Genomic DNA, 72,089 nt, shown 5'->3' on the forward strand with positions numbered 1-72,089 from the left:
TATGGGCCATTCAGCTAATGTTTACACCATGGATCAGATACTAGTCCTTGCTAAAAGCACTGTTGCTGCCACGGCCAATCAGCTGGCAATCCCCCATGAGCTAAGGAGAAGGAGGTGTGACAACTGGGCTGGGAGAAGCCATCTTAGCAGAAGGAGAAAGTACAGACCCGTCTTTCCATCCATCATTATGGGAAATGTAAGAGCCTGTAATGCTTGGAACTTCTGGGAATACTAAAGCCAGACAGTCTTTGCGCGTTAAAATGTTTGTTTTGTTTTTTAAATGGAGGAAAGTGGCAGGATAGACATGAACGCAGGAATGACTGGAGACAGCAGAGTCAAGCTTGACCGGGTGACTGTGGCAGGAACTTGCAGATCAGGCATTTAATGAATAATACAAACATAATTTGCATTTAAAAACAATAACCATAGTCAGTGTACACTATTTGATGTGAAACTAAATTACCAATTCATGATAAAATATATCAAATAACATAACAGTCTTTCCTTTTCTTTTTACACAAAATTATTTGTAGAGAGCAGCACATTTGCACGTGTAGGCACTGTAGAGCCCATGTTAGGTGTTGTATTTCTTTCCTATACACTAAAACGTTTGGGAGTTATTACCTGTCAAACTTCAGGATGGGGATCCGCCTGACCTGAGTGGGTAATTTTTGGTGAGGTGCCATGAGGAGATGACATTCCGGCCAGCAGCTGCAAATGAAATAAGGTGAGATTCCCTTTTTCAAAACTCTAGAGGATGTGATGTCACATCCTTTGTGAGTAGATATTTTTGTAACTTTGAGGGCAATTGTTTCAGAATAACTAATAATTGAGAAGAGTAACACATGGACATAACAGTGTAAGCCCGGGGATCAAGGACCCAGCCCCAAATCTTGGCTATGTTCAACCGAAATGAGGTTTCAAGTTCTGTTGTGATATTCAGAGGAGCGCTTTCTCTTTTTGATAAAAGCGACCATTCAGCATAAGAGGGGCGTGTTACACTCGGTTGTGGTTTAAAGGCTGTAAACTGCCTTAAGCATTTGAAAAAGTGCCAACCGAGGTCAAGTTCTATGGTTTAAATGGCTCCAATAAGCCTTTCTTAAAGAGAAATAGAAGCGACTGAACTCGATTACATGTGAAACAAGATATAATAAAAACAAGCAAAGAGAGAAGAAACAGGCCACAAAAAAATGTAAAACAGAAACAAATAAAAATGGAAAATGTGATGTAGCAGCACCTAAACAGGTGCAGTATTGCGCGGGGGACATGTTTTAGTGAACACTTTCTCATAGCCTTGGTGGGGTAAACAGTTGAATGTACTGTGGAAATTGACGCATAATTGTTAAAAAAGGAACACACGTCCAAGTGTCTGCGAGATAAAAAAAAATGGATCCTTACTGAGCCAAAGCATAAATGTGTTGTGCAGTTATACACTGTTTAAAGTTATTTAATGTTTCATAAATAACTCTCTGTCTGTTAAGTATTGTCTGGTGATGATCAGCTCTTAAGCTGATATCAAGACAATGGTTGAAAGAGATGAATTCAAGCACTAGCGATCTTTTAACAGCAAAACCTGCACACACATAGAATAAAGGAGTGACAACTTATTTTCAAGTCCAAGAATTTAATAACAGAAATAGAATGAACATCCAGAGAACATCACTATGTAATGCTGTTTACCTGAATTAACACAATATTTCAATTAACAAATCCTCTTTACTAGGCTAGTGAAACTTAAACTACTAAGCAAAATGAAGATAAAAGAAGCTAAGGAACTATTTACATGCAAAAACAGAGCAAAAGACAAAACAAAAGTGGTTGATCATAATCAGAATAATTCAGTGAATCCTTGTTCACTGCAGATCTGATTCAAAAAGCAGGGAATGGAGTTAAATTAGCTTAACTAATTTAGCAAAAATTGTTTTGTGTTTTAATCCATTCACAATGCGAATCCTGAGTTAAACAAAACATTATTTGATGAAATAATATTTTGTTTAAGTTAAAGAACCAAAGTTCAACTTAAAGAAGGTGAATTGGGGTTAAATTAGCTTGACTAATTCAGAACAACATTTGACATGTGTTTCAACCCATTCACAATGCAAAGCCCAAGTTAACCAGAACATTATTTTGAGTATATAACATTCTAAAGACTAATTTGCTCAGTAAAATCATTTAAAACTTATGGCCGATCTTATTAATGCAATTCTCCCTCCGGGCACTAGGGGTCACTATAGCGATAGGTCGCTAAATCGGTTAAAGTCTAAAGTTATCAAAATTGCCTTTAAAATCGACATTAATACTCCATTTTAATGTGGAAATAAGGCTCATAGCACCATCGAAGGATGGCCGAGCAGAACGGTTAAGCTTTATGCTTTAAAACAAGCTCCTTTTGAATGTCCCGTACCGGATGTTAACAGAAGCTAATAGCATTTTGGCTAGCGGGTTTTCGGCATCAACTTTAAAGACTTTAGCTTTATTTTTAGTCATAATGAGTAGGCTGAATAACGTAAACATTAGTGTCCCACCAATGTATGAGATCCTTGTGGAGATGACCTTTGTTATATCCATAAAAACACACTCGACAATGACATGTTACCGAATGCTAGCAATGAGCCATCCCGTGAGAGAGAGGTCATCCTTTGTGCCTGTGAGGGTCCCATGTTTGAAGCAGGGGTGAAATTCCTTTTGTGGCTATTGTCAGAATTCAATCTGACATCAATTATCTATCATGGCGTTAATATGGCACAACAAACGAATGTGAATGGAATTATAACAGACAGTCGTTGGTCATAATTCTTGAAGTAGGTGATGCACTTAAGATATTAAAATATGTTTTGCCATTTTCTGAGTGAAATAGTTTCAAAAATGAAGGATCACAGATCTGTGTAAAAAGAGCGGAAAAAAGACAAAAACAAGTCATGATTTGTCTTGATGAACGGGGACAGAGCACACACACAGAGCTCGTTTTGAGAGTTTATTGTAAATAATGAGTTGTGGAGGAAGAAAACCAGAGTCTGTTACCAGACTGGAGCTGATGAGTGCAGGAGCAGGCTGACGGGAGGAAGCTGGAGGACCGAGGGTGAACCTTGGGGTAGAACCCCAGGCTAGCAGGAGAGCGTTGGAGTGGAGTCCGAGCAGAGTCTTGGGGTGAGTTCTTGGAGGTGCAAGGGCTGCTGAAGAACCTGAGGTGCAGCAGAGAAAGTTCCTTGGATACAGGGGCTGCAGTAAATCCAACAGTGTAACAGAGAGAGTTCCAGGAGGTGCTGGGCTGCTGTAGAACCAGAGTGCAACAGAGAGAGTTCCTTGGATGTGGGGCTGAGATCCAGCAGCGCAGCAAAAAGAGTACTTGACTGAAAGGCGTGGTGTGAGTGGAGACTGATGATGATCCAGCGACGAAGAACAAACTGAGGTAGGCTTATATAGCAGAGTGAGCAGGTGGAGCGAGCCCTGGTTGATTGCACTGGAGGAATAAGGAGCCAGGAAATGCTCAGGGTGCAGCATGCAAAACTGCACCCTGACAAAACAGACATGTGTGTGGGTTTGTCCTAAATGTTAAATATTTAATTTGTCTGTGACAAAAACTATGTTCATCTGTATGAAGTAATTAAGTATAAAATATAAATGCCATAAAATGTTTCAAAAATGTTAATATGTCAAGGGAACTGCAACTCTGAATGCAAATACATTTTGGAGATCGCCTGGCAAAGAAGCATTGAAAGTTTAGCTAAAAGTTTGAGAAAACAGATAGACTTTCAAAAAATAAAGTACGGCATTTCACAAATTAAATGAAAACAAGTTAAGAGCATATTGCTTGTCTGAATAATAATCCAGGTTAGTTGAAAATAAATAGAAGTGATGATAAGCAGTAAATAAGGGTTCAATTGGTTTACTGTAATACAAATTAAGTTCCTGAAGCGTTGAAGCTGTATTCAGGTAGACTCTGTACTTCACTAAAAAATTACCCAAAGGTTATGGTTAAAAATAGATTTGTGACAAACTGGTAAGTGTAGAAATACCAGATTGGAGGCTGTTATGCCATACTCATGGAATATTATTAGACTTAAAATAGCAAAGAGAAACAAAGCAGAGATTACTGATTTTAGCCTTAGGTAAAATTTTAAATTACAGAGAATAGGAAATCACTTGTAACAATAATGATTCATCACAGACAAGTCCATTTAAAGGGAGGCATAAAATAGACTTTAAGAAGCAATACATAAAAGGATTAACAAGTTTTTGAGAAATTAAGAGCAAGGCTCATGTTCTTTGATATTAATAAATCAATGAACATGTACCCGGCCGGTACACCCCCCATGAAGAAAGCACCATAAAAATGACTAAGAATCCCAAGTCATACCTCATTTCCATTTTCCGTACCCTCTCGCCCCTCTCATACACGCTAATCTTCAGAAAACAATGTTTTAATTACTTCATACAATATGACACCCTCCAATAGAATTTGTAACACCAGTCGTACCTTATCTTCCAGTAAGGACCATGCGCGAGTACAATGACATGACCAAGGGTACGGATCATGTGATTTTTATGCGTGGCCATACCCTGTTTCTCCTCAATGGTCTATTAAAGGGCTTTTGTCAAAAATAGAACAATAACAGACAGGCACGATTGCACAGTAACAATGTCCACATAGAGAATTATAAAGTTCATAATGGTATAGGCTACCATGATAATGTTAAATAACACTAGTACTTGACTGAATGGCAACATGTATCAGTGGTATTTTAATGTGGCCTGTTAAAAAATACCAAAACACACAGATAAGAAAACGGAATCGCTGACAAAACACATTGGTTTCTAATCGGTGTGAACACTGACTAAACAAATAAGACACCATGATTGACTAAGCCTTTCTGTTAGCCTGGTCTGGAGCAGAATAGCTGCACAGAATAAATCACCATGGTAATTTAGTATATATGCTACTGCATTTGTGAAACCGGGTCATGGCTTATTTCAGCCAAGATATCTAGAATTTGGCCATGGACGAGAGTTCCTCAGTTTCGGAGAGATCTGGAGAGCATTTGCAAATCACTTGAATTATAACAGAAGTATGTACACTTTTCAGTAGTATTACAATGCATGATTCATGTGCAGTTATCTTCAACACCAACACAAGTCTCTTCCAGCAGTACCTGGAAATTTCTGAGTTCAAGGCAGACATCCCCTTTTTGTTTTCTTTAAGAAACTAAGCCCTCTGCTACATTATGCTTCATTTTCTCATCACATTCATACTTGTCATCCTTAATATGTCATAAGACAAATAGCAAAAGCACATTAGGCAGATCCCTGGGTCATTGTCAATTTAGATTCAGAAGGATCCATATTCTCTAAAAACTATTCGTCTTTATCAGTGAAATGTCTTCAGCACAACAAGGATGTCTTACATAAATGTCAGACTGAATATTTAGTTGTTGTTCAGTCTGTGCTGCAGGTTTAAAATACATTGAAATTGGCTTGTGTATTGCAGATATGGCTCCTTCTGGGCTCATTGTACTGAATTATAAATGATTACTTGATGAAAATGCTGTTGCACCTGGCTATAAACATACTTACTGTCAGGGCTCAGCAGACTGCACTGTGTTTTCCCCGGCCAGCGCAGTCTTTTTCCCTCTCCCCTCCTGGCAGGTGATTCGAGTTGACTGGTGGGCGGAGACACACACCTGCGGCTCGTTCAGCGGCACGCGGCGGCGCTATAAGAACTGCGCTCAGACAGCCGAGAGATGCCAGATTGTTAACCTAAAGTGGTAAAACTCAGTGGCCCTTTGTCGTCCGACATCTCTCTCGTTTCTCCCTGTCTAACCTAAGTCTCCTGTGCTCCAGGTCTGCCTCCGCCTTGGGTCCCGTCCCAAGCGGCTCTCCCAAGCCTTGACGTCGTCAGTCAGGTCTCCCGTAAATTGATCTTCTGGAACCGGCTCCTCCATCTGGTTCTCTTGGCTGTCAACGGATCACCTTCACGCCGCTGCTGCTCGGATCCCTCTCCGCTCCGCCGGACCGCCCACCTGCCTCTCAGTCATCTGCGGGAGGCTGCCTCTGTGCCCGTCTTTCCACGCCACTCCCCCCGGCTCGGTTCCTGCGCTACGCGGTAAGCCCTCCCACCTCTCCGTAAAGACGTTTAGGCGTGAGAGTTGTCCGACGTCTAACGTTCTGCCTCTTTTCCGCAGATTTCACTCGCTTCCTCCGTACAGTTCCCTCAAACAATCCACGTTGATGCTCCTTGTCTTGCACGTTTAACAATAAACTTCTAAACCTGCTTCTGTCTCCAAGTGATCTCTGCATGTGGGCCAAACACATTAAAAAAACCATGACAGAAGAACAATCTGGCCACCCTGTCCCAGCAGAATCACTAGGAAGACAGTTCGCTGCCCAGCAGGAGCAGCTTCATACTCTCGAGCAAGCGGTCCGATCAACCCAGGAACAGCTGCAGAATCTGACAGCTCATTTCAGTCAGCTGACTGAGACACTGCGCGCTGCTAACCCACCCCGTGCTCCCGAGCTTTCTAGCTCTGCTCCCGAGCTTGCGGCTGCAGAACCACCCCCACTTACCCCGGAGACTTCCTCTCCTTGTCCGGAAAAGTTTTCTGGAGACAATGGGGATTGCGGGGGTTTTTTGTTTCAATGTGCCTTAGTTTTCAATCGCTCTCCACGCACGTACGCCCAAGACGGTGCCAAGATTTCTTTTATTTTACGCCTATTAACCGGGAGAGCTTTAAGATGGGCCGAAGCCCGCTTTCCCGATTGCCGACAGTTCGGCTGCACCTTTGATGATTTCGTTTCCGAGTTTAAGATGGTTTTTGCGGCTGAGTCTGATCCAGTTCAGCAGTCGCGCCAGCTGCTGGCTCTCCGACAGCGCGGTCGCCGCGTCTCAGATTTCGCTGTTGAGTTTCGCACTCTGGCTGCCGCCGCGGGATGGGAACCTCACGCCCTTAAATCAGTTTTTTTCCAAGCGCTTGATGAGGGTCTCAAGGATGAGCTGGCTCGCCTGGAAGAGCCGGCCACCTTAGATGAGTTTATTACCCTCGCCATCCGATTGGATAACCGTTTAAGGAGTAGGGGCCGAGGAAGGTCGGAGAGACTTTCACGTTTGCCTGCGCTTTCGCTCCCCGAGCGTGCTCCGTCCCGGCCCGTCGCGGCCCCTCCCTCTCCTCCGGAGCCTATGCAAATAGGTAGGGTTCATCTCACTCCGGAGGAGAGGCAGCAACGAATGGACTTGAAGCTTTGCATTTATTGTGCTTCCCCTAAACATTTTATTGGGGCTTGTCCTGAGCGACCAAAAGACCAGGTTCGTCGGCTATAGTGGGAGAGCCGGCGAACCCGATCAAATACTCAGCTCTCACGTCATCTCTCGAATCCGCGCCCCCACTTTTTAGCTTACCTGCAATTCTTCCTTTGGCTCGTGAAAGTCTCAATCTTTTTGCTTTGATTGACTCCGGTTGTGACTTTAACTTGATCGACCATGCCTTAGTTTCTCTGAAACGGATTGAAACCGTTAGCTTGGTTACTCCCTTCCAGGTTTCGGCTCTGGATGGAGGGGCACTTCCCCAGATTACCCATCGGACCAAGCCGTTGGAAATCATTATTTCGGGTAATCACCGTGAACTGATCAGTTTTTATGTTTTTCCCATTAAACGGGCCCCCATAGTTTTGGGACATCCTTGGTTACTGGATCACAACCCTCGTCTCAATTGGGCCGAGCGACGGGTAGAATCCTGGTCTCTCTCCTGTCACTCCCGCTGTTTGCGTTCAGCTGTCCCGTCTAACTCATTGGCGGAGGACCCCGCAGTTAGTGATGGCCCAGTTGACTTAAACTTGGTCCCAAGGGAGTACCACGACTTACAACAGGTGTTTAGTAAGAGCAGGGCGGAATCTCTGCCGCCACATCGTCCCTACGACTGCGCCATAGACCTGCTCCCTGGCGCCCCGTTACCTGCTAGCCGTCTTTATAACATCTCCCGGGCTGAACGAGAGGCGCTGGAGAAATACATTAATGAATCTCTCTCGTCCGGCCTGATCCGTCCGTCCTCCTCCCCGCTGGGAGCTGGCTTTTTCTTTGTGGGGAAAAAAGATGGCACTCTGCGCCCGTGTATTGACTATCGGGGGCTTAATCAGATAACGGTCAAAAATAAGTATCCTCTCCCACTGCTGTCCTCCGCTCTCGAGCCGGTTCAACACGCCATGGTTTTTTCAAAACTCGACCTCCGTAACGCTTACCATTTGGTGCGGATCCGCCGGGGGAATGAGTGGAAGACGGCATTTAAGACCCCCCTGGGTCATTTTGAATACCGTGTGATGCCGTTCGGCCTGTGCAATGCCCCGTCGGTCTTCCAGGCCCTGGTGAACGATGTCCTTCGGGACTTCTTGAACATTTTTGTGTTCGTCTACTTGGACGACATATTAATTTATTCCCGAGACCTCGCTGAACACACCCAACATGTCCGACTTGTCCTTCAGCGCCTTCTGGAGAACCGCCTTTTTGTTAAAGCAGAAAAATGCGAATTTCACAAGCCATCCGTTTCTTTTCTGGGCCTCATTTTAGAAGGTGGGCAGGTCCGGTCGGATCCAGAAAAGATCAGGGCCGTCCTCGAGTGGCCGGTACCCGAAACAAGAAAGCAGTTGCAACGCTTTCTGGGATTTGCAAACTTTTACCGCCGTTTCATAAGAGGCTACAGCCAAATCGCCGCTCCCCTGCATGCTCTCACGTCACCCAAGACTCTGTTCCTATGGAATCCTGCTGCTAACTCGGCCTTTCAGACCCTGAAAGAGAGATTTTCCCGAGCTCCCGTCCTCATGCATCCAGACCCCCAGAGGCAGTTTATAGTGGAGATTGATGCTTCAGACACCGGTGTAGGTGCCGTCCTTTCGCAGCAGTCCAGCAGTGATCAAAAGCTACATCCTTGCGCCTTTTTTTCCCGTCGTCTCACCCCAGCCGAACGGAATTATGATGTGGGTGATCGTGAGCTCCTAGCCATAAAACTCGCTTTAGAGGAGTGGCGCCATTGGTTAGAGGGATCCGAGCAGCCCATCATCATCTGGACTGATCACAAAAACTTAGCCTACCTGCAATCCGCCAAACGTCTCAACCCTCGACAAGCTCGCTGGTCGCTTTTTTTTTCTCGCTTCAATCTGACGATTACCTACCGCCCAGGCTCAAAGAATCTGAAACCGGACGCTCTTTCCCGTCTCCACGCCCCACAAGACTCTGGTGCTGAACCAGCCTCCATCTTACCACCCACCTGCACTGTCGGCGCCCTCCACTGGGAGATCGAAGAGGAGATTTCCCGCGCCCTGCGCTCGGAACCGGACCCTGGAAATGGCCCACCTGGTCGCATGTTCATCCCGTCCTCCGTCCGACCCCGCGTACTCCAGTGGGCCCACACCGCCAAGTTCTCTGGCCATCCCGGAGTTCACCGGACTCTCTCCTTCCTCTCGCGACGCTTCTGGTGGCCCTCCATGTCCAGTGACGTCCGGGAGTATGTGCGCTCATGTTCCGTGTGCGCCCTGAATAAGACCACCAACAGACCGCCCGCGGGCCTTTTGCAACCGCTGCCTGTCCCCGAACGCCCCTGGTCCCACATGGCCCTGGATTTCATAACTGGCCTCCCGGCGTCCCAGGGCATGACGGTCATTCTCGCTGTCATAGACCGTTTTTCTAAAGCTTGCCACTTGGTTCCCCTCCGAAAGCTCCCGTCAGCCCTCCAGACGGCCCAGCTCCTGGTTGGGCATGTCTTTCGTCTGCATGGCATCCCGACAGAGATCTTGTCTGACCGTGGTCCTCAATTCACCTCACGGGTGTGGAAGGAGTTCGCCTCGGCCCTAGGGGCCAAATACACCCTCACCTCCGGATACCACCCGCAAACCAACGGTCAAACAGAACGCCTCAACCAGGAGCTGGAATCCACACTCCGTTGCCTGACCTCCAATAACCCCTCCGACTGGAGTAAGTTTCTTCCCTGGGTCGAATACGCCCACAATTCACACACCTCCACCGCCACAGGTTTGTCGCCTTTCGAAGTTTCCCTTGGCTACCAACCTCCACTCCTCCCCTCTGACCAACAACGAGTCGCTGTCCCCTCCGTCCAGCATCACTTACACCGCTGCCGGCAGTTCTGGTCCCAAACCACTCGGGCCCTGCATAGGACGGCTGAGCAGAGTAAACGCTTTGCTGACCGGAGACGAGACCCTGCCCCCCTTTACCGCCCTGGCCAACGAGTTTGGCTTTCCACCCAGCACCTTCCCTCCGCTCGCCGTAAGCTGGCTCCCCGCTACTCTGGACCCTTCGAGATTATCTCTGTCATCAGTCCCACCGCTGTCCGCCTCCGCCTCCCTCCAAATTCCCGGACCCACCCCACTTTCCATGTCTCTCACATCAAACCCGTATTCTCCAGTACCCTGTGCCCTCCCGCCCAGCCCCCTCCAGCCTCTCAGGACTACCAGGGCCGCCGGATTCGGAGAATCGTGGACTCCCGTCGACGGGGCAGGGGCCATCAGTACCTTGTCGACTGGGAGGGCCGCGACCCCGGAGACCGGTCATGGCTGCCCAGCTCCGCCATCCCAGATCAGTCCCTGATTGAGGACTTCAACGCCTCACGCCCCTCCACGTCCTCGGGGTCGCCGGGTGGCGACCATTGAGGGGGGGGTGGTGTCAGGGCTCAGCAGACTGCACTGTGTTTTCCCCGGCCAGCGCAGTCTTTTTCCCTCTCCCCTCCTGGCAGGTGATTCGAGTTGACTGGTGGGCGGAGACACACACCTGCGGCTCGTTCAGCGGCACGCGGCGGCGCTATAAGAACTGCGCTCAGACAGCCGAGAGATGCCAGATTGTTAACCTAAAGTGGTAAAACTCAGTGGCCCTTTGTCGTCCGACATCTCTCTCGTTTCTCCCTGTCTAACCTAAGTCTCCTGTGCTCCAGGTCTGCCTCCGCCTTGGGTCCCGTCCCAAGCGGCTCTCCCAAGCCTTGACGTCGTCAGTCAGGTCTCCCGTAAATTGATCTTCTGGAACCGGCTCCTCCATCTGGTTCTCTTGGCTGTCAACGGATCACCTTCACGCCGCTGCTGCTCGGATCCCTCTCCGCTCCGCCGGACCGCCCACCTGCCTCTCAGTCATCTGCGGGAGGCTGCCTCTGTGCCCGTCTTTCCACGCCACTCCCCCCGGCTCGGTTCCTGCGCTACGCGGTAAGCCCTCCCACCTCTCCGTAAAGACGTTTAGGCGTGAGAGTTGTCCGACGTCTAACGTTCTGCCTCTTTTCCGCAGATTTCACTCGCTTCCTCCGTACAGTTCCCTCAAACAATCCACGTTGATGCTCCTTGTCTTGCACGTTTAACAATAAACTTCTAAACCTGCTTCTGTCTCCAAGTGATCTCTGCATGTGGGCCAAACACATTAAAAAAACCATGACACTTACTAATCAGTAAAATTAGCTGAGCAGTTTGAGTAAAATCATCACACACTGATAAAGCTGTACAATAAAACTCTAATATGTGCTACCAATAAGATTTCTTGTGAACTTATTAAAACTGACCCATTTTGAATTTGCCAACATCACTCAACATGTTTTTTCCAGAAATTACCACAAGATCTATAACAGTCTAATCATATGTTCCTCCAGCTTCTGCTCCAGGGTATGGGTTTCAACCTTGCTCAAATGCAGCAGTATGTTAACCTACATAATCAGCTAAAATTTACTTAGGTTTTATTTGTCTTAAAATAAGACATGTTTAATGATCAGACACATTAATAGTGACAAAATAGATAAATGGTCTGGGAAGGGGTCATTTTTCATAGCACTGTAAGACAAGATTGAAAAGTTCTGGGTGATGTGTAGGAAACAAGCTGAATCTTCAAGGTACAGCTTTGTGGGCATCAAATATTGTAATTGTTCAAGTGCCGGGCAGCAACACTAACAACTTATGGGTGGTTAATTAAATTTCAATTCAATTCAGTAAAATTTTATTTGTATAGCGGCAATTGACAACACATGTCATCTCAAGATACTTTAAAAAGTCAAATTCAATCAAATCATACAGATTGGTCAAAATGTTTCCTATCTAAGAAACCCAGTAGATTGCATCAAATCTTGACAAGCAGCATTCACTCCTCATGAAAAAGCGTAGAGCCACAGTGGACAGTCGTCTATATTGATGATGGCTTTGCAGTAATCCCTCATACTGAACAAGTATAAGGCAACAGTGGAGAGGAAAACTCCCCTTTAATAGGGAGGAAAACCTCCACCAGAACCAGACTCTGTCATCTGCCTCGACTGACTGGGGGTTAGAGAAGATAGAGCAGAGACACAAAAGCACAGAAGCACACAATGATCCAGGAATCCTTTCTCTGTTATATGGTAATAGCGGACGATCTGCTCCCCCTGGATGATATCACAGCTAACAGAACGCCAGAGCAGGTGTACCTACTATGAACAAGTTGAAATAACAACTAACAACGCAAATTGAGGAGCAGTAGGAGAACTCAGGGTAACCCAAGCCATTCTAACTATAAGCTATGTAAAAAAGGAAAGTTTTAAGCTTAGTCTTAAAAGTAGATAGATTGTCTGCCTCATGGACCAAAACTGGGAGTTGGTTCCACTGGAGAGGAGCCTGATAAGTAATAGATCTGCCTCCCATTCTACTTTTAGAGACTCTAGGAACCACCAGCAGACATGCTGTCTGACAGTGAAGTGCTCTGTTAGGAACATATGGGGTAATCAGATCAAATATTCTCTGATATATGATGGAGCTAGATTATTAAGTGTGAAGGACAGCACAGCAGGGGCGGGACTGATCGGTGATAGGCTCTAATCAGCTGATTAGACCAAGCCCAGGACAACTGTAAGCCTAGAGAATGATACGCTTACCGTCCGGTTCGGGTAACCTATCCGTGGGGGGAGTGATTCTGGCGGGCGGATTCGGCAAGGCTCACTTCTGTGATGGAAACGATGACTGATCAACAGGTGAGCGGGCAGATGGGGCAAGGCAGTCCGAGTAGCACTGTAGCCGAAAGCAGTGACCAGAGGGCAGCTGGAGGAACCAGAGAAGTGTGGGAAGGGATCTCAGCCCGACATGGTAGACCAGATTTCCAGAGTGGGATCCGGAACAAGGAAACTCGGAGCTTTGACCTGAGACTTCAGGATACGTGGGCCGTTTGGAATGGAATCATAAGAGCGAGGCCACCTGGGAGAGATAGGAAGAGTTTAGCGCAGGAAAAGGGTTTGCTGTCTTGAAACAGAGGCCACTGAGTCATAACAACAAGGTTAACAATCTGGCATTCTCCAGGTGACTGAACTCCGCTTTTATGCCTCAGCATGGAGCCGCCGAACGAGCTACAGGTGTGCACCACGCCCACCTGTCAAACTGCAGTCACCTGTGAGAGGGAGAGAAGAGAGCAGGCAGTGCTGGCAAAAAACTGCACAGCACTGCTAGCAGAATCCTGATACTTATTAAAAAAAATTACCATTATTTGCTCACATTGCCATTGATTCTTTGTAGTCTTTTTTTGGTCCATTTAGATTGTTAATGTTAATGTAATGTAAAAAAAAATTGATGGTTCAAAATGTTCATGTTTTACCGTGACTTGTAGGCTCCTTAGTGGACCACAAGGGAAAAAAAGAAAACGTGAAAAAAAAAAGTTGAAAAAAAAAATTGTAACTCCGCCATAGTGTCTCTTTATGGTTCATTTTGCCGGTCCCAAGCCCGGTTAAAGGAGGAGGGTCAGTATTGTAACATTAATGGACAGAAAAAAGTAGCTCTATATATTCTGAATGTTTTTACTCACTTTTTGTCTCTCTCTAACAACGTTATTCCTCCCACAGCCTCAATAACATGCACATCACATCATGTGGCAGATTATGCAAATTAGGCGATGACGTCGTTCAGCGACTTTTAGCACAGCCAATAGCTACTTTCCTTACTGAGGAGTTGGCAACACTGTTCATTTAGACCGATAATAAACACATCCAAATGTGCGTCTTCATTCCAACGACTCTCTGCAGCCAACAGATGAAAATCAATAACATATTCTGCTACAGACTTATCTCCTTGCTTCAAGGCTAAGAGCCCCCTGGTGGCCTCTTTACAAGGTAATACCAAGCTGTAAACTCTGACAAGTTCTTAGGAGAAAGCAGAATATGAAATGCGCAAATGCTAGAGTTATTCTGCCATTCTGAAGTTCCCCACAACTTTGCCTTGCCTGCTTTAGAGAGAGTTCACATAGGCGATCTTAGAGCGATCAGTGGCAAAAGCAGTTGGTTGTAGCTCACATTGAGTGAGAAAAGCTCTGCACTGGTCAGGATCCCCGCTAAACAGTTCGGGCGGGGAAAATCGCAGCTCAGGAAATGCCAACGTCACTGGACGGGACGTGGGGAGGGGGCTGACAATTGAAGACTGGCTACATAAATTATTTTAAATTTCAGTAACGCCAGCTTCTAACTGAGAAATGGATTTCTCTACGCCTGCACGCCACTATCTGTCTGGTGATGGATCCATACTTTTGCCCAGATTATTCTGTTAACGTGCGGAGACCAAGGACCCAGAATTCAACCAGGACAGACAGGAGATGTTTTAACACGGTTTATTTAACTTTAAACTGCTGCAGGCTGCGGGACTACCGTCAGCGTCTTTGGCCGGAATCTCTGAAGGAAGAGACAACAGGTTAGTGATCTCGCCGACAATACGGGACCAATGCGCCAGAGGGAGAAATATCACTGACCTCTATGAATTTTGGAGACCGGAGGAAACAAAAGAGACCCAGTAATTGTTGGTTAATGCGCTTGTCGATGATTGCTGTACTGGTCGGGGGAAAAATCCCTTGGGGAGCTTTGGCGGTCACTAGATGGTCGGGAAACAGGCAGGCAGTCAGATCCGTTATAAGGACAGCAGGCTGGAGGTACAGAGGGGATTTCCAGGTTCCATGTTCAGAGGTACAATCCGGGGTCAGAGCCAGGTCATCAGAGGTCCAGAGAAGATCCAAAGGGAAATCCATAGCAGGGTCGAGGTTTGAATCTGGGTCGGTTAACAGATTGGCTAGGAAAATAAGCAGGGATCAGGCAGGCTCAGAACTCCAAAGGCAGAACGTGTCGGATAAACAGAGAGGCAGACAGAATCAGACAGGGACTCAGGCAGGCTCAGAAAACGGGGAACAGACCAGGTCAGAACAAAGGCAGGCAGGATAACAGGACAGAATGTTGGATTAATCTAACCGAGTGGCTTGAAATAATCTGGCACTAGCGTCTGATTTGGAGGCTGAATATATAGTGACAGGAGCAGGTGGATCAGATGAGTGATGATGAGAATGAGGCGGAGCTACACAGGTGTGTTGGGTCTTGAATCAAACCAGCACTAGTGCTGAGATCATGACAAAAATATAGGTTCAAGAAAGAACTATTTAAAATTCCAGTGAAGGAATACAATAATTCTATTATTTTTTAATGAAAATGTCATCTTCTGTTATAGTCATTATATATCAACTAATTAATTTTAAAGTATTAATTTTATTACTAACCACTGACTGCCTTTAGACACATTACTTATAACAAAACCATCTAAAACAGTGCACAACAGCCTTCCATCTATCCATCTATCTAACCAGGGCTTTAGCCCTAAAAAGTATGCATCCACTGGTGAACCCTCAGAGACATCAATTAACAAGCATCTTATGCACCGCCATGAGCTTATATCCTTAAAAAATCATTACGCTAATGCTGAGAAAAGGAAACAAGCTTTTAATTGCTCTGCACACACTTGAAACAGACTGCACATATTTACTTGATAAGATAATCCTTTCCAATCTGCTCCAGTCCCTCTTGGCTGCCATAGATTATTTAGAATTCATTTTCTCTTTTCTTTAAGTTGCTGTTGGTTACTTTTTCAGTGAGGGGTTTGTAATTGTGTTGAAAAAGGTTAAGAAGTTGATTTATGGACTGACACAAGACCCACTATTTAGAGCATATTAACTGGAAATGGGTTCAACTAGAAGAGGGTTTTCATAGTTAAAATCATTTATTAATGTTATACAACAAGTGTCTTGTTGTGACCTGACATTAAATGTCAAAACATGTTATTTTCTATTTCCTTCCATTTCTAAGCATACTGAACAGGCACAGAGATATGGCCATGGCAAAAACAAAGAAAAGCTTTCTAAATTCTGAGCTGTCGTGCAAATTACAACATTGTTAGTTTTAAAATTTAGAAAAGGAAATCTGGAAAAACTTACAAGGCCATTTCCAAATTATTGTGAGCCATTTATTAAAGTTACTGACCTACCCAAGATTTTAAGTTCTGGAAAGTTTCTATAAATGCAGACCATGCCATCCATTCCTCCATCCGTGCCATTCAACCATCCACCCAAATTCCATATTTGTTTTCATAGCATATAATTAAAACAGATACATGTACAATTGCTTAGTTCAGTGATTATGTTGTTAGATTACTACGCCTACCATCATTCAGCAATGGATCCCTGTGAAGGGGAAATACAGTTAATTGGTAGACACTGGGTGTCTGTCACCAGCAATGGATGTCATAGTAGTTTGCTTTGATAATAAGAGTCTTTCAGTAGGCCTTGGTGATTTTTCCTTAAATGAGAAATAATTTTGTAGATTGGGGCTATGTATTATTACACACACTCAAAGAATGTGCACACTCAAAGTCTTCCCCTCTGGTTCTATTACTTCCTATAAGTGGCTAACCAAAATAAAACACCTTCTAAGGGTATCTTACGTACAAAGTTAGAGTTCAACAATTTAATTAAAATTACACCAGAGAAATTATTACAGGTTTCATGGGTGAGGCTCTTACAACCAAACTACACTGGCGATGTACCGAAGAAGACCCCCAAATCATGCCCACATGTCCTTTTTCTAAACCTAGACACACCCCTGAAAGGGGTGTCTTAGATGTCTCCTCACGTGACATTTAATGATAGAATGTGTCGTCATGGAGACATTATTTGTTTCATGGGTGTGAAGGGGACTGTTATCTGTTTGTTGCTTTGTGGGTGTCCTGAGCTGCCTAAGTGTAAGCATGGATCTAGCTTTAATCTTTAGCAAAAGGTTACCCAAATTAAACACTGTAATTGTAAGTTACTGTATTTAGATGTTCAAGTTGAATAATCCTCTTCTATGTTCCTGCATATTTATGGGGAACTCCCTGCAGGTGATTTGACAAACGGGTAGTATATTGTTTCTCTTGTGTACAGTAGAAACTGACCCTAACCCCTTAACCCCCGGGTGTACTCCTTGGTAGATTTGCCAATACTTATTTTGTTACTTCCCTGGGACTGATAAATGGGAGAAGCATGGCCTTTCTGGTTTGTTTTTGCACTAGTTGTGGTAAACTGACACAAAGGGAAATAGCTGAGTTTTATATTATATTATCTGTCGAGAAACCGGGAAAGCATAAAATTGGCTTTTGTGTCCCTGTAAACTGTAAAACAGAAACAAATGCAACTGAATTAGCGTGGTAGAAAGGCCCAGGTAGATGTCTGCGAGGTCCTCTGCACACTGGATAAAGATTTTACTCACCTCTCCATGACCTATTACAACATGATAACCTATTACAACATGACAGGGTTACGACTGACAATTCAGAAGACCTTCTTCAATGTGAAAGCAGTTGATTACCTTCTATGCTTTTGCTGCTTACAAGATAAGCTTTAAACCATGTTTGTATATCTCTGAGATGTTTTATTTCTGCACCTGTATCATGCTTTATAGCCCCCTTTCCACTGGCTCTTCTCTATTTTGTCCACTCTATACCGCTCGGCACAGCTCGGTTGTAATCAATGGCACATTGCTTTTCAACTGGCCAAGAAAAGCCTGGAGGACAGAATCACCTCCTGGAGATGTGGCCTTTAAACCCCATCCCACAAATTGTTTGAAACATTATCACTACATTACAGAAATCTGCGCAAAACGGTAAAAAAAAAATCATTATGAATAAAAACAAATACAAATAATGTTTGTATAATTGTATATGCAAGCTTGTCTTGAATATTTTAAACAAAATAATGCACTGGGATAAATATATAGATAACACATCAGCCTAAACTAATAATAAAATAAGGCACCTCTTCTTTTATTTTCTGCAATTGCAGAAAACCAAATACTTTTCAGAGACAAAACTGCTTTCAACGTGTGTAAAATGAGAGAAAGCCTTGGTAAATTCACAGATCTTGATTTAGGTTATTTAACACATCATGTCTGTTCACTTCAGTGTATAAAAAGCTGAAGTGTACTTTTTCTTTTCTCTTGTTTCCTTTGGGCGTGGTTCATGGTTTGTAAAAAATAAAGTTATATTTTGGTTTGACCCACTCCATTCATAGTGGTCCTTAATATTAATGTTGTCTCTCTTCAGCTTTTCTGGACTTCCTCAAAGAAAAACCTAATTTCTTCTTATGGCGCTAGTACGTCTGTGTTTACGCTGCAATTTTGTTTACCGAAGGAGGAAGGACGAAGAAAGAAATGGATATTTTCAATGAAAAGAGCGCAGGCAGACACTCCCAATGGACTGGGGGAGCCATCATACTACGACAGAATTTGCAGTCTACACTTCATCTCCGGTAAAAACAACTTAATTCTGCTCTAGTCATTGTTCTACTTAAATAGCGGCGGAGGGGAGGTGGCGACCGCTACACGGGCCGGAGCAGCAGCCGCTGCTGATCCAGACAGGTGGCCCCGGTGCTGCAGAGTGCCGCACGTACTGAGGGCGGTTAGTGAGGTAGTCCCGGTGGCCGCCCGTTCACGGGCTGCGGCAGCAGTAGCCGCTGCCTGGAGCTCCAGACAGCGGCTACTCCGGCCCGTGTAGCAATCGCCACCTCCCCTCCGCCCCTGTTCACGGGCGCTAGCGTAAACACGTCTGTGTTTACGCTGCAATGTCGCCGACACCTCCACCCATTTTAACAAGACAAAAACACCAAAATAATCCGTAGTAAAAAATGTTTTTTTTTAACCTACCGGGCGGGTCTTCCTCTCTGCTGAGGCGCTGTCTGTGTCCGACGCCGCTTTGTGCTGTTGCACAAACGTGTGAACAACATCCATCCATCCATCCATTTTCTGACCGCTTAATCCCTCATGGCGTCGCGGACGTTGCTGGAGCCTTTTTCCCGATATAAAATAATTGTAGCCGTCCAGTGGTTTCAGGGGCTTTCGTGCTCTCTCGTGTGTACTGGCCTGCGTGTTTATAAGGCAGCTGTATGTTGCGGTACGGAACCCTTGGCAGCATTTACTCTTAAAACGATCTTGTGATACGTTATCTAAAAAAGAAAAATATGTGGAGAACTCGTTGGTTTCTCTGTTTACATCTGCCATTGTGTTCGCCTTTTGCCAACCAGTCCGGCTCGCATGCGCGAAAAACCCGGATCAAAACAATAACAATGAACTACCCTATACAGTGTTCAGGGCCCCAATCAACTATGGTAAATTTAAACAATTTTGATATCTGTTAATTTAGTATCCAAATGATGCATGTACAGGGGTTATTAAAATGATTTTAATCTTTTAACAGGCATTTTGATGGAAACCATAAGCTGGTTAGGTGGCAGATGGTTCTTCATGGCTGCGTGGATGGCTTCAGTAGGACTATAATATATTTACGCTGCTTAACAAATAATAGAGCTTCAAGTGTCCTTTCTTTATTCTTGGAAGGAGTTGAGAACTTTGGAATACCTTTGAGAGTCAGATGTGACCATGGTATGGAAAATGTACTTGTTGCTCGTTTTATGTTGGAAAAAAGGGGGTTAAACAGTGTAATCAAAGGTGTTTCAGTACACAATCAGAGAATTGAGAGACTATGGGCTGAACTCAATAGAGTTGTTTCTAGGCACTTTATAAATATTTTCAATTTTATGGAGGAACAAGGTATATTAGATTCATTAAATGAACATAATCGTTTTTGCCTGCATTATGGTTATTTACCAAGAATTGAACATGCAATTTCAGAATTTATTAATCAGTGGAACAATCATGGCCTCTCTACACAAGGTGGGCAGACGCCACTTCAGCTCTGGCATACAGATGTCATAAGTAACATTGGAATCCATCTGTAATAAATGACATTTTTAACAATGACCATTATGGCATTGAACAACACAGGCCATTACCTGATATTCAAACCAATAACAATGTTATTGTTCCAGATATTGATGCAACCATTAACGAAATCAGGATGAACAATGTTCGACGTGTGAATCCCCTTGAAAACGATGAAAACCATGTAATAGATATTTTCTCTTCCCTTGTTCACTTTATGTAGTGAGTTGTTTTTGTCCCGTGGAACATTTTGTAAAACACAATGTATGAAAGTACAAATAAATGAGGTATATAGCCAAATTTTACTGAAAGCATTATTTTAAAAAATGCATCATCAGAAAAATTCTTGATGAATAAACCCAAGAAACAAAATAACAAACTGCATGTCTTGCATTAGACAAATCAGATTGGCCTGAATATTTCAACTGTTTTTTTGACTAACATTACACGAAACAGCAGGTGTCGAACAATATGGTTATCACATGTAAAACACAAATTTCAGGGTTTTATCTGTCAGAAAAAAATGTACAAGAAGGTAATATATTCTCAGTGGAGCCAGTTACATGTTCGAAAGATGTGCTTTTGTGTCTAAATTTAAAAACTAACATGAAACTTCATTACATTAAAAGAAAAACAGAAAACATACAGTGGTCATTTTAATCCTTCACACATCAACGCAAGACTACTATGTGTTACTGTGCTCAGCTGCGTAAGGAGAGTTTGAAAGTATTTTCAGTAGACAATAGCAAACATATGAACAACTGGCATGGCATGTTTATGCCCGACCAAAACCATAAGTATTTCCTAATGCAAAGTCAAATTGCTCTTTGAACACCTGATATGATGTGTGTAGTGGCAATTTGATTGAGTTGATACAAGTGTTTGCCATTGGAAATGGTGACGAAAAGTCATCATCATCTTTGTGAATCAACTGGACACATGGAGTTGGAGAAAACCCAATAGGTGGCACCACAGATACTCCTGTTGCGAAGGCCAATATATTCTGGAGTTTGGAAGGCCCTTTCTCTTCTTACAATTGAAAAGAAAAAACAAACATGAGGTCACAGCGTGTACAAGAAGAATATAAGTCACCACAGAAAATGTCAGATTGTTATAAAAAAAAAAAAGTTATTAAAACACTAAGCAAAGCATCAAGGAGCATTTTTCCAAGCACCAGCATAGGGTTTTTCTGGCACTGTAACTAGCACCCCACCCCCTCTATTTTCATCCAATATGACCCTGTTATAGGAAAAGCCAATGATAGGAAAATAGTTTGCCTAATAGCCAAGAGCCTATTTGGATTTTTATTATCGTTATAAATAAGTTAAATGAATGTACAGTTCTGATTTTGAGATAAATTATGTTAGATGATGTTGCTGTGGTGGTGTCTGTTTACAGTTGTCAAGTGGTGAAAGAGTTAGTAAAATTTTCAGTGAAAGTGACATTTTAAGGTATTAAATGGCATATGTTCTGAGGCATATAAAAAGATCAACATCATATCTGTTGAGCCTTTGAAGAAACGAGAATCAGCTGCTGTTGTGTGCTTAATTGTGAAAGAATAGATAATGAAGCAAGAATTAATGGACAATGTTAAATTTCCTATTCTATGTAATTTACCTTCAGCATCTTGAAGATAGTCTCTCCAAAATGTAACAACTATCTCTTCAGCAGCTCTGTTGTTGCTCCCGTCTGGAGACAAACTAATCCTGAAGAGATGATCCAGCTGGTCTGCATTAAGTTTGCATGGTTCATAGCAGAACAGAGCCCGAAAACTGTCCGGATATCTCTGTATTTTCTCCAAAACCCCAAGGGTTTTGAGTCCCTCACAAAATCTGTTAAAAAGGGAACACGATATATTGGATCACTTCATGACCTGTCCAAAAAAGTTTTACTTTTCAACTTACTATAAAAGACATTTAATGTGCTTTTATATTAGTTAGGTTTATTGATGGGAAAAAATTGCCTCTACCTAAAATGTCTTAGCTTTATTACGACTACCTGTGTGAAGGGTCCGAAATTAACACTCGCCAGTCGCCAAATGCGAGTAAATTTCCCGTTTGGCAAGTGAATTTCAGAGGGCTAGCTGCCACATGGCGAGTAAATGTTTGTACCAAGTAAATTACAAAACCCATCTGGGCTGCGGATGACCCGTTCACAGCTCTGTCCACCCAGAACTCAGTCTAAACTCCTCCTTCTGCGGAGCAGGAGGCATGGGGAGCGTGCGGCTCCCAGATAAAGCCTTAATTCAGAACCAGTCATGGCTGAACGCTGGATTAGAAAACAAATCTGCTAACCAGATTCAGTCTAAAACGCCAATTAGTCTGTTTATAAGTTTTGTTCTTATTTACTCTGCATTTTTTTAACTACGTGCGCTGTGTCTCTGTGCTTCACCTCTTTTACTGCGCCCCCGCCCTCTCGGAGCCAGGTGCTTTTTTCAGCGGCCAGCCTTCAAAACGTGAATCACTACGTTTAATGTCCTTCCACTCGTACCAAAATGTCCCAATTGAAATCAATAGGAGAGTCAGTAGCTGTGTTTCATGCTCTTTTGTTTTTAACAACAGAACCAGTGGTGCTTCGGTGGGTGTGGTGCCTTACGCTTGAATTCAGGTGTGCAAAATTACGTTACATGTAATTTAGGTGCGCACTTTTAAGGGTCATTTTAAGGAACTTGTAACATCAGGGGGTTTAGCTTAGACCTATTTTTCCTTCTCTCCCCTCTAAAGGAGCCCTTTAGTCTTCATTTATGCATTTTCCCCACTGTTTATCCAGCAGCTGGATCAGCGTAAAGACGCAGCGCGAACCCCTGCGTGCTTTAAGTGTGGCAGCTGAGGGAAAAATGTTGGACCATAGGCTTGATGAAACTCTGCCTCATTCACTCATGAGACCAACATGGATAGAATAATGATAATCTGTAGTGTTTTTATTGCCTGGATGTAAATCTAATAATTCATATTGTGCCATTTATAATTAACTTAATATTTTCCTATCAAAGGTAGGAAACAAAGATCGCTCTTCCAGGTTCCAGTCAGCCACGCCCCCCAAAATTAACATAATCTCACTCTTAATTTCTGGTAAAAATTGAGAGGTCTGGTGAGGATTAATATTTTGGTCGGTAAAATATATGCCTGGCCGGTTGATTTTTACATCTACCGGCCAACTTGGCCGGTGAATCAGGAAGTTAATTTTGGACACTGGCTGTGTGTCAGTTATCACAATACCTGTGAAATGGACCTTGAATCCTGTGGATCACCTGGAACATGACAATATCATGCACCAACAGGTCCCGGTCTCCTATTGACTGCATTGTTCTTAGACATCCTGCATTGGCCAAGTAGTCAATCAGAGGTGCCTTTGCTTTTTCAAGGTCTTCCAGGGTTTTGCTTTCAGATACCTAGTATCATAAGGAGTAGCAGAATCAATTGTCATTAAGATTACTTATCAGTCAGAGAATTTGGTAGAAGAAAAATATTTGAAGTTCCTTAAATTAGGCTCCTTCCCAGACAGCAGAGCGATTTATGTTGAATTTGGACTGCTGCTTGGTATTAATTTAGCTTGAAAGATCTTGGAGAATTTCTTAAACTGGCACATTTTGGACACTAAAAACAACATACAAATACACAAATGAAAACATGCTAATCTTATGAGTAACAACTTAAGTCATGTAAACATTTAAGTTCTATATATATATATATATATATATATATATATATATATATATATAGTACCCAGCTGACCCTATACATCTTCCCCACTCAGCTATTCAAAATAGGTGTTTGCTACAACAATTAGCAAACACCTTTTGGAAGTTCATTACAAGAGGTAATTCTCAGTGCAATGCTCCTAAGAATGTTTGTAAATGGCATAATGGATAATCATTTTTGTGATGAGGTGTTGAAGGAGGACGGTTGGAAAGGGTAGGTGGGTCTTAAAGAGACGGAGCCCAATTTCAAGGTGTTGGATATGGCCATGATACAAAGACAAATTTCTTCTTAGTCATGTTTGATAACTACAGCTTTTTTTGTAAGAACTAAAGGGAACATACTTAATGGATTTTGCAAGAAAATAGTACAATGTGCCTGAGAAATACATAATGTGCCCCTTTAAGCTGGGGAGTGGTGGCCTAGTGGTTAGAGCAGTGCGCTTGCGCTCTGAGAAAGTTGCAAGTAACCGGTTTGATCCCCACAGCCTGCACTCTGGGTCCCTGAGCAAGATCCTTAACCAGCAGCCCCCTGCTCCCCCAAGGGTGATGAGTTAAAAGTAGAGAACAAATTTTGTTGTAATGTATGTTGCAGTGACAATAAAGATGATATTACTATTAAGATATGGATATAACAGTAGATCTGAGTACTCACTGTTGACTTTCCATACTGGCCATTATTGCCAAGTTCAATTCCTCATCATCTGTAGATTCATCAGAGATAGATGCCACAAGAGTTAAATATGATGAATAGTCTTCATCATACACTTTTGTGGTCAGATTTCTATCACTTTGTCCAAGGTTATTTTTATCATGATTGCCTCAGCCAGGTGTGGTATCAGTTCTAACGCCTCCAAGGACAGAAATTATGGTGACATCCTCTACATCATTGCTGCATGTTCCCAGCTTGCCATCTTCCTCATGACTTGACATTGGAATAGCTCTTGTGACATTATGGATGTCTGCATTTATCTGGGTTTCTAGGAAATCCACCTCAATACAGCCATCTTTGCCAGTGGTGGTACATATGTTCAAAGGTTCTTTTTCTTCATCAGAGTCAGACTATAGAAAGAACAACAAAATAAACTATCTTTTGATGATTTCTGCTCTTACCAATATGAGATGTTCAATGAAAAAAATAAACCAACAAACCAGAAGAGTTTTTGATGGCCTCACATACAAGGCTTTGGTTTTAAAAACCTTGGGTACCAGCATCCCATTAAGTTCTTGACCCTCCTGGAGTTTGGGGGCTACAAGCTTACTGCCACAACCCATGAGAAACTCAAGGCTACAAAGATGTGAATGTCAAACAAAATATTTCCCATGTCATATTTATGCAAATAGTATCTAACTCAGGGGTCGGGAACCTTTTTGACTCAGAGAGCCATGAAAGCAAAATATCTGGAAATTTATTTCAGTGAGAGCCAACAGGGTAGTTCACGTGTGACGTCCGTGCCACTTCCAGGCAGGGCCGGATTATCCATAAGGGCCAGTGGGCCAGTGCCCAGGGGCACCAACCATGGGGGGGCACCACATGAAACATGCAGGCTGCTGCTCCAGACAGCGGCCGCTGCTGTCCTTGTTCACGCGCGCTAGTACGTCTGTGTTTACGCTGCAACGTCGCCGACACCCCCACCCATTTTAATAAGACAAAAACACCAAAATAATCCTTTGTGAAAATTTTTAACCTACCGGGCGGGTCTTCCTCTCTGCTGAGGCGCGGTCTGTGTCCGACTGTCTCCGCTTTCTGCTGTTACACAAACATGTGTGAACATCCATTCCTTTTCTGACCCGCTTAATCCCTCATGGCGTCGCGGGAGTTGCTGGAGCCTATGTCCCGATATCAACCATCAACTTACTCTTAAAACGATCTTGTGATACGTTATCTAAAGAAGAAAAATACGTAGAGAACTGGTCAGTTTCCTTTGTTTGCGCCCGCTATGTGTTTGCGTTCTAGATCTGAAATTACATTTAAAGTCAAATAGCAACATGAAAAGCCAAAAATGTTTCCCAATTTAAAAAAAAAAAGAAAATAATTTTTTTTTCTGGCTTTGAATTCATATTGTTGCTGTACATTTCTAAGTTATTTTCCCAAAATTATTTAATAAACAAATCATACATTTTCTCACTCTCAATCCATCTAGCTTTTTGTGTCTTGACAGATAACTAAATTATTGGGGTCCGTGGACCTTTTGTTAAAATTTTTTATTGATTGTCTAAGCATTTAAAAAATTAATTCAGCGATTTTTTGATGTATTTTTCACTTTATTCACCCATCAAAAATCTTGTGATTACAAAACTCTCCGGGACCTCATTTGATTGATATGGTTTGTGTGTATTTTATGTGTTATTCTGTTCCCCTGTAAAGATGTGTCTCCTTGTGTTATCATACGGATTAATTCATAAAGATATCATGTATGTGAGGAATGAACGGCCCACAACATGATTGTTTATTTCCTATGGGATAACATACAGGGTGTGAGCATAAGGCTGAAATAGACTATTCAAACTTTGATGCATAATTCTTTTCCTCTTAGAGCAACATTTATCAGAATAGTAAGCCTACACTCATCTGTTCAGGAAGCCTATTTTCGGAGCCAACAAAGTGAGTTTCCATTTTTTTTTATATCAAAAATAAAAATTACATAAATAAAACACTGACTGATATCCTTCAAATTAAAAGGAGCATAACCCAAATCGGAAAAGACTTTGATTCACTTGGTTATTACAAAACAAAATTAAACTATGTAAAACAAAACAAAAAGAAAACAAAAAACAGAAAAACACAAATGATTAAGACAATAAACTAACAACCTCGACATCATTAGGTGTTGTCAGTTTACCGAAAAACCAATCAGAAATGTTATGCTGAGAAGTTGGATCCCAGCCTCTCTGGCTGCAGGTGCGCTCCAGATACAGGGGGAACCGATCGTCACAAGTGAAAAGTATTCCACAAGACAAATCTTTAAATAAAATAAGGGCCGTTTTATAACCGTCGGATTGTTGACGTAAGGATGAGGTAAAAAAAGAAACGAAAAAAAAAAAAAACCGTCGATGTATTGTAATTTTTAAATTACTTGTAATTTCCCCACATGTTTAAATGAATAATAAAATGTTTGTTTTTAATTCTCAATCAAAGACCAATGGATTCAACTGTACACGGACCATACAGACCATTTGTTAAGCTAGCCCATGATTTTATCAGAAAATCTCAAATTACCTTTTCTTCCTTGTTGATGATGTCCATGCACCGAAGCACTGTTGAGCTTGATAGTGAGGGGCAGATTCCCTTCTGACTGTAGTTGCAGCTGGTACAGGCATGCTACGCTGGCGGGATGGAAACAGAGATGCTAAGCGACAATCCACCGAGTCCGGAGTTGGAGTTGAAGTTATCGGTTGCTGTCCAAGCCTTGTAGCATTTGACAGGGTCCTGGTTGTCTCCGTTGAAGCTAAAATATTGTTGAGTAATGCCACTGCTTCCGTGAGGTGTTCAGTGGGTCGCTGAGCAGACATCATGGATTTAGTATGGGGAAGTATCGACTAGAGATAGCACAAAAAACGCACAATGCTAACCTGCCCCCCTCCCCCGCCAATAAATAAATAAACAAATTGTTCCACTTCATAGCATTTGACAGGATCCGGAACAGGGTCTCCCTTGAAGCCAAAATAAAGTTGGGTAATGGCTCTGCTTCTGTGGGGTGTTCAGCGGGTAGCTAAGCAATAATCAATAATTTAATTTGGTAAAATATCGGCTGGAGATTGCGCAACACGTACGAAGCTAGCCAGAATTACCTCTGTTCAAAACAACATCCGGTTTAATGACATTCCTTCCTGTTTCACTGAAATGCCTTCCGTTTCAACTGAAATCCGTAGCTTTTCAGTAGTGTGTATGAAAGCTTTTCAGTAGTGTGTATGAAAGCTTTTCAGCAGTGTCTATGAAAGCTTTTCAGTAGTGTATGGGTCTGTCTCATTCCGTCTACTTCTACACTTCGAACACTTAGTTTTAAGTATATAGTGTAGATAACACAAAAAGTCAGTGCACTAAAGGTACCCGGATGACCCCCTAAAAACGGTCACAAAATGCAGTGTGTAACGATGGACCCTACTCGCACTAAACGGACACCATCTTGACTACAAAGCAGAAAGGGAGGGACTAGGGACGTCTGGAAGATGTTCCCGTTTTGAAAATAATGGCGGACAATTCAGCCGAGACAGCCAGAGCTGCGACACCGCAATCATATAAATGTAAGTAATGGTGGTAATATGAGGCATTGTACTCTCGTCTAATGCATCACTTACATGTCCCTCACTGACAGAAGCTGATATATATGCCGCCGGCATATATTTTTGGCGGGCTGAAAATTCGCGTTCACGTGTGTTGCGTTCGTCACGTCATCCCGTCATTTCCGGTAAGCGTTTTAACATAAGTGTTCCTTTTGGAACAATACTAACGATCGAAAGTGGGCACTACAGCAGTAAGTGCTCAGTGCACATTAGCAGTGCACTGACGGAAGTATTCGGAATGAGACAAACCCTTTGTAAAAGCTTTTTCAGTAGTGTAAATAAAAGCTTTTTCAGTAGTGTATATAAAAGCTTTTTCAGTAGTGTATATAAAAGCTTTTCAGTAGTATATATGAAAGCTTTTCAGTAGTATGTGTGAAAGTGTTTAAGTAGTGTGTGTGAAAGCTTTTAAGTAGTGTGTGTGAAAGCTTTTGAGTAGTGTATATAAAATCTTTTCAGTAGTTTACATAAAAGCTTTTCGGTAGTGTTTATGAAAGCTTTTCAGTAGTGTATATGAAAGCTTTTCATTAGTGTTTATGAAAGCTTTTCAGTAGTGTATATGAAAGCTTTTCATTAGTGTTTATGAAAGCTTTTCAGTAGTGTTTATGAAAGCTTTTCAGTAGTGTTTATGAAAGCTTTTCAGTAGTGTATATGAAAGCTTTTCAGTAGTGTATATGAAAGGTAAAGCTTTTCACCAGTTTATGTGAACAGTTCTCACTACTTTGTATGAGAATGTTTGAGTAGGTTATATAGGAGGTAAATGTTTTCACTAGTTTATGTGAGAGCTTTTCACTAGTGTTTATGCATGGTTTTCACTATATTATATGGAAGAGTTTAATTTAACATGTGTATATGGAAGTTAATTTTGATTTATGTCCCTGGGGGCACCCCATACACACACACACACACACATATATATATATATATATATATATATATATATATATATATATATATATATATATATATATATATATATATATATATATATCTGTTGAGGGTTCTTCTTACGATCTTAGCTGTTCCTAAAATTTTACCACTGCAAGGGACAGTGGCCATGAAAGCTTTGAGAACCCCTGCTTTATGGCATTTATGAAGATGTTTCAAACATTTATTATATGTTTTTGCCTTTATTGACATGAATTCACCACTTTTTTGCAACTCGTACTAAGGGACTTAAATGTGGCATGAAAAATATCCTCAACACCATTAATACATCATCATCAGCCTGAGTCCTTGATACTAGGCAGCAATAGGCCCATGCTTGCATGTTAATTTTACTAAATTCTGACTTTATCATCTCAGTATTGGAGCTAAAATTGAAACTCATCAGATCAAGAAATATTTTTCAATCTGCTATATTTTACTTTTGCTGACTCTGTTTGAATCCTAGTTTCAATTTCTTGTTCTTAGGTGCACATGGTGTGATCTTCTTTGGCTGCAGCCCAACTGCCTCAAGGCCTGACTTGTGTTGCATTCAACATCAATATTGAGCATTTTTCTTATGGATAATCTTCACATACACAAGTGCACTCTTGCTAACGCCTACAGGTGCTTGGATTCAGGTGCTTACAGATTCACTTATATACAGATAACCCCTATACTTATACTTTACTGTATACTGCTTTACCTATACTTTATACATACCATATTAATTAATACAATTTTTCAGTGATGGTTTCAAGGCATTAGTTGTTTGTACTTGTAATACTTTATCGGTTTCTTTTGCTCTCTTCTTTTCTTTATCTTTTCACATTTTCTCCCTTTTAGCATGTTGTCTCAGCTTTTTCTTTTTTCTTCTACCTTCCTGTTTTTTGTCCATTGACCATAAAATAATCCCAGGATAATACCTAATAAACCTTTTTGCATATCTAAATCAAACAGAGCACTAAGGGGAAAGCAGTAATGCACCACTTGTGGAAGTAAAATCTGTTGGGCTTGCTTTGGCATTAAGACAGCAATTCTTAATGCTACTCTGCTAGACAGAACATGTGAAATAAAAATCTATATTTTGAATACTTGGTTGTAACAAGTGGTCATTCGAGCTACTGTTCTCTTGGTATTGTCTTAGACGAAAATGCCCCGTCTGTGGACCTCTGACAAAAAACACACATTTTCTCTACTTAACTGCCACTCATTGGTTATCTTCTCTTTTTTTGGGCCATTCTGTGTAAACCTGAGAGATATGGAGTGAGGATTGTCTGAAAAAGATTTAAATAAATATAAAAGGATATATATATACATATACATACATTTATAAATATCCAAGTACAAAATACAAATATAAAAATGTGACATACAAATAAATAAACAAATTTATATATGACTTTGTATGTGGAATCTGCATTTGTGAATCTCCTTTTTGCTTTTATGTCGATGACGTAATTTTGAGACATTCCTACTGCACACCAAGATCTACAAATAAATACCACTAGATTTGAATGCGAAGACACCCTCCACTGAACAACCAGCAGATGGCAGTGTTGTGCAAAGGTGTTGTGAAACGATAGTTAGGCTCTGGCTGTACAGTCATTGGTATCTGGTTCTGGCCTCAATCGCAACTATAAGATCAACATGGAAGCGACCGGTGGATTACCTGGATGGGTAAGTAGTGTTATTTGTTACTTGTGTGTGTTATAGTGGATTTTTTCTTCAGAGAGACATGAGTTTACTTGGTCAGTATACAGACGTTAGCAGGTGTTGACTCAACGTCTGCGAGTGTTAGCCAGGTATGATAGCAGCTCTATGATCCCAGGTCCCTACAAAACGAAAATAATCAAGCTAATTGAGCCCAAGCTAAACTGTAATAACGGAATAAGCAAAGATGGTTATCATTTTCATCTGAAGGCAGTGTTGTCCACACAGTCGTATGCTTGTTACTTGATGAAAACTATACATTTTTGGTAGCATGGTTAGCAATACTAGTCAACACGTTGCTAGTTTGACACAATCTTTACTGTCTATGGGGTTGGGGTGGGGTTATGGGGTGACCAGACTCCCGTTTTCTAACTGGGCATTCTACCCTGCTAAAAAATCCAGTTTAAAATGACCAGCCTAAACTGGCCCAACCAGCTAAACCATAAAAACTCTGGTGAGTTCCAGTAAATGAAAACTCACAAAAACATAGCTTAAACCAGCAAACCATAATCTAAGATGTTTTTTTCAGCTGGGTAGTTAGACTCAGAGCATAGACACACACACACACACACGTGCACACTCACACACAGGCCCACCTCCCCTTCCATCACCAGTAGAGTTAAGCCCCCCCCCCCCCACCACCACCCCTACATACACAAAGTACACTGCCACTCCACCCCTACCCCACTCCACCCCTGCCCCCCCCCCACACACACACACACACACACACACACACACACACACACACACACACACACACACACACACACACACACACTTAACATTATACACAACCATCACCTTCTATACATGTGTTATTTTGAGTAATTGCCTGATTTATTTATTTATTTTATGTTTGGCTTTCTAGAACCGTTAATGCAGTATGTGATGGAAAGGCTGCGCGACAGAGTCCATCAAGCTCTCCAACAAACACCCCTTGATCCTGACTTCCTAGAATTCGTTTGCACACAGGAACTGGTTTTCATGGACATTATCGTCCAGCATGTTCCAGTGCCTCCAGAGGTCATGGACAGATTAATTGAGCTGTGCAGGGCACTTCAGCAGTTGAGAGTGCACCAAGACGATCACTTACCAATGCCAATTCATTTTGAAAGATGTCCTGGAAGTGGGCGACCAAAAATCACATGCAATATGGATTATGTACAGCATCTGATGGAAAACGGGCACCCAGTGGTCACAATTGCCAACTTTATGGGGGTCCCGTGCAACACTCTATAGATCCATGGCTGCCCATAACCTGCCTGGCAAGCGAGCTCAGTACAGTAGGTGTTCAGATGCTGAGCTTGATGAACTGGTGTCTCAGGTAAAACAGTGGTGGCCACACTCAGGCTACAGAACAATGAGGGGAGCACTTGGAAGACTAGGCCATCAGGTTCAGTGGGATTGCATCAGGGCAGCAATGCACAGAGTGGACAGCCTTGGGGTTGTGTCAAGGATGACTCAGCTGGGATGTGTTGTAAGGTGCACATACTCTGTTCCATGCCCCAAGTACCTCTCTCATATTGACACAAACTGATACGGTAAAGTAATACCTTTGTGGTGCTTAGATCTGTAAATCTTACATACTGTAATCTAACAATTTAAGTATTAACTGTTGTTCATCTTCTCATTTATTAGTATAACATTGTCATATTTGTAGGCATTGATGGTTTCTTACGCAAGGTAAGAGGAAAGGATAGGTTAAGATTGTCTATCAATAACTGTTGTTTTAGAGACAACATAAAACAGATACAGCAGGTAGGGAGAGCCATGGCTGCCCCTAGGCCTAGGGGCAGCCATGGCCTACTGGTTAGGGCTTCGGGCTTGTAACCGAAGGGTTGTCGGTTCAATTCCTGACCAGTGGACCATGGCTGAAGTGCCCTTGAGCAAGGCACCTAACCCCTCACTGCTCCCCAGGCCCTGCTATAAGCAGGCTGCCATCTGTAATGGGTTAGTGTGTGCTGTGCACTTCACTGTGTGCTGTGCTGTGTAAATTCACTAACTCACAATTGTGTTAAAGGCAGAGATTAAATTTCCCTCATGGGATCCAAATAGTATAGGTTATTATTATTATTGTCCCACTAGTGGCCTAGTTCCAAGCAAGCCAGACAGGTCAATGGCAAGATACCTGGCAAGACCTAACTCATTTTACTAGTAAGATAATATGATCTTCAGTAATTATGTGGTTGAAATGTTACAGATAATGTACTTGAATGCGGATGACAACAACAGGTCCGACACAAACCTCGCCTTTCTCAGCCAGGCTGTTCAAGACTTTGGATATCCTCTCAGGTAAATTTGCAGTGTGGTATGAATGACTGACTGTTTTTGGGGGGTGTTTACTTTACCATTAGAGTGTGTTCACCTTGCTACTGCAATTCGTTGTGCTATTTCTTGTAGAGTGCGAGCAGATCATGGAGGGGAAAATGTGGGTGTTGCCCGATTGATGTTCACCATGCGCGGACCAGAGAGTGGGTGCTTTATTGCAGGAAAAAGTGTTCATAACCAGAGGTATGCTTGGTCTTAGTTTATCGGTAGTTTAACTTTATTGAGAATTGTTATTGGGAAATATTCCTAAATCTGAATAGCAACACAAGCAGTCAGTTGTATTGGACTTTTTATTGACCTGTGTCAAAGTATTGACCAGTAAGCCCACACAGCACACCAAACTCTTGCCCTTCCACACCATTCATCACCCATCTCTATGCAGCCTTTAAACAACAATATCCCCCCCTGTGCCTGTCCACTTTACTGTTTTCCTGTCCTGTCTTGTCTAGTACATGTGAGGAAATTGAAAGTAAATCTGACTTATGTAGGGGCAGCCGTGGCCCACTGGTTAGCACTCTGGACTTGTAACCGGAGGATTGCTGGTTCAAGCCCCGACCAGTGGGCCACAGGTGAAGTGCCCTTGAGCAAGGCACCTAACCCCTCACTGCTCCCCGAGCGCTGCCATTGTAGCAGGCAGCTCACTGCACTGGGATTAATGTGTGCTTCACCTCACTGTGTGTTCACTGTGTGCTGTTTGTGTTTCACTAATTCACCGATTGGGTTAAAATACAGAGACTGAATTTCCATCACGGGATCAAAAAAGTATATATACTTATACTTAGACAACCGGAACATAGAATCTTATTTAAATGTCAATGCCAAGAATTCCATACTCAGGATAATATAAAAACAAGCTTACCATTAGAATTTTACTACTACTTATTACTACTTTCAAATAAATAGTAATGCCAACACACTGACAGACACAATTTTACTGCATTTCTTATACCCATCAACTATATGCATTTGATGTGACAGTTTGATGTAACTTGTATCCTGTGTACTATCATCACAACTTGCAACATGATACAATATGTTGCACTTTTATTAGTAGAATTGAAAGACTTTGGCGCAATGTCTGGATGGGGGCCACCAATGTGTACTACCACATTTTTCAAATGCTGGAGGAAGAGGGCCACCTCGACCTGACAAACACCACCCACTTCTGTCTGCATTACGTCTTCCTGCCTTGTCTCCAGTTGACCTTGGACCTGTTTCGTGAAGGATGGGACAACCACCCCTTGAGGACAGGGCAGAACATGACACCATGGGTTTTTTCAGAGCCTGTGACAGTTGTCTGTTGAATATCATAGAAAGACTGAATTTCCTTACATAGACCCAACAGAATGAAGAGCTAATGAGTTGTGTGAGTGAGTGGACTATACCTGTGTACAATTTGCTACAATGGTAAATGGTACAATAAAACCTGATAAGTGATTATGACTTTAGTTTTTTATTTAGCAATATAGAACAAAATTATCCAAACCAAGTTAATATGTACGTCACCCAGTAAATAAAAAAATGAATAGAATTACAATGAAATTGTAAAGAATTAGTGTTAAAATATACACCAACAATAAAACAATGTTAGAACAGATGTTTTTCTTTCACATTTCAAATCAGGCCAAAACCTCAACTGATTGAAGGCATGCATGAAGGTCTGATCTTCAATGCCACTCTTGAAGTCGTATGGAATTCTCAGATGCTCATACTTTAGGTTTTTGTTTAGCAATATAGAACAAATGTATTAATCCAAACCAAATTATTTCCTCTCAGTAAGTAAAACATCAATAGAATTACAATAAAAACAATTACTGATAAAATATAACATTTATTTTAATGTTTCATTGAATAACAATAACAACTCCAACCATAAAACAATGTTAGAGGATGTTATTTCTTCACATTTCATATCAGGTCAAAACCTGTCTCAACTGACTGAAGGCATGTATGGAGGTCTGATCTTAATAGCTGGGTTTCACGTGACGTCACAGTGCTGCTTCGCGACACCGCAAAATTCAGATGGAGGGCAGGAAGTGAAGTAGCTGAGGATCTGCCGTCTGAAACAATGCCTATGTTTTGTGTAGTTTACGGCTGCTCCAATCGTTCGAACCGAGAAAAGGAAAAGAGCTTTTACAGAGTACCAAAGATTGTCGTTCATAAAGGTCAAAATTGTAAAAAGCTCACCGAACAACGCCGTAAAAATGGAATTTAAATGTACGTCTGCGATCTGGAGGAGCAGAGTCTGCCAATGCCCGTGTCTGCAGCGACCACTTCGGAGGTAAGCTATAACGTTTTGTTAGCTAGCTAACTTGTTTTTGTGGTTGTGTTTATATAGCATAAGGTTGTCGTTAAATGCTCATTTACTTAGTAATGATTAATAAGCTACCGGTAGTCTAATATGGACTTCATTGGGACTGTTTAGGCTGTCCTAGCACTTTGGGTTACGTTGAGTCGGTAGACTGGGCTCCGACGGTCAACCTCGGTTACCAAAAAACTAAGCCCAAATCAGAAGCATGGTTTACCTTGAAACATAAACACATGTCAGGCTAACGTTGTTGTTAAGATGTGTTGCATGATCGTTGACATTATAGCCGCTACTGCTAACGATAGCATCTTTTAACACATAAAACAATATAAGAACAAACACTCACCCTGGTGAAGACTAAACGATGATCGTCGTGGAGACGTTTTGTGTCGAGGTTGTGGACCCACCCGCTGACAAAGAAGTTATATGCCTCCATACTTTTATAGGCCTTCTTTTGCTGTTTGGTGTAATACGATGTCTGAAGGACCAGATAGTTTGTTATGTCAACGGCCGCCACTGTCGGCAAATCTTTAAGATCCACCGAAAACTCACTCATCTTCATGAGGTACGGGTCACGTCCAACATATCTGTCAATCAACTCCTTGTATCTATGTCTTGAAACAGGCTCTAACTCCATACAATATGGGCTCTCGGTAACGGTGTCCTCCATGTTTACGCTACCTTCATAGACGTCCTGCCCTCCATCTGAAATCGCACCCCCTGGCCACGTCATAATCATCACGTGACTGAAACCCAGCTATTCAGTGCCACTCTTATAGTGATTATAGTGACTGGAATTCTCAGTCGCTCATAGCACGTACTTGAAGTTGGCAGATGATAAAGTCTGCGGGATCTCACAACTTCTAATGTTAGCCGCTTGGCAGGCAATTCCCATCCGCTCCAAAACTTCAACGGGTCTTTCAGGATGTCTGAAGATGCTATACCAGTGAAAAACATTAAACACACATTAGGTTATGATAACATAGGTAATGACTTTAGTATTTATATTATTTGGGATGGCAACAATAGAGCTTTGACTATCCCTGTGGTTTATCTTCTCATACTGTACATCTTCTTTGCTGTAGGTATACTGTACATGGATTGATGAATGGATAGATAAATTCTTTATTGATCTCAAATGAAAATTGGGAAATCATACCTTCTTTGACAAAGGTTCGAAAGAACTCCAAGATGATACTGGTATTCACTGTTGGCATCTCGTCCTCACTGTCATCACTGTCAATGCTCTACCCTGGCCAAGTTATGCATTGAAGGACCATCTAACAGTGGACAAAAACCTGTTAGTGTGACATGCAACCTATTTTTTTGATCATACAGTTATTAACTTACTTTGGGGGTGAGTTCAATGTCTGTCTCACGGGGGAACAAAATGGGCAGGACATCAGGTCTGGCTGTTAGCAGGGGCCATATGCCAGTCTCTTTTATCCCTTTCCAGAACTGTTTAACCTGAGCATTTGCTCTGCCCAGTACCTCAAAAAGTATCAATGTAAAGGACTGCTTAGGAATGCCCCTTACACATACATACTGTAAAAATGATGCAAGGCATTTTTTGTCTGTGCTTGCATTGTCCAGTCTACACTATCCAATCTTAAAGCCACACTATGCCATGTTTTTAGGTTAATATATCAGCGTCGTAGTCCCTTTGATTGTTAAATAGTTAATTGCGGGGCGAATGAAGGATATTTCGCCGCCGCCGATACCTTCCTAGTGGCTTTACCGCGCTATGCAATGTCTATGAGTCAGGTCGCGCACATCGAGCAAAACGAAACCAAAACCAGAATGAAGCTGAAATTGCGTTTATTACCTTATTAGTCAACGTAACTCCACAAAAATAATCATTGCTGGTTTGTATGCTTTGGTCTGAAGAGTAATCCACATGAATTGGTGAGAATGTACAATCTTGTTGCTATATTTTTATATTTTTAGGGGGAGCTCTGGAGTTAAACATTCACAGGCTTGCATAGTGTATGTAGCTTTAATCAATACTGCCAGACTGTGCAAGGAAAGCACAGAGAAAGGAACTTGTTTGTTATTTCTGTACTAGAAAGTCAAAAAACACTTAATGCATGAGATAGCAGTTGCTGGAAATGAAGGAGCCTGTTAGTATCCTTAGTTGGCACTGGGAAATACCATTCAGTGCATAGGTTTGCCACTCTGACAGACTCCGTTTCAGTCCATTCCGCTTTCAGCAGCTAAGACAAATGATTTCACTTGAATTGGCACAAAACAGTTTGTGGACATAACTAAAATTATGATCTCAGCACTTTCAGCATATCCATGAATTTGAGGACATTAGAAGTGACCATCTACATTTTTTTAAATTAATGTTTTAACTATTACTCACTAGACTGATGGTGTCCCTCACATCAATCTCTGGGCAATCTTCCAGACTGAGTTTTGATGTTACTAGTTCCTTTGTCCCATGTGTAAGGGCATCTACTACTGCTGGACTTAGTCCTGACAGGGAAGGACCGCCATGGATGGCAGAGTGACCAACCACCCTTCCAGCCATAGCAAACAAATCACACTGCAAGAGTGCTGCACACAAGTTTGGTACCAGATGCTCTCTCTGTCCTTCAAAGATGGCAGTCACACCTGCATTTCCTAAACATTGGCTGATAAGCAGAAACATAAAATATGCTTCACTGAAAAGTATCTTGAAGTTATAGGAGACAATTTAAGAAAAATACATTTCTAGTACTCAAGCAGTGGCGGCTGGCCAGTAGGGGGCGCTCGGGCGCCGCCCCCTTTAAATCGTTTAGATAATAAATGATTTCTGAACTGCAAAGTACTTAGAAATGTATTTGTTCATACTGTGTGTCCAATAGACATGTTAGAATTTATTAAAATAGTAAATACATAACTCTATTTAATTGCTCACATTGTGCACACTTCCTCCTTTCCTATGTGCAGGGCGCCGGTCTAATGGGAGTGAATGTAGCCGCGTCAACTTTGGCAAGCACGTGATCTGAGGCTGACTTTTAATTGGTGTGTCCGGGACGCACTGCTCTGCGTCCCGGACACACCTATTCTGTTGCGTCATTACTGGTAGAATGTCAGTACTGGCAAATTTTTTTAAAAACATTGTGTGATTGGACAATCCCCGATTCGACTCAGCTCAGCTGCAGTTCGTTAGGTTGATTCACGGTTATGCTTGCAAAGTTGAGTAGTTTCAAAATGAGAGAAAATTCTGTTTTGTCTTTACAAAAAAATGCTTTTACAAAGCGTTCACTTGAAGAAAAAAAACAGGATAAAGGAGCTTGGACCGGATCGTCTTAATTTACAAATTATATGTCACATTTTTGTATTTGTATTTTGTACTTGGATATTTATAAATGTATGTATATGTATATATATCCTTTTATATTTATTTAAATCTTTTTCAGACAATCCTCACTCCATAGAGAGATGGCTGGGTGTCAAAATCCCAGCAAATCAGTTGTTTTTGAAATACTAAGACCAGCTTGTCTGGCACCAACAAACATGTCATTGAATTCAATGAAATACCTTTATTCTCCAAACTGATGTTTGGTTTGAAATTCAGCAAATTGTCTTCACCAAGTCTAGGAGCCTAAATTGACTGAAGTACTGCCATATGATTAGCTTATTTACTGCAAGCAATTCAACAGGTGCACCTAAAGGTGCCGGTGAATGTACTATAAGTCTTGAAGATTTACTTAATTTTTTACCATTACGTTGCTATTTTTTAAAAAATGTTCCTCTTTCACCATATAACCTACTTCTTACCTTTTTTATCACCACATATTCTTCTTGATCTCACTCAGTTCACCCTGTCAACATATATTTTATCCTCTGCCATTACACACATTACATTCTTTGAACTTTTATTCCTTTGTTCCCCTTTCCCTAACATTTGCATGCTGCCAGAAAGGCATATAACAGAGGTTTTCCTCCCTCTGTGTCCTTCCCCCTTTTTCTTTTGCTCACTAAGAGACTCTCCTCCTCTTCCTCTTCCTCTCCTCGTCTTGGATGTCAGAGGAAACTAATTTAAGCTGGAGGTTTGAGCCTTCAGCTGTTGCAATCTGTCAAAACAGAAGAACTGCTCCAAGATGAAAGGGTAGATCTAGGCCTCAGGATATTGAGAGACAAGTTCTGTGGATTTATATAGAAGTTATGTAACTTTCACAATGTAGAACAGAAGACTTTCATAGCATATTGTATCACAGCTGTCCTCTGAGCTGCCCCAAAAACCCAGGTTTTAACATACTAAAACACTTTAGAATAGCTAGGTGATAGCAAACAGTCATGCATGGGAAAACAAGTCACATAAGCAAAACATACAAAATAATATAATACTGCCAAGAGATCAACACTCATGCAATTTTGTCTGGAGGTGCTGAAATAGATTTCCATAACGGGGAAGCAGAAAGTCAGATGTCTCTGCAGTGGCTCTGCAGTTGGAGCAGCACTGCATAGTCAGGGGCAAACTTTTAAAGTCTGCACTTGCTGTGAATAAACAACTGCTTCACTCACCATTTCCTTTACTCCCATCACCAGCCACTGTCATTTGTTAATGCGGTCACCATCATTCTGTGTCTCACGCTCCACCACACTTCTGCTACAGGCCACCAAACTTCTAATCCAGTCATATGCATCCGTTTTAATAGAGAAATCAATCAGTTATAATGTCCCGTGCCCAAAGAAATCGCAGTGCTCACTGCACAGGAAGTTTGTAACACATACAAAGTGCTCCATCATTCAAATGAAGCTGTGGCACTGGTGGTAAAGAGGGGTACAAATGTGGCTATGGCTAAAAAAATGCAATGAATAAAAACACGATTGCCTTGCCACTATTGTACAGATCATGCACATTTTATGTCAGTCATGTAAACTCACGATCAACTAATGACAGTGCAGTTTTTTTTTTTAACACAGATGCCACTGGTAAAAAGATGTAAAATCTAATTATTTTGATAACATTTTAAAAGTCATAAGATTACAGTTATCAAATGGGTTTTGACAATTATATTCTCTTATGTATTTTCTATCACAGCTTTATCCTGCAGTCCCAGCTGTCAGTCAATCACAGCGTTAATATAGAGACACACATGCATACGCACTCATGCCTAAGAGCAAATTTGAGTTGTCAGTTTACCCCCTATTGCCTAAGTTGATTTGAAGTTGTTTAAAATATATACTTTCAGTGTTTTACTATTATAGACAGATTGTATATTTGATTATATGAATTACTACAGATTTAAACGCAGTAATGAACACTGAAAAGACAGCACAGATAACTCCTGTTTTAGCCTCACTGCACTGGCTACCTGTTCAGTTTAGGATTCATTCAAAGATTATTTTATTTCTTTCTAAATGTTGAAATTGTCTCTGAGCTTTGATGATTACATTGCCCCTCCTGTACATTCAGGTCAACTTTTCCTTGATGTCCCGAGGATCCTGCAGACCCTAAGTGTCACGGTTTTGTTTACCGATGAACTCAGGACGCACACACGGAACTAAAAGTTTGAGACTTTATTGAAAGGAGTGTGCTGGGTGATGAGTGATGAAGACCGGAGGTTCAGGACTGCAGAAAGTCAGGGATGTAGATGATGGCAGGAGCTGACGGCCCGGAGACAGAGAGTCCACACTTGCTAGGTGCTGCTCGGCTAGCAGGCCTCATAGCACTCAGGTTAGCAGTTCATTGGAGACACCAGGGCACAGAGCTGAGCTTCACCAGGGCGGCTGGTCAGGTTAGCAGAACTTGAGAGACACCAGGGCTCAGAGCTGAGCTTCACCAGGGCGGCTAGTCAGGTTAGCAGAACTTGAGAGACACCAGGGCTCAGAGCTGAGCTTCACCAGGGCGGCTAGTCAGGTTAGCAGAACTTGAGAGACACCAGGGCACAGAGCAGAGCCTTTCCAGGATGGCTAGTCCAGTTAGCAGTTCTCTGGAGACACCAGGACACAGAGCAGAACCTCTCCAGGAACAAACAGTGAACAGTCTTTAGAGTGACTGGCAGGACTAACCTTAACAACAGGAGCAAAACAAAGCTTCCAAGGCAAAACGGGGACTGGCATGGAGAGGTGTGGAATGATGACGGCCCAGTGCTGAACTGAAGGCAGAGGGAGGTTTAAATAGAGCACTTCACAGGTGGAACAAGGGTCTGGCTAATTGACTGGTAAATGATATCAGGTGTGACTGACTGCTGAGGAGGTGAAGTGGAAATGACAGAAAATAACTGGTGACTGAAAACAATAAATAAAGTCAAACCTAACCCAAAAGAGATGAAAAAATGAAAATAACAGAAAAACAAAGCCAAACCAAAACTCAACCATGACATTACCCCCCCCTCAAGGCCGGACTCCGGACGGCCTAAAATCAAACAAAACAAACTCCAAAGTGACCGAACCAGGGTGGGTGGAGGGAAGGCAGGATGGCGGGCAAGAGTCATAACCAAGCTGATCAAACCAGGGTGGGTGGAGGGAAGGTAGGATGGTGGGCTAAAATCAAACCAAAACTACCCACTAGGGCGAACTAAAAGGGGGTTTTTAACAACCCCTGGTAATCCAAACAAAGGGCGTCTAACAGATGTTGGTAAGCCAAACAAAGGGCGTCTAACAGATGTTGGTAAGCCAAACAAAGGGCATCTAACAGATGTTGGCAGGCTAACATCGCCACAAGGCAAAAACGGGCAGGACAGGCAAACATCGCCACAAGGCAAAAACGGGCAAAACAGGCGTACGACAACGCCAGAGGGAAGAACGGGCGTACGACAACGCCAGAGGGAAGAACGGGCGTACGACAACGCCAGAGGGAAGAACGGGCGTACGACAACGCCAGAGGGAAGAACGGGCGTACGACAACGCCAGAGGGAAGAACGGGCGTACGACAACGCCAGAGGGAAGAACGGGCGTACGACAACGCCAGAGGGAAGAACGGGCGTACGACAACGCCAGAGGGAAGAACGGGCGTACGACAACGCCAGAAGGAAAGAACGGGCGTACTTAACGCCAGAGGGAAAGAACGGGCGTACTTAACGCCAAAGGGAAAGAACGGGCGTACGACAACGCCAGAGGGAAGAACGGGCGTACGACAACGCCAGAGGGAAGAACGGGCGTACGACAACGCCAGAGGGAAGAACGGGCGTACTTAACGCCAAAGGGAAAGAACGGGCGTACTTAACGCCAAAGGGAAAGAACGGGCGTACTTAACGCCAAAGGGAAAGAACGGGCGTACTTAACGCCAAAGGGAAAGAACGGGCGTACTTAACGCCAAAGGGAAAGAACGGGCGTACTTAACGCCAAAGGGAAAGAACGGGCGTACTTAACGCCAAAGGGAAGGAACGGGCGTACTTAACGCCAAAGGGAAGGAACGGGCGTACTTAACGCCAAAGGGAAGGAACGGGCGCACGACAGCGCCAAAGGGAAGGAACGGGCGCACGACAGCGCCAAAGGGAAACCCGCCGGGGCGTGAGGAAAACGCCGGGGCTTGGAGAAGAGAACGTCGGGATGTGAGGGAAGCAGGAACATCTAAAACGCCTAGGAACAAGAACGGAGGGCGTACTTACACGCCAGGGAACCGAGAACAGAGGGCGTCCTAACACGCCGGGGAACCAAGAGTCAGAGAGCGCCCTAACACGCAGGGGAACCGAGAACAAAGGGCGTCCAAACACGCCGGGGAACCGAGAACAAAGGGCGTCCTAACACGCCGGGGAACCGAGAACAAAAGGGCGTCCTAACACGCCGGGGAACCGAGAACAAAAGGGCGTCCTAATACGCCGGGGAACCGAGAACAAAGGGCGTCCAAATACGCCGGGGAACCGAAAACAGAGGGCGTCCTAACACGCCGGGGAACCGAGAATCAGAGGGCGTCCTAACACGCCGGGGAACCGAGAATCAGAGGGCGTCCAAATACGCCAGGGGACTAAGGAACTAGGAGGCCAAAACAAAAACCAAGGAAGCTCGAACCAGTCAAAGCTAAGGAGCATGAAACAGCTCAGGACCAGGGGTCAGAAATCTAAGCGAGCGTTAAAACCTAAGGAGCGCTGGAAACTAAGAGCGCAGGACAAAAATAAAGAATCAAACCAAGAACTAGAAAATAAAGGCAAAACTAGAGCAGGGATAACACCACAAAAGAAAAACTAAGGCAAACCATTAAATCAAAACACTAAAGCAGAAAATGAAACTAAAGCTAAACTACAAATAAAGGAAATGTAAAAAAAAAACTAGGACTTGAACAAGTACACTAACGTGACAACCAGAGAGCTAAAGCTAAAATGACAAAGCTAAGCAAACCTAGAAAACTAAGGCAAAATCTAGAATCCTAAAACAAAGCAAGGAAAACAAAAGCAAACAAAGACTAACAACTCTAAGAAAACGAAGAACCCCCTAACTAATTCCAAACTGAGGAATACTAAATAACTCTAAACTAAGGCCGAGCTTTAACAAAATAAACAGAAGGCACTGGCCTTAAGGGCGCAGGCAAGACGGCTGCTAAGCCAAAAAAGAAAAAGTCTTCGTGGAGGTCGTCCTGGACGAGGCAGGCGGCGGAGCAGCATCGCCCGCCTAAACCCTCGAGGAGGGCGGCCCCGACGAGGCAAAGTCAAGCAGCCCGGAGACCGCGGTCGGTGGCTCCGGCCGAACAGGAAAGTCAGAGACGGGCGCCGTGGTGGACGGCCCCGACGAGGCAGAGTCGAGCGGCTCGAAGTCCGCAGTCTGCGGCTCCGGCCAAACAGAGAAGTCAGAGGCGGGCGCCGTGGTGGACGGCCCCGACGAGGCAGAGTCGAGCAGCTCGAAGTCCGCAGTCTGCGGCTCCGGCCAAACAGAGAAGTCAGAGGCGGGCGCCGTGGTGGACGGCCCCGACGAGGCAGAGTCGAGCAGCTCGAAGTCCGCAGTCTGCGGCTCCGGCCAAACAGAGAAGTCAGAGGCGGGTGCCGTGCTGGACGGCCCCGACGAGGCAGAGTCGAGCGGCTCGGAGTCCGCAATCTGCGGCTCTGGCCGAACAGATCAGTTGGAGGTGGTGCCAAGCTACAGGTCTCGGTGGAAACCGAGGCCAGAGGCGGGTCCTCCTGGACCTCCTCACGAGGCTTGGGCGGAGGCAGGTCCTCCTGGACCTCCTCACGGGACTTGGGCGGAGGCAGGTCCTCCTGGACCTCCTCACGGGACTTGGGCGGAGGCAGGTCCTCCTGGACCTCCTCACGGGACTTGGGCGGAGGCAGGTCCTCCTGGACCTCCTCACGGGACTTGGGCGGAGGCAGGTCCTCCTGGACCTCCTCACGGGACTTGGACAGAGGCAAGGCGGCTCCCTCGGAGGCCTCGGGCTGAGGCAAAACGGCTCCCTCGGAGGCCTCGGGCTGAGGCAAAACGGCTCCCTCGGAGGCCTCGGGCTGAGGCAAAACGGCTCCCTCGGAGGCCTCGGGCTGAGGCAAAACGGCTCCCTCGGAGGCCTCGGGCTGAGGCAAAACGGTTCCCTCGGAGGCCTCGGGCTGAGGCAAAACGGCTCCCTCGGAGGCCTCGGGCTGAGGCAAAGCGGCTCCCTCGGAGGCCTCGGGCTGAGGCAAAGCGGCTCCCTCGGAGGCCTCGGGCTGAGGCAAAGCGGCTCCCTCGGAGGCCTCGGGCTCATCCTCGTCGGCCGGCGGATCTATTTTCTTGGCGGCCGGCAGAGCGGAGCCTTCAGTGGTCAGCAGAGCGGAGCTTACGGTGGCCGGCAGAGCGGAGCTTACTGGTGGAGGCGGAACCATCTCCTCGGCTACTTCAGGCAGTGACGGGCAACAGGCTTCGGAGGGCGGCGGCGCCGGGCTACAGGCTTCAGAGAGCGGCGCCGGGGTTGGAGGCGGATCCTCCTCTTGAGCCTTGACGGACCCTCCGTGCCGGTGGTTCTGCTGTCTTCGCCGGGAGGGGACAGATGAGGAATCTGGGGCAATCTCGGGGGTGGCAGCTGGCCAGCAGGGCAGAAGGTCGTCTCGGTCACCGTAGAAGAAATCCCACAGCTGGCTCTCCTTGATGCGTGGAGCTCTGCTAGGTGGAACGATGAGCCTCACTCGAGGGGCCAGCTGCGAGTCATGGAGGTGATGACCGAGACGACGAGAGGCTGAGTGGCTTCTCTTCCTGGGTTCCGGGGTAGCCGTAACAACGCCCACGTAAACCACCTGGGGAGTGGAGTCGGTCCGGACGGGTGGCGCAGGGTCCCGGGCGGAAGCCATCTTGGCATACCTCTCCCTCATCTGGCGTTCGCACATCTCCACATATGCGAGGATGTCCGGGTCGTCAACTCCTGCAGGTAAGTCCCGCATGGCGCCTGAGTTCACCTTTTGACTGGGCCGTACTGTCACGGTTTTGTTTACCGATGAACTCAGGACGCACACACGGAACTAAAAGTTTGAGACTTTATTGAAAGGAGTGTGCTGGGTGATGAGTGATGAAGACCGGAGGTTCAGGACTGCAGAAAGTCAGGGATGTAGATGATGGCAGGAGCTGACGGCCCGGAGACAGAGAGTCCACACTTGCTAGGTGCTGCTCGGCTAGCAGGCCTCATAGCACTCAGGTTAGCAGTTCATTGGAGACACCAGGGCACAGAGCTGAGCTTCACCAGGGCGGCTGGTCAGGTTAGCAGAACTTGAGAGACACCAGGGCTCAGAGCTGAGCTTCACCAGGGCGGCTAGTCAGGTTAGCAGAACTTGAGAGACACCAGGGCTCAGAGCTGAGCTTCACCAGGGCGGCTAGTCAGGTTAGCAGAACTTGAGAGACACCAGGGCACAGAGCAGAGCCTTTCCAGGATGGCTAGTCCAGTTAGCAGTTCTCTGGAGACACCAGGACACAGAGCAGAACCTCTCCAGGAACAAACAGTGAACAGTCTTTAGAGTGACTGGCAGGACTAACCTTAACAACAGGAGCAAAACAAAGCTTCCAAGGCAAAACGGGGACTGGCATGGAGAGGTGTGGAATGATGACGGCCCAGTGCTGAACTGAAGGCAGAGGGAGGTTTAAATAGAGCACTTCACAGGTGGAACAAGGGTCTGGCTAATTGACTGGTAAATGATATCAGGTGTGACTGACTGCTGAGGAGGTGAAGTGGAAATGACAGAAAATAACTGGTGACTGAAAACAATAAATAAAGTCAAACCTAACCCAAAAGAGATGAAAAAATGAAAATAACAGAAAAACAAAGCCAAACCAAAACTCAACCATGACACTAAGAGAGTGCAAAGCGTTTCCTGAAGTAGATTCCAGGCTTTGAAATTGACCACTAGTGAACATTAGCCCTCGACTGTGCACTGAACTCATCTTGTTTCAGTGGTTTTAAGTCAGCATAAGTGAGCTACTTTTATTTATTTCAGTTGCTTTGGAACATATTTCATATGTCTTCTGATATTTGTGTTTAAATGCTCTAATATGACTTCTCATGAGTGTTTTGGTCAGTATTGCTGTTTTTAAAGTGCTGACATCTTCTTGGCTTAGCAATAATTTACAACAATCCTGCCTACATTAGGCATGGCCAAGTGCTTCCAGTATGGTCTTGAAGTCCCTGATGAAGATTCACTGATCTTGACATGGCCAGTGGCTCCAACGGTAGGGAAATGTTTTGAACATGATCATTCCCAAATGGTCATGCTGTTAAAAAAATCTACAAAAAATATAATGGCATGCTTACGATAATTTCAGCGCAGAAGTCGCTTACCCTGTACAGACAAAAATATGAATATTTTTTATTTAAATAACAAAAAAAAACAATGTAATACTTTTATGTGGCCAAAAATAAGCAATGCATGATTAAATGAAAACAGTGCTTTAATGAAAAATGTCAAGCTGCTTGATTGCATTCTGAAAGACATCTAATAATTATTATAGATCTATAACAAATGAAGTCCCGCAGGTTGTTCGGTTAAAACTAAAAATAAGAAACAAAATCATACAATTTTCTACATTTTCAGGTTTACTGTTTTTTGTTTTTTTCTTATTTTGGCTTTTCTTGTGTGGGAATTTCCATCAACAGGACCAGAATATACGTAGCTCACTCCTGCTGTATTCCACTAATGCCAAAGTTTGCTTTTCTGTAAAAGTAACTTGAGATTTATGTTCCTATTTGCTATAAATAAATTAAAACCAAACAGATGAAGGAGATGCATGATAAAGGATTAATGATTTTTCCCCCTATTTTTAAAAAGATTTGAAATTGCATCCTTTTTGAAAGCCTTGAATATGTGAAAATTGCACTGCAACATTTTTCCTCCGTGTATCTACTTGAACCACCTTTACCTGGCAAACCAAATTTCTACCATTCTTGAATTCAAGTTCAGAGCAAAGTTAATCCGTGGACCACAAATGGCCCCATGGGCAGCGATTTGGACACCCCTGTCCTGAACAAAATGGTGAGGCATAACAAATTTTGTCTGCTTTTGCTTATTTTTACATCCCTCTTTTCAGATCACATTTTAATATCAGGCAAACATAACTGGATTAAATACAACATGCAGTTTTCAAATGCTGATTTCAATTACTAAAGACAAATTGTGTGATCCAGACTGAGTCTTTGTCTTCTTGTTGAATCCTAAAGTCTAATCTTGACTGAACCGAGAGAAGTCTGCTGTGGGTTAATTTCTGACCTCCTGGATCATTCATTGATGAGCTTGTTGGGGAAAGGTTGCCACTCTTTCATCTTTTGTCTCATTTGTGGAGGATGGTCCTCAGTGCATTTCATTAAAGTTGCAAGCCTTTAAAATAGATTTGTTACTTTTTCCAAACTGATGCAATTCAATAACTTAAATATCAACATGTATGCATTGATCTATCATGCTTTTTAATTACTTTGCACATTTAAATAAATCAGTTGTGGTCTAAATTCCTCACTATTATTGCCCCACAACCCGTCTTTTATCCCTCTTCTGTCTGAGGTGCATCTGAGTGCGAGTCGTTTTGGTGTGGTCTCTTTAAATGAGAAGGAGACACTTCTGCCAAACCCCCTCCCAACCCCTCCTGGTTGCAGAGCGATCCACTCTTCACCGTTCTGCCATTTTTGTAGTATGCTAAAGGATGGTGTATTGAGTTGTGTGGGTTGATATAACCCAACAACTAAACATTTTTACTTATCCAGTTTTTGCTTCAACATCGGTCAGTTTGAATTACGAAATTGTTGCGGAAGTAATAGGAGACAAAAGTATGACCCACACAGAATATAAATATATCTATGCAGTACCTGGAGAGACTATATTCAAATGTTCTGCACTTATGGATACTTGAAGTACACAACAAAACGTATTTAAGACATACAAAAGTGGATTTTGCATATGTCTCCTTTAAATCATCCATGTTTTGCATTTTGAGACTTTTATTTTAATGTGTTGTATTTCAGTGATTTCTGTTTGTTTTTGTTTTTTTTTTTACAAAATTAAAGTTGTCATTTATAGTTAATTTGTGATTCATGGAATAAATTATATTTTCACATTAGATCCATGTTGATTTGTCTGACTTTTTGGTCCCTAATTAATCAAATCATCAGTTCAAACTAACAAGCTGTATACTCAAGTTTACTCAAGTTTTATTTGATGTTAAAAGTGTTTGCTGCATGCATGCTCTGTCTAAGGGATTGCTGCAAAATCAATGACACAATGCAGATGAATGTCCACTGTGGCTATACACTCTTTCGGAATGTCAGAGCTGGAACGACTGCGGGAGAAAAGGGGATATATATATTAAAGGGGAACCAGGGGAAAATCTCCAGAAGCTGCGCCGCTTACCGTTTGGATGGGAAGACCTGTCCGGGGAGGATGAGTGAACAGGGACTCGGTGACTGAATATCTGATAGAAGATTGTGGCTAAGTGACAGGAGGGCTGACAGATGTCATGCAGGCGGAGGGACCCGAACAGCACCACTACCGGCAGCAGACAGGAGGAGCAGCTGGAAGAACCGGAGTATCAGACGAACCGGGTGAATCCAGGGAAGGGGTTCTCACGCCCAGCTTGGTACCACCAAGAGAGTATGAGGGATGTTAGCTAGCCCGCTAGCGCTAGCTAACAACTTCCCTCCTTCAACGCTCCTCCCGTGAATGGCCAAAACTGGACGGAACTGACACGAAACAAACGACAGAGGTTTGGGCAGCGGTCTGAGGGTGAAGTTAAAAAGGTTTAATGGGAAATGTCTTGTAAACCGTGGTGTTTAGAACAAAGGGCTAACCGGTAGGTCGCGCTAGCCAAACATGCTATTAGCCTTGCTAACATCCGGTCTCGGACATTTCAAAAGGCGTTCGTTTTAAAGCATAAAGCGTAACTGTTCTGCCCCGCCATCCTCCGATGGTGTTATCTGCCTTATTCCCGCATCAATATGGTATATTATTGCCGGTTTTCAAGGCAATTTCGGCAACTTTATGTTGTAACCTCTTAGCCACCAAGTTGCCACAGAGATGCGCCTGGAGGGAGAATCGCATTAACAAACTCGGTCGTAAGGGTTTAAATGATTTTACAGGACAAACCGGTCCTCAGAATATTATTTTAACAAATAATGTTTTGTTCAACTTGGGCTTTGCCTTGTGAATGGATTGAAATACATGGCAGATGTTTTTTTTTTTTTTAACTCTATTCCATGTTTTTGTTAATCAGATCTGCAGTGAACCAGGAGTCACTGAAGTATTCTGATTATGATCAACCACTTTGTTTGTCTTTTGTTTGTTTTGCATGTAAAACAGTTCCTTAGCTTAGCTTCTTTTTATATTCATTTTGCTTAGTAGTTTAGTTAAGTTCCACTAGCCTAGTAGAGAGGATTTATTAATCGAAATATTGGGTTAATTCAGGTAAACAGCATTACATGGTGATGTTCTCTGGATGTTCATTTTATTTCTGTTATTAAATTCTTGAACTTGAAAAGAAGTTGTCACTCTTTTATTCTATGTGTGTGCAGGTTTTGCTGTTAAAAGATCACTAGTGCTCAAATTCATCCCTTTTAATTGTTGTCTTGTCAGCTTAAGAACTGATCATCACCAGACAATACTTAACAGACAGAGAGTTATTTATGAAACATTAAATAACTTTACACGGTGTATAATTGCACAACAACCAAAATAACAGTAGAAGAGCTTTAATAAAATTTAAATTCAGAAAGTGAACATTTACCTTTGATTTTTTTTCCACGTCAGTTGAAATGTCTGTCATCAGAAGCTTTGAAGGCTAACAGACCAGAAACTTATGAAATGATTTAAAAAGAATTATGGCGGGAGCACAGTCTGCCTGGAATTTGCTCCATTGATAAGTGACAAAAGCTGTAACTCAAAACACTGAAATTGTGACATTTCTGCTTTGGTTCTGACCAGCAATGTGGCTCTGATGTGCACTAACCTGCATATTCCTCCCAACTGTGTAATCGAAATAACCTACTTACTAATAACGAGTGCAGGTCCCCTTTCCACCACATAATCAGTCTGTGAATTACTTCATATTTTGTAACAACACACTAGCAATGTAGTTGTCGAAACATTATCCTGCCACACCACCTTAAACTTAGTTACAGTCTTTACTGCCAGGTAAATAGCATGGGCCTGGCTAGGTTAAAACTGCATTAAGATCTATTGCTTCAAGCTAAATAAGCCACAATAAGGTCTCACACTCACTCCCTATTTTCTGTTCTCTTTGTCATCCTTTTTACTTTTATTTTTTGCTACCAGAAGGATAATGTCTTTGAATTTTGACGCAAGTTGATCCTGCTCTCAGTCTGTGTTTGTGCAGCAAATAATATAGCCTTATTTAGCTCAAACATTGGTTTAAACTAAATAAGCACTTATTCAGCTCAAAACATGATTTAAAGTCACAAGGTTACACTCACTCACCACTGTTGAGTTAAATTTCTTGAAATTTCTTGTCATTTCTGTCTTTTTTTCACTTCCAAAAGGACAACATCTTTTAATTTTGACAAAGTTGAGGCAGTTATGCTATATTTGTTTACTCAAGAACACGCAGCACTTACTGTGGGAGGGAGGAGGAGGAAAGGGTGAAGGGTTCTGTCGAGGACTATGAGAACCGTGCTGTCAATGGAGCTTTTCTGCTGTTGTGGGTCTGAATTGGTTCAAACATTGTCGGCCCTCTGGGGGCCCCTGATGGCCTAGGGACCCCAATCAATTGCCTGCCCTGCCTAATTGCACCCAGTGCCCCTGCATAGCGGTTGGAATGCCAGCACTCTTGCAGTAACTAAACTAGAGCCCCGGTAAGATGTTCTTCTTGTTACTCTTTATAGAAAAAAGACTTGAAAGAAGGCAATGAGAAGTCGAATGTACAGTTTGCTACAAGCCATGTACAGGATGTGTCAAACATACGAAAGAAGGCGGTCTAGTCAGCTGAGACCAAAGCTGAACCTTTTGGCCTTCAATCAAAATGCAAAAAATGGGGTGAGTGGGGGTAGGGGTGAGTATAACTGCACACCAACGTTTCATGTGATTTTATTTTAAACATTTGAAAACTATATATCCTTTCCTTGATCAATTATTTACAATTAAGTTACTACTTTCTGTTACAAAAGGATAGTTTCTGTTACTGCAAAATAAATTACCCCTAAAATACAATGATGCCCCTGGATTAAACATTTTAATATGTAAAAATGTCTGTTTATGGCACAGTAGATCTACCTTTTCATTAAAAAAGAAAAAAAATTACAGATGGCCTCACTCTAGCAGAATTTTTTCTATACAGGTATAGATATTTTCTATACTTGTTCTGTTTCTCTTAAGAAAAAATTGTTTGACTTATGCAATATGTTGCATAAGTAGATGGCTTTCCCAGTTTTTGCACAGTAAAGAGAGAGTCTTTTTTAAAAAGTGTGTTGAAGCTGCTGGCAGTTTTCCACAAAGCTATCCCATCACTGGTAAATGCATTCTGGGGCAAGATGACTGCACACTTCCTCAGTTTGAGAAATGCTGCAGCTGACACTCCATCAGATTAATTGTGTATTTATTTTACTTGAGGCTCTTTCAGAAACTAACTCACTCTGAACGGCACAAAACAGCAGAATGTGTGTGTATGAGTGTGTGTACTTACATTGTTATTGTAATTTATGAGCGGGACTGTGATGCCTTTGATTAATGTTGACATATTTGTATAGTATGAGTGTTTTTGTTAGTGCATCACAATCTCAAGGCTGTCCAGAGGCTATATTACCTTGCTAACCTGCAGAGCACAAACAGTGTCACACATGCATCAGCAAAACACAAGGTTACACACACAATTGTGAATCAGAGGCAATCACAGGAAGGTTGTACTCCTTAAGTTGCTACAGTAAGTACAGTCTCTGCTTGACCTTCTTACAGATGGTGCCAATGTGTGAGGACCATCTCAGGTCCCGAGAGACGGTCGTTCTTACGAACCGGAAGTAATCCACAGTAGACACATTGTCGTTTGCAGGTTTAGCCCCATGGGGTTCTGGGCACACCAGTTGACCAGCCGATCCACCTCATGTCTGTATTCATACTACAGCATCAGCAACCTGGCTCAGACCAATGATAGTGGTGTCATCTGCAAATGAAGTTTCACAGACGGGTCTGCAGACGTACAGTCATTAGTGTACAGAAAAAATAAGAGAATGGAGAGACCCCTGGGGATTGTCAGTTTTGATTTTTCTTCGGTAGGAGAAGATGCCCGCAGCCTCACCTGCTGCTAGCAGCCAGTCAGGAAGCTGGTTATCCACTGACAGGGGCACTGTGGGCTGTGTCAGCTTCTGGTGGAGGATATTAGGGTCGATCATGTGAAAGCTGAGCTGAAGCCTACAAATAGGCTCCTGGAATATGTCCCAGGATGGTCGAGGTGGCACAGGATGAAGTGTAGACCTAGCTTGACAGTGTCCTCTGCTGATCTGTTTGCCCGGTAAGCAAACTACCAGGGGTCCAGCAGGGGGCCTGTGATGTCTTCCAGCTGCTCAGCACCAGGTGCTAAAAATATTTCATGACCACGTACATAAGGGCAATAAATCTATAGTCATTCAATCCTGTGATGGACCATTTCTTAGTGATGGGAATGGCGGTTAATTTTATGCTGGTCCGAGAACACCAGTCGGAGGAGCTGGTGTCATCATTCATTCAGGGCATCCCAAGATCCACAAACACCTCTCTGCCAGCAATAGGTCTGCTGCTTGGCGCCCTCTACGACATCATTACCAAGGCACCGGATGCTGAGGGTGTCTCTGTCTGCATCCAAAGGTCCACCTCCAACCGACGACCTGGTGGGAAAGTTTGTCACGCCCAAAGTCACAGAGACGCAATTTTGCCTAGTTTTCCCTCTGTTATGGAGTATCTGGCTGGAGCAGATCCAATTCACCATATCCAATGTAGCAGAAGGCGTTGGGTTCCACCGTTGGTCCAATAACTAAGGTCGAGGGCTTCACAGACCAAGGTTTCCTGCCTGTCCCCCTGCTGGAGCACAGCTTGTCTGCGGTGTTCGGAGTTAGGTCAGATCAGGGGAAGGCTCACCCAGTCACGCCCATCAGTGTGCAATGCAGTCAGCAGCTGCCATAAACATCATCACTTTGTTGGCCTTCACAATCTCTAAAAGGGTTAAAGAAGTGAATCTCCCAGCAGAAGACGTGGAGGACCTCTGCACTTTCATCGACACAATCCTGAGTTTTTGTGCGACACATGCAGTCTGCGCCACCTGCACCACTGCCTGGATGACGCTACTACAGCAGCAGATGTGGCTGAGCCTTTCTTCAGCGATCCTGGATGACATGAAAAAAGAGCTGATTGTTTTGCCATTACGCACTGTTTTAAGTTATTTAATGTTTAATAAATAACTCTCGGCCTGTTAAGTATTTTCCGGTGAATATCAGCCCAAACAACTGATATTAGGACAATAGTTAGGTAGGTATTGGGTATTAGGAACGTATTTGGCCCACATGCAGAACATACTCACAGGAGAGCTCTGATTTAATGCAAACAGTGTTTATTTTAAAAGGTTGGATAGGATCGGGAACCCCACAGCTGGACAGAACGGAGCAAGGCGTTGCAGAACCTATGAAGAGCGAGAGATCAGTAAGAGCTGGCAGAAATAAGTGAATAAGTAATAACGGAAGCAGGCTTACAGAGAACGCGTAGAGAATCCATCAGGGAGAAGTGAGCCGATCTTTGAGGAGCGAGGCTGCTGGAGATGGATCCCTTGTTTGCAGAGCCAGGGTGAGGCAGGTAGGTGGAGATCGGTGGAGGGAGAGCAGTACGCGATCTGAGCGTCTTGGAGGGGGGAGAGGAACAGCTGCCAGCTGAGGTTTTGCTAGGGGGATCTGAAGACATGGTGAGTCCTGGGAGACTTCTTGATAACAGAGAGCCCTTCGGATTGGGAGTCCGAGGTGAGAGCAAGCCCTCAGCACAAGAAAGGACAAAGTAAGACCCTGGAATGCTTACAGGACGAGGGTTTGGCCGACTGGATCATACCACTAGGGCAGTAACACTCTGGCGCTGAAGTGCTGGCAGTCGTCTCCTTAAGTACGCCTCCAGAGGTGTCTGTGATGCGGAACACCTGCGGGACTCCGCCCTCCTACTAACAGCCCTCACCTGTGGAAAAAAAGAACAACAGCAGCCCAGCAAAGGGTCGCTCCAAAGTTCTTGACAAAAGGGTGATTCGAGCACTGGCATTGTTTTAACAGCAGACTCTGCACAATACAGGAATGACGTCTCTTCAGAATTTATCAACACAAATAAAATGATTCAGAGAACACCACTATAGAATGTTTATCTGAATTAGCACTGTATTTCAATAAACAAATCCTCTCTACTAAGCTAGTGAAACTTAACTAAACTACTAAGCAATATTAAGATAAAAAGAATCTAAAGAACTTTGTACAAAAAAGAAACAAAAAGTACAAAATAAAATAGTTCTACACCATCATCAGAATGATTCAGTGAATCCTTGTTCACTACAGATCCAAGTTAGACAGCTAAAGTTCAATTTACAGAATGTGGAATGATATCAAATTAGCTGATCTAATTTAGAAGAACATTTGGTATGTGTTTCAAACCATTCACAACTCAAATCTGAGATGTATAAAACATTATTCGAGGAAATATCATTTAAAGAATGATTTGCTAAGTAGAAATCAATAGCCTTTAAGACACTTGATTTTTATTAATGTGATTATTTCTCCAGGAAATGATTAAGGCTCAATTGGTAATGTAGGATTTAACCACCAAGCATATAACGATCGACCGGACATGACGTGTTGGGGCGCTTCCTGTGGACAATGTTTACATTGTCATGGTTTTCAGATGACGAGCCCACATGCAGATACGAACGGGAGGCAATGCACAGTCTTAAGATTTTTATTAAAGGAAAACAGGCAGGTCTACGGACGGAACTACAGGTGACTCGGCTGGGTCAGAACGTCACGGCTGGAGAGTCTGTAAGAAAGAGCAAGTGAGTTCTTCTGAAATAAGAGCCAAGAAACTTGCTAGGAGTTGCGCTGCTTACCATTAGGCTGGGCGGACCTAACCGGGAAGAAGTAGCGTCAGGAGAACTCTATGTGACTACTCAGATGGAGATAGGTGGCTAGTGGCTGAGGGCGGCAGATGTAGCTGGCGAGGAATCCGAGGCGACCTCATCGGCAGCGGTTGACAGATGGATTGACCAGAGTGAACACAGAACCAACAGAACCCGGGAGAGGGGATCTCAGGCCTCGCTGGGTAACATCCAGGAAGTATGAGGGGAGCGCCAGAGCAAAATCTGAGCAGACAGGTCTGCTGGTCAGTTTCTTCGGACGGGACGTCAAGACAGGTGAGTGCATCCAAGCACCAAAATCTGGAGCAACAGAGAGGTACAAAAAATTACTCAAAAAAGAAGAGTAACAAAAAAACTCACAAGCTGGTTTCCGAGAGTTGGGACAGAGGCCACGTCGTACCACGACTGGTTAAGGCTCCGGCGTCTTCCATCTGCCAGTGCTCTGCTTAAGAAGCCAGAGGAAGCCGCCTGCAACGAGCTGCAGGTGTGGACCACGCCTCCTCAGCCAACTAGACACACCTGAGGAGTAGAGTTAGAGCAGCCAACACAGAGAACCCTGACATACATTAGCTTGAGTTTAATCCTAACATTACACAAACACCATTAAAACACATAAAAAAATGAATGTTCTCTATTAATGCTTTAATAACTCTCATAGCATTATCAAAAGATGGCAGAGCTAAACAAATATTACTGTTGTCCTTCCAGGTTTGGCAGGACAACAGTGGATCTGTTTGCCACTCGTGAGAACGCGCAGTGCAAACTGTGGTTCTCACTGAGCTAATGGGAAGGTCCGCTGTTAGGACTGGATGTCTTCAACCACAGTCAGTGGCCAAAAATGCCCCTTTAAGCCTTCCCTCTGGTTCCACTGATCCCACGGTTCCTGGATCAAGTGTGTAAGGAACATTTGTCGGTGTTCCTGATAGCCCCCGAACACAAAAGCGCTCCGTAGTTCTCGTGCCTGCAGGAGCTGCAGGCTGCCCATGGCAATTGCCATGGATGGAAGATGTTCTCCTCCAGGCCGGATGCAGTTAGGAGTCACCCAGAGATAGGACAATGCCTCTGGGTCTGTCCACTGAGTGGGAGCATTTAGACAGGCTCCGCCTCCCACATGACGTCCCACAATCCAGGGCGCACGAGCCCCTTCTACCACAGCGTCATACACGTCTAAGTGGGCAGCAATCCAGCGTTGGTGTGTGGAGAAAGATGTGGAGCCCACTTCATGTCCATTAGGCTACATGTTCTCAATCCTCCATCAGTTGACCGACATAAATTTAGCTTCCAGCACCATTAAAACTTACGCTGCAGCTATTTCTTCCTGTCACAAAGGTTTTGTTGACAGAACAGTGTTTAATCAATTATTGCTTTCACTGATATCTGCAATTGTGTGTAGTTATTTTATTGGTCTTGGGTGGGTGTGACTAGGGAGCACCACTAAACTCAACAGTAACTGAGTGCAGCAGTGACATTTCTGACAACGCGACATACAGTTGCCTTTGAAAGATGTTCTGCATCACCTACGTTATATAAAAATGCTGCTGTTGGCATAGGAAGAAAGTCCAGCCCAAAAAATGTGCTCAGAACTGAGAGCGTTCCCTGTGTTATACAAGCGATGTGCGGCTGAGAATGTCTTGTCTCTTGGAGAAAAATGTGGAAATGCAGTTTAGATGATTTATTTTGAATTTTTTTTATGAGTCAAAAAATGCAGCTGTATTTTGAAAACGAAAAATAAGTTATATTTCTGAATTTTAATTTTAATTATTTGACACATTTGCTTCCAGTGGATAAGACAAAAATAAACACATCGCATGTAGTTTATAAATTTAAAACTTAAAAAAAAAGCCTTTTTAAGGTGCGTTCTCACCGAACGTGATTTTGGCGACAGTATCGCCACTTTTGCGTGCTTTCACTCACCTGACATATCGCTGACAAATCACATGGCAGGCGACAAACCAGAAATACAGCAGTACAATGGCACTATCTAATGGCGCTTTGAATTATCCGCCACTCCAGTCTCCTCACTTGCTCTTCTCCAGACTTGGTTCTTTCTGAACTTGTCTTGGTAGTAATAATTAGTTGAGTCATACAACTCAGGCCGACTGCTGGATGCCACCATCAACTGTCGATTCACATCCCAGTGTTGCACCTGTACATGAGGATATCATGTAAATCTGTCGCTCAAGCAGCCACATTCGCGTTCGGTTTGAACACAAATTCACAAGTCTTATTTTAAAAACAGAATCATTGCTTAAATTCACCAATAATAAAACATTTTGAACTAATCACATTTCGAAAATTGCAAATGGAAATCTTTAAGATTTCTATGTGTACTCTCAGTGTAATTTTGGTGCCTTGAGTAAAGTCATATTAAATTCCTGCAAGGATAAAGGGTGGGTCCTAAGCTCTCAGGAGTCATGGCTCAAACCTGAGGAGAAGGAGGATAAAAGACACACAATGACTTCCTCCAGGAAAATTGTTTAATGACCGTGTCGGTTCGAAGGTAAACTTGTATAGTGAGAAGTGGGAAAGCAGCCAAAGACAGAGAGGCTGCATTAATTTATCACGAGTGACTCTTTAAGTAGTTTAACCTTTACATTTTTATAGTATCACTTAAATCTCCTCACACTCAGGACTGATAAAGTAATGTTGATTTCTTTGTGTGATTTCCTTTCGCCAATACCGTTCGCAAATTAATCAAACTGCAGCCCTGATTAGAAAATGAATGCCACCAGATGGGTTATTTCATTTATGTCGGGAGAGAAGGACACAATGGAAGGAGTTTAAAGGCAAATGTAGAATATAAACAAAAATTAAAAGAAAGATACGGTGAGGAGGAGAATGAAAAAGACAACATTGGAAAAGTGTCTCTCATTAAAACTAAAGGAAAAAGAAGATTAAATAGGGACTGAACAGGAAATTAACAAAGAAGGAAGGTGGGGGTGTAATTAGATAACATGACGCAGTTCTCAACATTGCTCATTAATTGCAGAGTTAAATTAAAACTCTGTAAATCAGCTGATTAATGTCATTGTTTAAAACAGAACTCCAGACAAGAACACAAGTGTTCGAGGTTGGCTTATGGTTCTTATTCTCTTCACTTCTCAGATAAAAAATCTGAAGCCTTGCACATATTTCACTTGTTAAACTTGTACTTAAATTTGAAAAAAATAAAATCAAAAAGAAAGATACAAGTGAAACAAGAATGATATGGTTTTCAATTATTATTTCATTTTACATATAAAAATCTAATATGTGTAGTGTACATTTGTATTCAGTCCCTTGTATTTGTCATGGTACAGTTTTGGCCTGCCTGTCTCCCCATGAACTTTCCAGATCTTTCCACCTCTCATGCAGCCCAGCTCTCTCCCCACCTCCTCATTAGTTCCACCTACTGTTCTTAATTAAGCCTGGACTCGCTACACCTGCCAACACCTCTACTTAAACCTCTCTCAGTCTGCTCTTCCCCGCCGGATCATCATCATTCTTTGTCCAAACCTTGTCCTCCCTCGTGCTTCTCACGTCAACCTTTCCACGCCTGTCAGCCAGAGGTTTTCCCACCTCTGTCTGTCAGAGCTTCGACTCTCCCTCGTCAGCCAGTCAGAGATTTTTCCACATCTGCCTGCCTGAGTTTCCCACGTCTGCCGCCCCTGCACCTCCAAGAACTCCCTCTGCTGCGCTGCTGGATCTACTGCAGCCCCTGCGTCCAAGTAATCTCTCTGCTGTGCTACTGGATCACCTGCTACCCCCTTGGATCCAGCTACAAGTTCTGCTCCCATCCCGAAGCTCACCTGCATCCTTGGGTTTTGCCCAAAGGCTCACCTGCCGTCACTCTCAGCACCTGCAGCCCTCCAGTTCTCTCTCCAGTCCTCCAGCACCTGCCATCTACATCCTTCTGCTCCTGTTCAGTCAAGACTCTGGTTTTCTCTCTCTCTCCACAACTCATACTCGCTTCAGTTGCTTTTTCAGTTGCTTTTGGAACCTGCTTTTGTTGAAGTTACAGCTCTATGTTTTCTCTAACAACTTTGTATTTAGATAATGCTTTGTTGTCCATTTTCTTTACAAATTAACTTACGGTCAGTCAGAATCAAGATTAGTAAAACTGGAAGAAAACCACAATTTATTAGGCTACAATAGGAGTTCTCTGAAAACACTCAGGTGTTCCTAAGGATTGTGAAGTGTTTTAGTGTTTTTCACCTCTTAATTACTGTTTAGTAGTCTGTAGAACCTGTCCTTTCCTTCTTGTTTCCTGCCTTTAGTTAATATACATTAAGGATTTAGTTACTTTATTTCTGTTTCTTTTACATCTTTGTTCAGTTAGTAGTAAGTTAGTTTTAAAGTCCATTTATTCTTTGTGGTTTTCTGTGTTCTTGTTATGTCCTATGTTGCATGGTGCTTGATGAACAGGTTTAGAATAAACTAGTCAAAGGATTATGAACTGTACTTATTACAGAAATCCTCAATATCAACATAATTGTAATAGTGACCTGACCCGTTTTTGGTTCAGTCACAAACGGTTGTGGGAGCGGTACAGGATGGATTCTTGTGTGTTTGTGAACGCACAAATACCGTGAGAATTCAACTTGCTGGAAAGGTTACCAAACTGCAATGAAGAATTAAAACTGGAGAGAGGAGTATAAGGACTGACTTTCCATCTATTAATGACCTGTGCATGCCAAGAGCCAGTAAAAGTGAAGCTATACTAGCTCTTTTCCCAACTCATCCTGGCCACTGGTCATTCACACTTTTACCTTCAGTTTGGCACTGCAGAGTGCTGATGGCTAAAATGATCACCAAGAAGTGACTCTGACCACTCTACAGCCCGGGCAGCTTTCTATTCTGCTGTGTGTACATACTGCCCCTATTCTTACCTTTTTCCTTGAATAATGTATTTTTTTGTTATAGATTGTAGTTTGCTGCTCTGCTTGCTGTTACCTGTTCTTTAAACAATGTGAGCGTTGGAATGTGAAGTCAAATCCCTTGTTTGTACCCACAAGCTTGCATCAAGTTGATTTTGATTCTGACTATGTTTTAGAGCAGGGCAGTCAAAAGTAGCCGGTCAACGGCGGCAAATCGCCGTCTATAGCAGCTCCTGCCGCCGCCTACATTTCCCCGATTATACATCCCAAAAATCACCTTTCTGTCTCCACTGAAAGCAACATTAACGAGTGATTGGGTTCCTTGTTCCAACCGAGATGCTACTTTTCTGTTCAAAACACAGACCGGTGTTATGCCGAAAAGTGCATGCCTGCTGAGATATGCACCCCCTGTCACTGGAGCGTGCCTCACTCTGTACAACTGAATATCGACGAAGAAAACGGATTAAAATGTGACCAACGCAGTTACTTGTTCTTAAATTAATGATATTAAAACGTTTGATTAAACATCTTGTGGGAAAAAAACTGTTATTTGGCAGATTCGTTTACAAAATTACGGGTGTAATGAACAACATTAAATCCAAAGATTTTATCCGAGGTATGGCTGATTTATTTGTTGTGGTCTCTTGTCATTCACACACAACAACAAACCGTGGGAGCCGACGTGAGTTTTGAAACTGCAAAGCTTTTTAAGCGAAGATCAAACGTGCACAGCACCGCGTTCATAGACCAGTGTGATGCATTCACGAGCGTCAGAAAGCTATGGTGCATTCAGGAGCATGGGACATTTTAAACTTACAAGGAAAGAGGCATAAAACGGAATAGAACTTAACTCATACAGTAATGTATTTATCCAGAAACAGTGTGGGCTTTCTTACAATACTGAATGCTCTATAATTGTATTTCTGATATTTTTTGATTATGCACATCTGTCCATTCCAAAAAATCTATAATATTACATATAATACAATATTACAGCAGCAAATTATCAAAGTTTTTCAGGGGATGCATTTTGTGTTCGTCTCTAGAATCCTCGCCGATGATATATCGTGTGTGTGTGATGAGTGCAAGTGAAATTAAACTGAGATAAGAGATTTCGAAAGAGCAGTATGACTGAAATAAATTCAACATGTAAATTCAATTTCAAATTTCAAACCTGTATTTTTATCATAAAAATTCAACTTTGTTCGTGAAGAAATGTTACGATCGTTTTTAGAACAGAACTGTGAATAATAATAATAAGATGAATAGACCTCACGTAATCTGATCTGTTTTATGTGGTGCTAGTAATTCAAATTAAACTAATTTTATGCAAATGGAGATTACCTTACCTTGTTAAAACATGATGATAATATCATGAGAAAAAAAATATTTTAAGAATAATAATAAAAAAAACAAAGGTTGTTTATAAAGAGTTGATCATTCACTTCTTTTTTTTTTTGCCTTTTATTCAATTTGAAACATGCACTCTGACTCTATTGTTTAAATAATCACCTGTCTTGAAAGCTTCCAAAATACATCAGGGAGACTCTATTTTTCAAAATTCTCTCCTCCGGGGCTCGGGCACCAGCATAAGTGCACCCTGCTACCTGATAGTGTGGGGCCTGCTACTATAATAAAGTTTGACTGCCCTGTTAGAGACCAAGTTTTTTTTACAAGGGACAACTACACAAAGTGAGAGTTGCACAAAAATCACTTGTTTTAATGTTTTTGTTATAAGTTAGACTTTGTAAAGGGAGGATTTTACTTAGTGTCTCTCTTGATTCTGATCTTATAATTCAGTTTTTTTTTCTTTCAGATTAGTTGAAAAGAATACAGCTGACTTATGACTACAACATAGAGTAAAATAGTTACACTCCATACTTCCCTAGTTCTGCAAGCAAATACTTTTTTAGTTTTTTTTTATATAACTGGACACCTTTCTGATTGTTCTTAACTAAATGTCTATTTTGCTACTTATGATCCATGGTGAAGGTATTTCATTAAATTCAGCTCTAATATACTTTATCAAACCCATAAGGAGATTAAATGTTGGAACTTCTGGTATCTATATATGTTGTAGATGTTGATGGCTGTGAGCAGGAAGATATCGTGATGCAGTCAGTATTACAGCAGATTTGAAGACTAAACAGTCTTTTGTAAAGCTGGACGGATGGACAGACAGGCAGGTTGATCAATCTTAACACTGGCTATCCAAAAGCCTTGTAAATCTTAAGTTATTCAGTGTTTGTTGTTGACAGAGGTGTTGCCTTTCTTCCATCACCTTTCGCTTCCACCCAGCTCCACATGTCAACCCCACATCTTGTTTCCCCACCACAGTTTATTTCAGTCACCCTTGTTTGCTTTGCCACGCCCCACCAACCACGTTTCCCCCCATTATCTTCCTATTTAATGTGACAAGTCCTTTTTCTGGGATAATGAGACTTAAAGAATGTCTCATTCCCTACTACCAGACTTGTTTAACACCATGTTATCTGCTCTTTGAGGGTATGCAGAGGCTGACAAGTGATGAGCAGAACTGGATGCACCTACAGCTATTTTAAATGGTAGCATGACTCATAATCCACACACACACACAGAATATGAATTACTGGCACAAGCGTTATCTCCAACACTTTACACAGGGAATTAGCCAGACTCTCTTTGCATGAAAAGTACGCTAATGTGTGAGGATTACAGCAGCTTTTTGCCCAAGGACAATTTTGTGGTGGATGGGGAAAGTGTAAGGAAAAGGACTGACAGTTAGAAAACCTTTACTTCAATTATTCTAACGTGAAAGATGTGCTCATTGAAGTGAAAGCATTTTTCTTGGAATACTTTTTAAATGAAAATATGCAAAATCTTAAATATCTAATGGGTAATGCTGGTGAACCCCATATTCAGCCAGACACATAGTTATGTTTTTTTTTTTAAGTTTATTGCAGGGAGCAGAACCAGACTGACCAGGGGTTGCATGCAGGGACAGGACAAACTAGATGTTGAAGGCAGAGGTTAACCAGAACAGGCGATGTGGACCAAGTATCCATCAGAATGGGCAGAGCAAGCAGCTGGTACTCACAGGGAAACAGGCAGACTTTGTGCAGCACGCAGACACAGGCAGCATCAAGCAGGGCTGAACACAACAGGACAGAAGAGTCCGACTGGCTGAGCTCAAAGAAACTGGTAGAGGCACAGTTACAGTACGAAGTAGCAAGACGAGACATTCTGACAGTGAGTGCATGACTGAGGCAGGTATAAGAAGTCATATGAACAGGTGACCAGAGTTGACTCTAATTAGTGCAGCAGGACGAGCTGATCAAGAGCAGAGTGGTGGCTGAGGAGTGGACAGGGCTGATTCATGAGAAGTCCATAACAAACAAACAAAAAAATATGTATCACATATTTTGCCTTAAATGTATTCTAATAGTATAACACGCAAAAAAAAAATTCTGTGACACTTGTTTGAACTGCATTGTAGAATAGAACCAAAACTTTAAATATGCTTTAGGAGAAATAGTTCAGTGTTTCGACAATGCTTCGGTAATGGTCCTTTATGCAGTTTCCTTGACCTTCAAGTGGGTAGGGGCCCTTTATGATTGCTGCCCAAACATTACTGCGGGCATGAATGCATCATTGAAGGAGTGCTGAAGGGTTAATTCATGTAACATCACAGTAATTCATATTGTTTGCAAAGGGATTGATATCAGGCTTCTTGGACTCTAAAACAAACGTGCACGTTTAATGTTTTTATTAGAAAAACTGTAAATACCAAGTGTGTTGTGTCTGTGTGTCATGTATCAGTGTACATCCTAAACTGGTGTCTGTCACAAAAGAAATTTCACCACAATAACACACGGTGACAATGAAGATTCTTAATTGTTGATAAACTTACCATGAAGAAGAACAAGCTGTTGATTGAAGACTTTAAGCAATGGAAACTTTATATCATAGAACCAAATAATTACAGCAGTTTATCAAATATTTGTTATCTAGTAAATTAGAAACTTAATTTATATTGAATACAAATAATTACTTATGAAATCTGCTAGTTTTCAATTATGAGGAGAAGAATAACAGCCTCCAATCACAGAAGTGATTCTTGAGCCAATAGAAAATCCTTGTTGCCAGTTTGGTGCCTAAAATGCTTACTGAAGTTGACACCTTTATCTACTGATTCTCAACCCTCACAAAAAATAATTTAGCAAATTGAAACCATTTTTGAGAATTCACCCATACTGAAATTCTAGTCATAAAAGCAGATGCTGAATGGAGAAATTAGCCTTGACACTCTAATAGTAATGTAACAGACAGTTATTCATAAAAAATCTCATCCTTGCCTACCATTTAACAATTATAGTGACTGTAATGGTGGCTCAAAGTGCAGGAGTAATTGGAATAATGGATACCGCAGAATTGGCTGGATGGAAACATGAATAATATGCTACACCTGCAGAGGAGGCTCGTGCTTTTCTGAAAACAAAAAAAAAATATTCATAGACCATTTGAAATAGGATCTCCCGGATTTATGCTTTTGACACCTAGATAGAAAGACACAAAACACCACATTAGGTGACCACAATAACAAATGTACAGTGAATGCCAGCTACACATAGGAAGCTGGTTGGTGTGGTGTTTGAATGGTGTCTTTTGTCTGCTGTTCTATGGTACTGTTGCAGTGCCTTTAAAAGCTCCTTTAAGTTTTCCTCATTTTATCACATTACAACCACAAATTCCAATGTATTTGACTAGGATTTTATTTACTAGATCATCTTAAAATAAAGCATAATTCTCAAGTGAAAGAAGAGGATGTCGTTGTTTTAGGGGTATGTCTATCAGCTTTGCATGTCTTGCAACTGAAATTGCAAAATAGCTCAAAGCTCATCCAGAATGGACCTGTAAAAATCTAATTTCAACTCCTGTCATAGAGTTACAAGTTACAATGAATACAAGGTGAACACAATGGCGGACGAAAACAAAGAAACTGACGAGTTAAAAAAACATTGTTCACTAAGGATTATTTTTGGTGTTTTTGTCTTATTAATCCTTTTCACAGACTCATGCCAGAGGGTTTGCATACATTGTACATGTATGTATATTGTTACAAAACAAACATTTACATCTTGACTTTGTCATGGTTTTTATATGTTTTGCCCACATGCAGATACAATACGGAAGAAAGAACGCAGTTTAAGATGTTTGTTAAAGGGTTTAGGTTACAGGGATCGATATGATATAATGAGATCTGTCGAGGTCTGAACGTCAGTGCCGGAGGAACTGCGGGAAGAAAGAAGAGAGATGTTAAAGGAGAACAACCAGGGATAAAATCTCCAGAAGCCGAGCCGCTTACCATTTAGTTGAGCGAACCTAACCGGGGAGGGGTAGTGAGGGAAACTCTGAGGCCGAGTGCTCACGAGGGTAGCCGGTGGTTAGCAGCTGGAGGGCGGACTGATGGTAAGTCGGCGAGGGATCCAGAGCGAGCCACGAGAGGCGGGGAGACAGACGGTTTGACCAGAGATCTGAGAGAACCAGCAGAATCCAGGGAAGGGAACCTCGAGCCCGGCTTGGCAACACCAAGGGAGTAAGAGAGGAAATGCCAGAGCAATATCTGAGCCAAGGGGATTCTTGTAACGCTGGTTCGTCGAGCAGGACGTCAAGGCGGGGGAGTAATCCAAAACACAAACTACGAAAAAGCAGGAGATTCAAAATGATTAGATTCAAAAGATACGAAAGATTCACAGGTTCAGGTTTTCAAGTACAGGTCGAAGGCCACGTCGTACCACGACTGGGTAAGGTTCTGGTGTCTTCCATCTGTCTGTGCCTTCCTTAAGACGAAAGTGAATAGCGCTCCAAATGAGCCGCAAGTGTGGGCCACACCCCCCAGCAGACTAGAACCATCTGTGAAGCAGAGTTAGAGCACCGGCCAAACAGAGAACCCTGACAGACTTAAGTATATATCCTATTTTTTATTTATATAATTATTTAAGTAGAACAATGACTAGTGCAAAATTAAGTTGTATTTACAGGAGATGAAATGTAGACTGCAAATTCTGTCGTGGTATGATGGCTTCCAGAGTCGATTGGGATTGTCTGCCTGCATCCTTTTCATTGAAATTCTCCATTTCTTTCTTCTTTCTTCGTCCTTCGGTAAATGAAAGAAACGTAAATCTGACAATTTGAAATGCCTATGTGTGCAACCGGGAGCAGAACAAGTCTTAGGCATTGTTTAGATTCCAAAAATAAACTAAAACCACGCTCTAATTCACCCGTTTTGTCATGGTGGTTGGCGAGAACAGGCTGATGCAACACTTGATGGTAGGTGAAAAGGAAACGCGAGCATCTAAAGCAGCTGTGCTTCAGCAGAGACCCATCTAGATCAAGAGGGGCAGTGGGTCTGACTTGTCTCAGCTAAGGTCAATGCTCATAATTCAATAATAAGAATGAGACTGGGTGAAAACAGTATCCATGGGGGAGTTTCAGTGCCAGCTGCTGACCAGAAACAATGAAAAGACCCTTCTCACTTTTGCCCCAAACACATCTTAATGTCTGAGATTAAAGGTATTTTGATTGTCTGAAATAAATTCAATTTATGAGGATCAAATCTATACTTTGTCACAGCACGGTATTATGAATTGTAATGTTTTCCAATGACTAGAAGCTTAAATAGTATCATGGTTACTATTTTAAACAAGAAAAAAAAACTAAACCTTGCTTTATTCTAAAGCTTCTTTATGACCTTTCTCTGAGCTAGATACAAGTTCCATTTGCTTAAGAAAGATTTTTTTTTTTACCAGAAAGACATTCCCCCAAAAATAATTGTGTTTATGGAAACTAAAGCAAAATCAAGACAAAGTGAAAACAGTTGGAAAAAATCCTTTGAGAACAAATATCTCATACAGCTGCTGCTGGAAGACTTCCCAGAAGTCCCAAATTTAATGCTGCTGAGCAGTGATTATGGTGAGAATCAGTTCAAAGAAAGAACGATGACTGAGAAAGACTTGATGACAACAAAGTAAAGAATGAGGGGAGCTTATTGTCTGTTAGTGTTTGACAGGCGGAGATGTGATTTTAGCTCTGTGGGCTTCAAATGGATTGGTTTTAATTTTGTTCTGGCATTTTTCGGTTCTCAGTGCAACTCAGCAAGATCAGCTGTGTCTTCAAAGCATCTAAAGAAAACTTTTTTCTCAATACAGCATTTTTTCATATTGGCTTGTGCATTGTAGATCCTGGGAACGAAATAAACCACTAGGTGGTAAAGAGACTTTTTGTTTGAATTTTCCTACAAGTAAAGAAGTCTTTAAAGTTCTTTTGACGCCCCCCCCCCCCCCCCTAAAAAAAAACAACAACAAAAAAACCTGTGCAGTGCCTGTCTCACATTACTTGTGCACAGCTAAGCTCAACTAAGGAACAACAAGGCAAATTTATTTGTATAGCACATTTCAGTACAGAGACAATGTAAAGTGCTTTACATGCTTAAAATACAGGAGAAAATTGGAAAAAAATGAATAACAGCAAGTAGGAATAAAATGTAGAAACAAAATAGAACTTGGAAAAATATGAACTAAAAGCAAACATTAAAAACAGGTGGACTAAAAAGTTGAACTAATGATGTTTCAGTAAACAGTTTAACTAGAACAGTCAAAGGCAATCCTAAGCAAATGTGATTTTAATCTTGATTTAAAGGAACTCAGGCTTTCTGCACTTTTACAGTTTTCTGGAAGTTTGTTCCAGATAAGTGGAGGATAGGAACTAAATGCTGCTTCTCCGTGTGTTGGTAGGAAGCCGGAGTTAGCTAAAGATAAACTAATGTTGTGCAATTATACACTGTTTTAAAGTTATTTAATGTTTAATAAACAACTCTCTGTCTGTTAGGTATTGTCCGGTGAATATCTGATTCCAGAACAATAGTTGGAAGGGACAATTCGAGCATGCAAAAGTAAACAAAAGACAAAACAAAAGTGGTTGATCATAATCAGAATAATTCAGTGAATCGTGTTCACAACGAACACTGATTCAAAAGCATGGAATGGAGTTAAATTAGCTTAACTAATTTAGAACCACATTTGGTGTGTGTTTCAACCCATTCACAATGCAAATCCTGAGTTAAACAAAACATTATTTGATGAAATAACATTTTATTTGAGTTAAAGAACTAAAGTTCACCTTAAAGAACATAGAATTAGCTTAAAGTAGCTTAACTAATTCAGAACACTTTTGGTAGGTTTTTTTAACCCATTCACAATGCAAATCCCGAATTACACAAAACATTATTTGAGGAAGTAACATTTTAAAGAATGATTTGCTCAGTAAAATCATTCCCTTTAGGGATGCTCGATTTTATTAATGCGATTGTACCTCCGGGAGGCTAGGGGTTGAAGTAGCAATCAGTCGCTAAAATCGGTTACTTCTAAAGTTATACAAAACGGCGTTAAATCGACATTGATATTCTGTATTAATACTGTAATAATGCTCATAGCACTATTGAACCATGGTAGAGTGAAACGAACAAGCCTTATGCTTGACGAGCCGTAATTGAATATCCAGAAACCGGATGTTACCGGAGCTAATAGCGTTTAGGCTAGCGGACTTTCAGCGCTAACTTTAAAAAACTTCAGCTTATTTTAGTCCTAATGAGTGCACCGGATAACACAAACATCAATATCCCATCAGTGTATACAACTCTTATAGAGATAACATTTGTTATAACCATAAAACCACAATTGAATTACATTGACAATGGCATGGTATCAACACCTTAATGGGAGATATGTAGCTCATTCCCATGTGTTTAAAACACCAAGGTGACGCATTACACAGGCTTTCAAAACAAACCATTCAGCTTTCCCTGTTTATTTCTCTGCCAAACCTGTCGGTGCCTCATGTGAGTTCGGTTCACTTTGGCCATCCAAAGGGAGAGAGCAGTGGAAAGGGAAAACGTTGGTTCTTTTAGCAGCGAGCTAGTGGCTCAGCGGCTAGCCGGCACGTGGCCGAGAGTAGGCTGGCCCCACGTCCTGCCTGCAGTCTCTGACCCGGTTGCAGACGCGATTTCAACTCCTATTTGCTCTCTGCTTGTGAAGTGGGTAAAGGAGGCCGATCCGCGCCGTCTCAAGTCAGCTTTCCTGTAACAGCTGAGGAGAAATGCTGTTTTTTTGCATGGAGGGATTCTTTCTTTCGGCGTCTGACACTGAAGTTAAGACTGCAGACTTAACTCTGATTCGCCCGGTCAGGTCCTCAGGACAAAAACAGAGTTCTCCCCTGTGCTGGCTGGTGGGTCTTTCGGGCCCCATGAGGCCCCATGTCTGGCTGGTTTGTCCAGGGGGACTCTCTCTCTGTCAGTCCCAGAAAGAAGTAGTGAAGACTAGTCTGAGTCCCATGTGGCTCGCAGGACATGGCTGGCTGGTCGGTCTCAGCCAGGGCTGGTGCCTATCTCCAGCAGTCATTGGGCAAGAGGTAGTTTACACTCTCGACAGTTTGCCAGTCTGGAATCGCTAAATTAACTTGTAATTATTATTTACACCCTTGGTGCCAAAAACTGCCATTAAGGCAGTTTTATAAACAACGAGTCGTTTATTTCATTACAGTGGGATTTGGGACATATTTGTCATGATCCACTGGTGGGTTTTTTTTTTTTTCATTTTTATTCACGATTTCCAGTCATATGGATTGTTAATGGTTCAGTGTGGTATATCTGTGTACTCACATGTACCCATTTAAGCTAAATGTGGACCAATATGACATTTTTGAGGTATGATAATTTTCAGTATTGAAAAAATATGTTTTGCATTGTTACGTGCTGCAGCGCCTGCATGTCAGTGGGTGGCTCCTTGCTGCCCCTGAGTTTGGTGTTTTCCTCCAGTTGGGTTCCTGCAGCATGGAGCTGATTTACAGTTTGACTTAACAACTACTGCTACTCCAAAGCAGAGCAGAGCTTCTCTGGCTTTTACCTGCAGCCGTTCACTGGTTGCACCGGGGAAAGCATCCATGTAAAGGTCTTGAGCTAGCTGGCTGAGTAAAAGAAAGCATCTTTGAAGTTACCTTACATCCAACAATAAGTTCACTTTGTTGTCTAACTAACCACTTACTGTTCCCTGCCGAATAAAAGAGGTGGGCTGGAACACATTACATTTACTATATTACATTTACTTAAGTAGCTTTTAGGAAGAGAAAAAAATTGTGTGAGTAATTTTAAAGTGGATAATTTCTTTTTGAGTACATTTATGGGGAGGTAAATGCAAAATGTACTCCATACACTAGGTGTTGTGCCTCTTGTTACCTTTACTTTTGTTTTAAGTATATGAAATTACACTTTTTTGTGGTACAAAGATTGCTTAACTTCTTTTCACCAGACTTTGTTTGACCAATTAAGTGAAGCCACAGTCATTTGACCACACACAAAATCTCTCTGCAGGTAGAATGCACCACAGTCAAATGAGAAGAAGATACAGTAGATCAGTATCAAACAGGATGGCAACTGAAGAAGAGGAGTCAGAGCACCCCTGGCCTCACATATAAGCAATGTTTATCTGAAGAACAGCTGTGTTATGCATTGTCAGCTGTCTGCCAAAACTTGTGAACATTGCAGCCTAAAGGAACTCAACATAAAACTTTAGGCGGTAAATGTGGCAGTAAATCTGTTGCATATTTTCAACTTAGTGTATTAATGTTAGCTTAATTACGGTGCCATGCATTACTTTACTGATTGTATATAAGGAAATAATTTAATGTTTGTAGTGTAAAACAAAATAAATTAATCTGCTGACACACACACTAGCAACTATTGCTAATTTAATCAGCTACTGTAGCTATAGAAGAAAACTTACAAGCATACACATTTCTTATGCCATTACCTTTAATGACTAGTTTTTATAGATCTGTTGAGTAGGACAAGATGTTGTTATCCCAATAGATACCTAAGGCACCGACGAGACACTGTGGCCATCAAGTGGGTGATGGCATCCCTTGGGTTCTCAAGTGGGCGCCCTCCTTCTTGGGTGTTTCGCTGATAGGCCCATGACACCTCCAGAGGGTTCAGCAGTGAATCCCAGCGTCCCAGGTTCACTCCCATCAACCATCACACACTTGAGCCCCAGGCTAGGTCCTTCCTCTTGGTCCACAGCCACTGGCTCCCCTTTTAAGCAGCCTTGGATAGGGCCTTGATTGCCTGCCTGCGGGCCTTCCCTCACACCCCCATCTCCCTGAGTAACCTAGATGTTGAGCTGGCTATGAATCCCCTGCAGCCTACTTCCACCGGGTGTACCTTCACGTTCAGAAGATAGATATAAATGTTGTGTCATAAAATGGCCGATCGGACTATGACTCTCAGCATGCAACATGGTTTAGGACCATGCCTCCGAGATGATAGAACCATAGTGCAAACAGGGCTCGTATCCTTCAGACGCCGTCAACTGTATTGAAGAGACCTCATCTCACCTGAAGATTCCTCACGTAACACATGTCGGAAACGGTGATTGTTGCCTTGCTTGACAAAGCCAAACATCACCTTTGCCATTTTGGTCGTTGGATTGATA

At 42.6% G+C, this 72,089-nt stretch overlaps 1 protein-coding gene and 1 long non-coding RNA gene across 2 annotated transcripts; one reads left to right on the forward strand and one right to left on the reverse strand.

Annotated features, from left to right (window-relative positions):
• Window positions 1-25,499: 25,499 nt before the first annotated feature.
• Window positions 25,500-39,297, reverse strand: LOC118557417. The gene is made up of 3 exons (XR_004927859.1): window positions 39,050-39,297; window positions 26,948-27,054; window positions 25,500-25,613 (listed from the first exon to the last, which is right to left on the reverse strand). It is a non-coding gene; the product is annotated as an uncharacterized LOC118557417 (long non-coding RNA).
• On the forward strand, window positions 30,566-34,224 carry LOC105921754. The gene is made up of 4 exons (XM_036127404.1): window positions 30,566-30,612; window positions 32,846-32,937; window positions 33,046-33,156; window positions 34,173-34,224. The coding sequence occupies exons 1-4, from the start codon at window positions 30,583-30,585 to the stop codon at window positions 34,174-34,176; spliced, it is 237 nt and encodes a 78-aa protein (XP_035983297.1). The 5' UTR covers window positions 30,566-30,582; the 3' UTR covers window positions 34,177-34,224.
• Window positions 39,298-72,089: the final 32,792 nt, after the last annotated feature.

This window comes from Fundulus heteroclitus, chromosome 23 (assembly GCF_011125445.2).
Source record: "Fundulus heteroclitus isolate FHET01 chromosome 23, MU-UCD_Fhet_4.1, whole genome shotgun sequence".
NCBI lineage: Eukaryota > Metazoa > Chordata > Actinopteri > Cyprinodontiformes > Fundulidae > Fundulus > Fundulus heteroclitus.

Coding starts and splice junctions, on each gene's coding strand:
- LOC105921754 (XM_036127404.1), top strand. CDS start 30,583: ATGGAAGCGACCGGTGGATTACCTGGATGG. Junction 30,613..32,845: donor CCGGTGGATTACCTGGATGG/GTAAGTAGTGTT, acceptor GAAATGTTACAG/ATAATGTACTTGAATGCGGA. Junction 32,938..33,045: donor GACTTTGGATATCCTCTCAG/GTAAATTTGCAG, acceptor TATTTCTTGTAG/AGTGCGAGCAGATCATGGAG.